General features: G+C 33.4%; 8 protein-coding genes across 10 annotated transcripts in view; 1 reads left to right on the top strand and 7 right to left on the bottom strand.

Annotated features, from left to right (window-relative positions):
* LOC130968174 (DELLA protein 1-like) overlaps positions 1 to 1,762 on the top strand; it is a 2,361-nt gene extending 599 nt beyond the window's left edge. Inside the window, exon 1 of the mRNA XM_057893293.1 lies at positions 1 to 1,762. This exon is cut by the window's left edge and continues 599 nt beyond it. Coding sequence (XP_057749276.1) covers positions 1 to 1,419 — 1,419 coding nt within the window. The 3' untranslated portion in view covers positions 1,420 to 1,762.
* Positions 1,763 to 20,506: 18,744 nt separating this feature from the next.
* LOC130969513 (uncharacterized protein At4g22758-like) lies at positions 20,507 to 22,654 on the bottom strand. Its single transcript, XM_057895267.1, has 2 exons — positions 22,069 to 22,654; positions 20,507 to 20,888 (listed from the first exon to the last, which is right to left on the bottom strand). Exons 1-2 carry the CDS (start codon positions 22,355 to 22,357, stop codon positions 20,722 to 20,724), a joined length of 456 nt encoding a protein of 151 aa, XP_057751250.1. The 5' UTR covers positions 22,358 to 22,654; the 3' UTR covers positions 20,507 to 20,721.
* A 4,317-nt stretch (positions 22,655 to 26,971) lies between these two features.
* On the bottom strand, positions 26,972 to 27,662 carry LOC130967072 (uncharacterized protein At4g22758-like). The gene is made up of 2 exons (XM_057891894.1): positions 27,395 to 27,662; positions 26,972 to 27,156 (listed from the first exon to the last, which is right to left on the bottom strand). Exons 1-2 carry the CDS (start codon positions 27,660 to 27,662, stop codon positions 26,972 to 26,974), a joined length of 453 nt encoding a protein of 150 aa, XP_057747877.1.
* A 726-nt stretch (positions 27,663 to 28,388) lies between these two features.
* LOC130967071 (putative F-box protein At1g65770) lies at positions 28,389 to 29,621 on the bottom strand. The gene has a single exon (XM_057891893.1). It carries the CDS (start codon positions 29,619 to 29,621, stop codon positions 28,389 to 28,391), a length of 1,233 nt encoding a protein of 410 aa, XP_057747876.1.
* Positions 29,622 to 49,393: 19,772 nt separating this feature from the next.
* On the bottom strand, positions 49,394 to 50,081 carry LOC130967070 (uncharacterized protein At4g22758-like). Its single transcript, XM_057891892.1, has 2 exons — positions 49,814 to 50,081; positions 49,394 to 49,575 (listed from the first exon to the last, which is right to left on the bottom strand). The coding sequence occupies exons 1-2, from the start codon at positions 50,079 to 50,081 to the stop codon at positions 49,394 to 49,396; spliced, it is 450 nt and encodes a 149-aa protein (XP_057747875.1).
* Positions 50,082 to 55,389: 5,308 nt separating this feature from the next.
* Positions 55,390 to 59,387, bottom strand: LOC130968125 (protein PTST, chloroplastic). 3 transcript variants are annotated; one of them, XM_057893218.1, is made up of 9 exons: positions 59,024 to 59,387; positions 58,856 to 58,901; positions 58,364 to 58,676; positions 57,770 to 57,859; positions 57,188 to 57,256; positions 56,742 to 56,847; positions 56,462 to 56,550; positions 55,953 to 56,065; positions 55,390 to 55,838 (listed from the first exon to the last, which is right to left on the bottom strand). In XM_057893218.1, the coding sequence occupies exons 2-9, from the start codon at positions 58,873 to 58,875 to the stop codon at positions 55,736 to 55,738; spliced, it is 903 nt and encodes a 300-aa protein (XP_057749201.1). In that variant the 5' UTR covers positions 58,876 to 58,901; positions 59,024 to 59,387; the 3' UTR covers positions 55,390 to 55,735. The 3 variants fall into 3 exon arrangements, with proteins under 3 accessions (XP_057749201.1, XP_057749202.1, XP_057749199.1); XM_057893219.1 differs by having other exon boundaries at positions 58,364 to 58,705; positions 59,119 to 59,386; XM_057893216.1 differs by having other exon boundaries at positions 55,397 to 55,838; positions 59,119 to 59,374.
* A 198-nt stretch (positions 59,388 to 59,585) lies between these two features.
* On the bottom strand, positions 59,586 to 61,657 carry LOC130968126 (protein C2-DOMAIN ABA-RELATED 1-like). The gene is made up of 3 exons (XM_057893220.1): positions 61,311 to 61,657; positions 60,471 to 60,566; positions 59,586 to 60,154 (listed from the first exon to the last, which is right to left on the bottom strand). The coding sequence occupies exons 1-3, from the start codon at positions 61,419 to 61,421 to the stop codon at positions 59,855 to 59,857; spliced, it is 507 nt and encodes a 168-aa protein (XP_057749203.1). The 5' UTR covers positions 61,422 to 61,657; the 3' UTR covers positions 59,586 to 59,854.
* A 192-nt stretch (positions 61,658 to 61,849) lies between these two features.
* LOC130968127 (protein C2-DOMAIN ABA-RELATED 1-like) lies at positions 61,850 to 63,836 on the bottom strand. The gene is made up of 3 exons (XM_057893221.1): positions 63,579 to 63,836; positions 62,756 to 62,851; positions 61,850 to 62,605 (listed from the first exon to the last, which is right to left on the bottom strand). Exons 1-3 carry the CDS (start codon positions 63,687 to 63,689, stop codon positions 62,315 to 62,317), a joined length of 498 nt encoding a protein of 165 aa, XP_057749204.1. The 5' UTR covers positions 63,690 to 63,836; the 3' UTR covers positions 61,850 to 62,314.
* Between the last annotated feature and the right edge of the window lie 7,466 nt (positions 63,837 to 71,302).

Raw genomic sequence — 71,302 nt, 5'->3', positions numbered from 1 at the left:
CAGAGCATGATCAATGAGCTTAACCCTCCCCCAACGACCGCCGCCGCAAACGGAACAAGCAGCTCACTGCTGTGCAGCTCCCAAATCGAGGAGAACCCCTCACGCGCCTTCACGGACGACTCTGAGTACGACCTGAGAGCCATACCTGGCATCGCCGTTTACCCTCAAAACGACGAACCCAGCAACAAACGGCTGAAAACGAATCGTGTTCCAGAAATTGGGTCAGAGGGTGTTCAAGAACCGAGCCGGCCAGTTGTGCTTGTGGATTCCCAAGAAACAGGTGTCCGTCTAGTCCACACCCTCTTAGCCTGCGCGGAGGCAGTCCAGCAAGAAAACCTAAAGCTGGCAGACGCGCTAGTGAAGCACGTGGGGCTACTCGCGCAGTCGCAGGCCGGTGCCATGAAGAAAGTTGCATCTTACTTTGCACAGGCACTTGCGAGGAGGATTTACCAGATTTACCCTCAAGAAGCCATGGACTCTTCTTTCTCAGATGTGCTCCACATGCACTTCTACGAGTCCTGCCCTTACCTCAAATTTGCCCACTTCACAGCCAACCAGGCCATACTCGAGGCCTTCGCTTCTGCCACCAGGGTCCACGTCATCGATTTCGGCCTCAAGCAAGGGATGCAGTGGCCCGCACTCCTGCAAGCCCTCACATTGCGTCCCGGCGGCCCACCCACTTTCCGTTTCACTGGAATAGGCCCGCCGCAGACCGACAACACTGACTCCCTGCAGCAAGTCGGATGGAAGCTTGCACAACTGGCACAAACCATAGGCGTTCAGTTCGAGTTTCGCGGCTTCGTCTGCTCTAGCCTCTCGGATCTTGACCCCGAAATGCTTGAGATCCGAGCCGGAGAAGCCGTTGCGGTTAACTCCGTTTTCGAGTTGCATCGCATGCTCGCCCGCCCCGGCTCCATCGAGAAAGTTCTTGGCACGGTTAGGAAGATCAAGCCGAAGATCTTCACGGTGGTGGAGCAGGAAGCCAACCACAACGGTCCAGTTTTTGTGGATCGGTTCACGGAGGCGTTGCATTATTACTCGAGCTTGTTTGACTCGCTGGAGGGATCGGTGGCGACGGGGTTGGCGGCGCCGCCGCCGACTGAGGACCTATTGATGTCGGAGCTGTACCTCGGGAGGCAAATTTGCAACGTGGTGGCGTGCGAGGGCACAGACCGGGTGGAGCGGCACGAGACGCTGACGCAGTGGCGGGCCAGGATGGGGTCGGCCGGGTTCGAGGCGGTCCACTTGGGGTCGAACGCGTTCAAGCAAGCGAGCATGTTACTGGCGCTGTTTGCGGGTGGGGATGGGTACCGGGTGGAGGAGAACAATGGGTGCCTCATGCTTGGGTGGCACACCAGGTCCCTGATTGCGACCTCGGCGTGGAAGCTTCCACCCCTTTCTTCTGGCGGCGAGTCTTAGTGAGTTGACTCGGCGCGTGGGGCCTGAGTTGGATGGATGGATGGTGACCTTAATTATTACTACTGTTACTACTACTACTACTATTATATACTCTGTAGATTAATTGGGTATTATTATTGGGGAAATGGCATGGTTTGAAGAAAACTTTGGAAGAAGAGTGACTCAGTAACCGAGTGAAGTGAGTGAGAGAGTGAGAGAGTGAGCGAGTCAGAGGCAAAAGATAAATAAAAGGGGAGGGTAAAAGAAAAACAACAATAGCTTGTAATTTGTAATTGTACTTTTTACTCTGCGTCTCTCTTTAGTGATTTTCGCATTTTCCAAATTACATTTGTTCAATTTTTAAGTTGAATGTCCTTTTTTTTCTTGCTTGAATATGTTTGATTAATTTTTAATTACAGTTTGAAGTCTCCTCTTTCCCTTGTTGGGGGATGGAGTGATCTAGGCGAGAAAATTGTATCTAGTCTTTGTTGTTACTGCCCTTTAAGAAAAGAAAAAGACTCTTGTCGTTGTTCCTCTTGGTTACACAATTTTATATATGGATCTGATTATTTTCAAATAATACCAAGATATTTCAGAAACAATGATTCTTTTCGTATAATGCTGATGGAAGATATTAACATCCACTCATCCGGCATAGACAGAATTTTGATCAGATCAGAGTGAGGTTGCACTCCACTAAGGTGAAGCTTTGAGCTTTTGATGATATAAGTCTCTAAACCAAAAAGGTTTAATTAAACGCGATACGCTAAAAGTAAAGGCTCAAATGATAACAATTGGTGTGTTTAATAGTTATAGAAAACTAGAAAAGCTAGTGTTATGTTAAAGTTGTTACATTATTTTACCAACTTGTTTCATTATCAGTGGTAACCCACGACTCTAGATGCCAAAAATTAGGCTGAGAATAATTAAGAACATGGACATCACAATATTCTGGCATTCTGTTAGTGGTTGTTGTCCATTAAACAGGGGAAACTACTCTGCTGCTGCGTTTTTCATGAACTGCAGAGGAAGCTATAGCCATATTTCACTGAACTCAGCTACACCCATGAACACCAATACATAAATAAACAATCGCTGCAATTTAGTTTTTTTCTGAAGTATCTAAAGTCCTGACAGCCTCAATTGCAGTACCAATCAACATACAAGAATGTTGCCTCCTTAACTTCTAGTTTGTGACTTAAGAGTTATGGCCAAGTCAAAAGAATCAATATTTTTGTTCATGTAAGAGCTAGGAAGATATATATAATAATAATCAGCCGAATTTCAGGAGTTCGGCACCAATTGGCAAAATAGTTGCAATAATTAGTTATTAGGCAATTACTTAATTATATCAATTTGGTCATAAATTAGTGCAAGTTGCCTCCGATCCTGTTTTAGGATAATGATATCATTTTGTAGTAAGCAACGAAGCATATCCGCATGTTTCTGCCTCTTCAAGCGTACAGCTGCAGTTTTCTGTTTACTTTATTTAAGATAAGTGTCTTTGTTAGCAATATTTCACATGGAACTCCACTTAATTATTATTATCATCATCATGGCCTTTTGAAGGGTGGAGATTAACGCTTATAACTCTAAGCGGAGTAACAAATTAAAAGTGTGTTTATCGTACATGATATCTCAATAGTTCGCAATAAAGATCATGAAGAGTTCACCATTTGTGAAACAAGACAAAATTCTTACCTCAAGGGATGGATTTAACAAATAGATAAACATGTATATGATGTTCGAATCCTAAGTGCACAATAAAAATTTACTTGAGAATTCTTGTGTAACTATATCAATACCACTATTTTCATATCAAAACATCAATTATAAAATCTCTGTTTCAAACATGGTTCTAAATTACTAATCTTCCCTTAGCATTTCTCACGTTACTCACAAATATTTGTTAGAATTGTTGAAAAGTCAAAGACGAAATTATTAAAGTGCAGGAACCATCATAACGAATAGTATACGACCATCCATTACAAATTGACATCTAAATTTACCTTTTATTAAAAGGGGGCACTAGAAAAACGAAAGTTTTAGAGGAAAATTTTCATCCAAGTTGGAGGCCGGGGGAAAAAGAGGATTAAGCAATTAGGCTGATCTTAAAACAAAAATTAGTTGCAGCTTTAACTGTTTTACCCAACATTATTATTGAAAATATTTGGTAACAAAAGAATATTTGCTAAAAATTATTAAAACTTAGCATTTTTTATTTTATTTAATATATTATATAATAAATAAATATTAAATAAAATAAATTTAGACCGTTTGAAGGAATGTCATTTTCAATTTCCCCCACTATTATTTAATAATTTTGGTACTATGTTGCTTAGGTCCAACACTAGAGTCACCTTATTTCAATATTCACAAATTCTTGTCTCTTCTTAATTGGGATTAACACTAAAGTGTTGTTTTAGTTTAATGTTTCCATGAATGCTTAGAGATGAGAGGGAGGGGAAACACTAGTGGGGGTGGGTACAGGGGATGCCGGATTCAAGACAAGGATCCCCGAGTCTGGAATCGAGAGGCGTATCATCGTTTGGAGAAGGAGTCATTTACAGTGTTCGTGGACAATTTGCCGGAGGATATTTCCAGGAAGGAGTTGCATCAGCTGTTTGGTTGGACGGGATGGATTAATGATATCTATCTGTGCCGGAAAAGAAAGAACACCATGGTATACCTATTCGCATTTGTTCGATACACGACGAAAGGGGGTGCTCTAAAGGCTATAGCAGAAATGAACAATTTCCGATTGCGGGGGAAAATTGTGTCCGTGGGGGAAGCCAAGTTCCGAAGGTCGTGGCAAGCGGGATACCAAGGGATACAGGGGGCTCATAGTCCACAGCTGCATAGGAGCACCGAGGGAGCTCTTAACGGTGCAGAGGTGATGGATACCATTGAGCTGCCTGAATTGCCGGTCCAAGTTTCACCACCAAAACAGAATGGCAATGAGGGTGGGAAAAGGGTTGAAGTAGCTTTAGGGGCTGAGAACATGGTTTGGTTGGGGAGGAGTTTAGTAGGGACTACGTTGAAACCGACGGACGTGAAGTCGTTGAAACGAACTATTCCCACAAATATGCATCATGTGGTGGATGTTAGGGAGATCGGAGTGGCTAAAGTGTTGCTTACTTTTGATACGGTGCAGCATGCGGATGAGGCTTTCACGTTCAAACTGGATACTCTGCTCCAATTTTTTCATAGGGTTCGGAAATGGGAGGCATCAGAGCATTGTGTATCTCGTAGAGTGTGGTTGGCGTGCTATGGTGTACCTCTCCATGTCTGGACACCGGAAACCTTTACAGTGATTGGCGGCCAGTGGGGCGATGTGATACAGTGTGATGTCCCAACGGGAGAAGGGGCCTCTTTTCGGGTTGGCAGAGTCCAAGTTGATACTGAGGAGCTTGGCGTCATTCGAGAAAGGGTTCACCTTGCGGTCGGGGATGCTGAATTTACAATCCTTGTGACCGAGATGGGTGTGGAGGATGGTGGGACGACAGCCTCAATGGAGAACCACGGGGTTTACGAGAAGAATGGGGCTGAGGGACACGAGGACAATAGGTTGAAGCAAGTGGTGGTACGGTCGGATCCGGCAGCGGAGCTAATCACCGGTGAGGTCAACCGGGTTCACGTGGGGGAGGATAGAATAGTAAATACGGAGGTGTTGTTGAATGATTCTACCGTTGAGCATTTTGAAATTCAAACGCCTAGCCTGGGAACTGATTTAGTGTGGTGTACAGAGAATCAAAGAGAACCGATCTCTCAGGGATTTGGTGGTTGTGACGAAGGGGTGTCTGACAAAACGGTTACACAGGTGCATGGTACTGGGGGAGGAAGGGTTCCTGATGTACATGAATTTGGTGAGGATATAAGTTTAAGGGGGCATGATCAAGTGGGCCAGGGTGGAGATAACAATTTGGGGGGTGTAACGTGGGGCTTGGTTCCAGGAGGCCCAAGTACCACCAAGAGTGATGTTGGGCCAAAAGAATTAGATGCACCGTGCATGGGGAGGGCTAGGAAGAGTGGGCCTCACGTGGGTAAGAAGGTAGACAAGCCTGTTTCTGATGGTCCGGATCATGTTGGCACGGGTCGGGCATCGGGCAGGCGGGTTAGCACATTTCCTCCTGCTTGCTGGACTGGAGCGCAGGAATGTGAAGAGGGTGAGGCGGCGGGAACCCTAGAGGGAGGTGACAGACTTGAACGACTAGGGCCGATGGAGGAGAGCCCATCGATGGAGGCAAGTGCTGTGGCGCCGGGTGATTTGCGGGGAACTACGATGGGCTCGGCGGGGGCGGGTGACCCTGCAGAGATCGTCGAGAGGAGGCAGGGAGGGGTGCGCGTGATAGCCGAGGGGTTAGTGCCGGTGGAGGTAGACGGGGTAGGGGTACTGTCGAAGGCTATTGTTGCTGCGGCGCCGGAGGGCGTGCTGAGAGAGGAGCTCGAACCGACAGGGCTCGGTGTCAGGGAGGGGGTACAGGTTGGAGAGTGCGCGATTGATGAGGGTCTGGTGCCGGTGCAGGTGGACTGGGTAGGGGTACCGGGGTTGCTGGACCATGGGAGAGGGAAGGTAGCATCCATGAAGGTTAACCGAACAGCAATGGTATGTGAACATGGTGGGGCGGAAGATGGTGGAGCACATGTGGATGGGGTTAGCCAAGCAATTGGCATAGAGTGGCAAAACAAGCAAACTCAGGAGGAGGTGGCCAAAGATTCACGAGAGGAACAGCTGCATGAAAATGAAGTGACCTGGGCTTTGGCAGTTGAATCTGGTGCTGTGCTGTATGATGAAGATGTGGACATCATGAGTATTTTGCAAGCTCAAAATGATGAAATAGCAGCAAAGAGAAGATTGGCAAAACAGAAAGAAAAGGCAAGAAGGAGTCGTCCGAAGAACAAACATAAGGTGAACAGCTCTTTATCTAAATGATTGTGAGTTGTTGGAATATTAGGGGATTGAGGGGGGATGGGAAAATAAGTATGGTGAAATCTTTGAAGAACAAATATAAGTTGAATATGTTGGGTTTGATTGAAACGAAAAGGGAGATGATCTCGAAATTTGATGTGGCAAGAATTTGGGGGAACAATACGGTAGGATGGGAGTTTGTGGAATCTAATGGGGCCGCTGGAGGACTTTTATTGCTGTGGGATGACTTGATGTTTAAGGCTAGTAATTGTTATAAAGGAGAGCGGTGGTTGTGCATTGAAGGCGTGTTAACAAAAAATAATTTTCATTGTGTTTTCTGTTTGGTGTATGGAGCGCATGAGAGGGAAGAAAAGCGATTGGTTTGGGAAGAATTGAGCTTTATGGCGGGACTGTGCCAAGTCCCTCTATTCTTGCTAGGAGATTTCAATGAGATTTTGCAGGTGGAGGATAGGAAAGGGGGGACGAGTCTTTCAGCTTCAGCGGAAGAATTTAAGAGTTGGGTTCAGGATATGCAGTTGCTGGATTTACCTCTGTCTGATGGGAAGTTCACATGGTTTCGGGGTCAATCCTGTAGTCGAATTGATAGGGTGCTGGTTTCTGTTGAGTGGGTGGAGGAGTTTCCTGACCTTTGGGTGAAAGGTGGTCCGAGGGGCCTGTCCGATCATTGCCCGTTAATTGTGGAGGATTCTAGGATTCGAGGGGGCCCGCGACCTTTTCGGAGTTTAGATTCCTGGTTTACCCATGAGGGCTTCCTGAGAATGGTGAGAGATGAATGGAGGAACCTGGGCGATGCTCCTTTCATTGGTAAACTGAAGTCATTGACAGTGCCATTGAGGCAATGGCACAAAGATAACTTCTGTGATATGGACAGTAGACTGCTGAGGTTTGAGGATGAAATAAAGAAGCTTGATATCCAGGTTAGTGATGGAATCTATGATGATACGACGGAGGCTAGAAGAAAGGCTTTGGTGAGCTTTTGTAAAAAGTGGTATATCAGGAAGGAAATTCACTGGAAGCAGATGTCTCGATCCAAACATGCACGGGACATGGACAGGAATACGAGATATTTTCATAACATTGCTTCGGCCAGAAGGCGGCATAACAGGATTGATGCTCTAGTGATCCAGGGGAGGTTAGTGCGGAACCCAGTGAGGATAAAGTATGCAATTCGGGGTTTCTATAAGGAGCTATATCGCCAGGAGTATGCTCCGAGGATTGGTATTCGTGACGGGTTGCTGAATCAGATTGATAGGGATGTGGCTGAGGCATTGGAGGTGTTGCCGTCGGTGGAGGAAATCAAGGAAGCCGTTTGGGATTGTGAATCTTCTAAAGCCCCAGGGAGTGATGGGTTTAACATGAATTTCATTAAGAAATGTTGGGAAGAGATTGGGCAGGAGTTCACCGGAGCAGTAATGGACTTTTTTCAAACGGCAGAATTACCATCTGATGTGAACGTCACATGGGTGACGCTGGCTCCAAAATTTGTGGGGGCTAAGGAAATCAAGGACTTCAGGCCGATTAGTATGGTGGGCTGTGTTTACAAGGTAATTTCGAAGGTTCTGGTAAGAAGGATGCGACCAGTTATGCCAGGATTGGTGGGAGAGACCCAAACGGCGTTTGTAAAGGGTAGAAAAATCCATGACGGTGCGCTCATCGCCTGTGAGACGGTCCATTGGCTCAAGACGAGAAAGAAGAAGGCGGCAATTATCAAACTTGATTTTCAAAAAGCGTATGATAGAGTCCGATGGAGCTTTGTGGATATTGTGCTTCAGAAGATGGGGTTTGGCCATAGATGGAGGGCTTGGATAAAAGTGTGTGTGAGCACGGCATCTATGTCAGTCCTAGTGAACGGGTCTCCAACCAAACCTTTTCACTTGGAAAGGGGCCTCAGACAAGGGGATCCCCTGTCCCCCCTTCTGTTTGTGCTTGTGGTTGATGTGTTGCATCGGATTGTGGGGGAAGCTGTCAGGAACGGACGAATTGAACCACTACTGGTCGGAGGTGAGCATGTGGAATTATCGCATCTTCAATTTGCGGATGATACGATATTATTTTGTCCCCCAAACACAGAAACAGTGGTGAATTATAAGAGACTGCTACGCTGTTTTGAGTTGATGTCGGGGTTGGGCATTAATTATGATAAGTCAAATCTGATATCAGTAAACTGTGAGCAGGAGTGGGTTGATCAGGCGTGCGGCCTTCTGGGGTGCAAGCAAGCTGTGTTACCGGTTAGATACCTTGGTATCTATCTCGGTGCAAATCCAAGACTAGTGAAGACTTGGAAACCGGTCATAGAGAAGGTGGAAGAAAAGCTGAGCCTGTGGAAAGCGAAGATACTGAATAAAGCAGGCAAGCTTATCCTCATTAAGTCGGTACTGAATAGCCTACTAATTTATTACTTAAGCCTGTACAAGATGCCGAAGGCAGTATCGGACAAGCTGATTGCTTTGCAAAGGAGGTTTATGTGGGGTAAGGGGGATGGAAAGGATGGTATCCCGTTAGTTAAGTGGGAATTGGTTCAGGCTCCAAAGAAGGCCGGGGGTTTGGGGGTTGGGGATGCAGTGCTTCGGAACACAGCACTCTTGTTTAAGTGGTGGTGGCGGTTTTCAAAGGAGGATTGCCCCTTATGGAAGAAAATTGTTTGCTCCTGTAACAACTTGAGCCCTGATGTCATGTTGGTAAATCAGAAGATACCGGCGACAGGCGGGCCTTGGAAGGACATTTGCCAGCTAAACATAAAAGAGCCGCGAATAAGGGATAAATTGGTTACTGGCCTGGCTATGGAAGTAGGGAATGGAAGAAGTACCCTATTTTGGGAAGATAATTGGGTACAAGGTGGGCCACTGAAAGTGGCGTTTCCAAGACTCTTCTCTGTCTCCAACCAACAAGGAGTTGTCGTAGGGGATTGTGGGTTTTGGGATGGTCTGGAGTGGATATGGAATTTCCAATGGAGGAGAGAACTGTTCCAATGGGAGCTGGAACTTGTCCACCAGCTGCATGAAAGGTTACGGCCAGTAAAGCTGTCACAGGGTATGGAGGATAATGTGGTCTGGAAGTTTGATAGCAAGGGTGTGTTTTCTACTAACTCTTTTGTGCGGGTACTTCAATCGGAGAATTTGCCGGCAGCGATCACAAGCTATAGTTTCACAAGTTCATTGTGGAAAGGAGTGGTGCCTCCGAGGATTGAGCTCTTTGGCTGGTTTGTACTTGTTGGTAGAGTCAACACCAAAGACAGGTTGAGTAGGCTAGGCGTGATTCCTCACAGTGATACTCTTTGTGTGCTCTGCAATAAGGAGATCGAATCTGTCGAGCATCTCTTTCTTACGTGTGATATAGCATGGCAAGTGTGGGGCTTTTGGTTGCAGTCAGTTGGTAGGAAGTGGGCTATGCCGGGTACCATTAAAGGGTTGTTTGAGGGCTGGACTGGCTTGCACACAAGTAAACAGGACAGAAGCGGTGGTTGACTGGGTTCTTTGCGGTGATTTAGAACATATGGTTGGAACGGAATGGTAGGATATTCAACAATACAGTGGCAAGTGTTGACCTCATACAACAGAGAACGCTTCTGAGCTACAAAGATTGGACTGACAGTAATCCTAGTGGTTGTTAAGCGCAGTGCAGGCGATGACAAGCTTTATGGTCTTGTTTTCTTTATTTATCTATGTAGCACTTGACCTTTGCTCCACTGTATGGTGTTGAGCTTTTGTTAGTTCAAAAAAAAAAATAGACCGTTTGAATTAATACTTTATTCTTGAATAAATGAAGGTATGCATATACACAAGAGTGAAAACAAGAAACTATTGAGATTGTCGCTATATATAGTAGCATATTATGTGATATTTACTGTGGTCTTACTAGTGTTTATTATGGCATTTAAAAATTATTTTCTAATTACTAAAAATATTAAATAATTAAATTTAAAAAATAACGATAAATAATAAATGAAACAAAATTTAAGCAGCATATAAAAGAATAGCACCTTTAGCCTCATAAATCATAATGTGAATATCACACTCACACACACATCCTTTTAGCTATTTCTGCTTTGTACTTTATGATCACTAAGGTGAAGGTGGATATACAGAGAAAGAAGCTAGGTTCGTTCCTTATGAACCTAGGTAGGCCACTGTCTACTGATAGCGGTTGCCATCAAAGCCCAAGTTTGGTTATGTTTATCTGTTTCCGTTACTAAGTATATCAAATACACAGTAGGGGCCAGCTAATCTTAGCTTTCAAACTAGTGTGCATCATAGTATAAATTAAAGAAAAAAATAATCATTTTTTACACATCTGAAGTTGATGAGTGATTAATTCAGGGATTCAAAAAAAATAAATGTAATAATCCAATAATAATAAGATAAGATAAGTGTTTATTACTTTTTTAATTTATATATGAAAATAACTTGTGTGACTTACATGTCCCTGTTCTTCCTCGATCGTGTGCATTGCTGTCTGATGTGTCTTTTTACTGTGAAATTATTGTGATGACACTGTAAGAGTGGACAGCTAGCACTGCATGAATGCATTGTTTTATCAAAATACTTTAATTTAATAATATGTAAATGTATTAATAACATTACTAGCTTTAACCATTTATTATATTTAAAATGATTTCAAATTAAATTTCCTTACGTTTTCATCATCAAAATTAAACTACTCCTTCTAATTTGAGAAGGAACAAAAGATAAGATTGAAAAATAGTTCTTTTTACATGTCCTTTTCCATTAGAACCTTATAACTTTTGAACTCATGAAAAAAGAGAAGATATTTTCAACTTTCTTCTTTTGTTTGAAAGATTCTTATGTTTTGAAATCGTGGCTTCTTATTGTTGTATCTTTTTCCCATGTCAATAATTTTCCAGAAGTTATGTTGTTTATCACTTCAAGCTACATGTACATATTTACAAAAAAAATAAAAAATAAACTATCAAGTATTCAATTATGTATATAAAGTTATAGACTACATTTACATATAGATTTTTTTCTCTTTTAGGTTACTTTTGGGGTAAGAGAATTCGATGTCTTCCTTCTTAGTTTGATTGCTCCTCTCTTTTAATGTGTTACATCAATGAATATTAGTAGTTAAGAAAACAAGAGTGGTCCATATTAATAATACAACATAAAAAAATTATAGAAATTAAAGTTATTCCATATTCATCAAAAGTCATATAATAATTAATTTGTTGCATATCTTCATGTTAAATTATCAACGAATGATCATTTTATAAGTAAATCGTCAAAAAATATTGAATCAAATTTAATTCCCAAAATTTAACTGAAAAAATAAAAAATATTTTACACTTATAAACTATCTAAAAATCACATGCTCAAAAGATATATAAAACTCGTAGTAATTAATAATGCATGCTCCTACAACCCTACAACTTTTAATGTGTTACTACTATCTCTTTATAATTATTTTGATATATCTTCTAAGCTATTTATATATAGTAGTTGCTATAGATATCTATCTTAGAGCATTTTGGTGAGTAGATCACCAAATATGTACTTGGAGCATTGAACTTGAACTCATATGCAAAAACTAGAAAGAATCCGTATATATACACAAATAAGGCATGAACATGGAGTATCTCTTTTTTGGCCATGAATTTGTTTTCATTCTCTATATATGGTTCTATGTAGTGGAGTGCGGTCTACAATGGCGGCCCTTTATTGCTTCCTTGTGATGAATGGTTTCTCGTGTGTGTCTTTGTGGGGATATATATATAATAAAGCAACCATATAGCTAGCTTAGCTCCTAATGAAAGCAAAAGAATTAAATTGATGGAATTAACATCCTCCATATGTATCAAACTAAAAGTTTGCATAAGACCGGGGCAAATATGCATGAGAGGTGTGTGAAATAAATAACAGATTTTCACTTTATATCAATAATTTTTTAAGTAATTACAAGTAAAAGGTCAAATTTAAAATCATGATTCTACAAGTGATATGTGAAGTCATTATGGTGAGTTACATATGATGAGCATGCTTATAATAAGCTAAATAATAATTAACTGTAAATTGTAATATTATTGGTCAGAAAAGTTTGCAACATAAGGTAAAAGTTTGCAAGTTATTTTACCCGTTCTCCTTTACCTTTCATATACTATGGAAAATTGTATGATAGAATTATTTTCCGAATTATAGAAAATGGTTATCAAGATAAAGAGCAATTATACTCGAATACATGCATGCATTTATGTGGGTAAACACATGCAAGTGCACTACCGTACGTGAAAGTGTTCTCAATGAATTTAACTATATAAGCATTCTCAATGAATTTAACGATGGTTTTAGACAACACTCAGTAAAATTATCGTTAATTTTTTTAGCTTAAAGTGACAATTAAGTTCTTGAAAATTTTAACATTGGACTAATTAGCCCTTAACGAAAAAAAGGCATTAATTTGATTTTCTAGGATAGCAAACACTGGACACATAATGTCCTTCTATCAATTCATTAACTAAAACTTAACGGTTATGTACTGTTTCATATAGATAATAATAATTTTTGGAACGAAACTTTACTTGTTTTGATAAGATTTGTGATAAATAGAGAGCAGATGATAAATGGTATATGAAAACTCAAAAGATAATAAATATTTTCTATTTAAAATTACATCATTTTCTACTCATGTGAGTAATAACGAGACATGCACCATTGTAAATAACGAAATACATGGATAATTCGGTTTTATTTTGCAATATTCATTGACAAAAAAAGATATACATATCCATTGTTTGCTATCTTAAAAGACCTAATTGGTACCTTTTTTTCTTTAAAGACTAACTAGTCCAAGATCAACATTTTTGAATATCTAATTGTCACTCTATTTTTTTTTAATAATTTTAAAAGTATAAAACTGCCACTATTTTATAATACATTAAAATATTTTTTTATTATATTTAACAAATCGCCACTAAATTATTAATTTTTATTATATTTAGGAACAGTTTTAAGTGACTAAAAAAAGGAACAGTTTTAAATTACTACAATTTTTTAGATTATTATTTTAAAAATTCCAAACTATTGTTAATATCATTATGATATTTTTCAATTTCAAACCAAAGATACTCATTTTTCAATAAAACTTTCTATATCAAAACATTTTTATAATCAAATGATTAAGTGCCAATCAATATATATAAAAAAAGTAATGTTATACGTACACTAAAATTAATCACTAAAGTCAGCTAACAGTATAAAATACGTGTTAAAATATAAATACACATTAAAAATAAATTAAACCACACATGTATTTATATATAAATACATTAATGATTGATTTTAATATAAAAATATTATTTTTTTTATAAGAAAAAAAGGTATTATCGTACACAATATAAGTTTTGCGCTTAATTAAGCGCCAGTCAAATATAACATAAAACCTCTAAAAGTGTCGATAGTTTTCATAATTTGAAGTAGAAAAACTATGAACAATATCACTAATTACGTCAAAATTATGCAACAAGCTGCTCCTCGCGGGTAGAAGCTTCTTTCTGCAGAGCCATTAATTAACAGAGGCAACCTTTGGTTGTGATCCATCAGCACCAAGTTTAGGTGCTTTCGATTTGGCTTCTTTTCCATTCTTACCCTCTTTGACATCTTTAGTATCTTTAAAGAAGAATAAGTAAACAATTAAGATGTCATTCTCATAAAGTCATCATATAAGTAAAAGCTCCAAATTTATTTATATACTTATAATCCAATTTGATCATATGGGATCATTTGTGATATGCTTAAAACTGTGAATTACAATTAAACTTCATAATATGATGAAGCCATGCGGATATTTAGCAAGTCAATATAAGACTGGTGTTGTTGATAAGCATTACACCAAATTAAAGCAATATATATGACACACACATACATAAACAAAAGATTAATGATGGATAATAATTAATACTACTATTATTATGTGACAAGCACTGGCTTCCAACACTGAATATATAAGGCTTAATTATCATATCTCTCTGATTGTACATCACTCATAAGTAATTGGAGAGAGGGTCAATATCAATAGAAAATGAAATGAAATTAAAACAAAATAAAGTGAGGAAAGAAATGTTTATGGTGTTGGGTTATTGAAATGGACAAGGAGTTAGCCTCACTTTGACAGCTTCCATCAGAGAGCACTACCCTTTTTCTTCCTTGGAAAAAACATAAGGGTCCCTCCCTCCAACTCCCTTTTTTGCATCACACCCACTTTCAAGTGCTTAAGCCTCTAAGGCCCTTTTCCAACCAACCACTTCTTCAGTTTCTTTCCATTTTTCCATCACTACCTAGTAAATCAACTATCTCATATTCCCCACTTGTGTTGTGTTGAAAGGACCTTTTATATTTTTATTTTTCTTTTCAACGTCACCAATAATAATTACATTGTGATCAAAATAGTCCAGAATTCACTTTGATTAGCAAAATAAAAAATGTATCTTTTATTCTCAAAAAGCTTTAAAAAAAAGCACACAATTTAATTAAATAGAACTCAATCAAATCAATTTGATAACAAAACAAGAATACATATACATATTTATACTAGTAAAGAAGAAAAAAATCTTCGTAACTTAGATAATATACAACTAACTCATAACACAATATAATAACATATGCTAAATTAGACTACTTTAATTAACAATGCAAATATAAAGATATAAACTCTACATCATTGTCACTATCAATTATATATATTCTATTATTTAAAATTTTTATTAACCATTTTTTTATTCATTGGACTTAAGGTAGATACTATTAAAAAAAAAGTAACAAATTTTGAGTAACTGAAAAGTAGTTAAAATTAATAATAATATTTTAAATTGAAAGTGCATCAAGAAGAAGAAAAGGGTTTTGATTTGATCACCAGTTGTCAAGCCAATATATATAACTCATCCACTACTATACTGATAAAAAGTTTTCCATCATCCAATCAACATCTTCTTTCACCACAGAAACCATTAGTAATGAAGAAAGGTGAGAGCCAATAATTATTGTGAACCTTTTTTAATTAATTAATTAATTAATATACTTTCTTTCTGATTGCATTACAGCTTATCCGTCAATAGAATATGAATTAAGTGTTTCCAATGAGTTACAATCTCTACATCGATCCCCACATATTATGTTATACCTTAAAAGAATGTTTCATGAACTAGAAGTTGACCCTTCCACTTGAAATTCTTGAAATTGACCTACTATCTTTTGGATGGTCATTTTGTGCCTTATACTTTTTTTTTTTTTATCTCATATCATTCATGTGAACCCTTACTATTTGCAATTTCGATATTCATCGAATTTAGGTCACACATGGCGAGTGGGCAACTCTATCACCATCATAAATTTAGTAATAACCAGCTTTGTTTTCATTCTTCCTAAGCAAAGGGTTTTCTGATATAGACTTCTGCCTTTTTTTTTTCTCTTGAAATGAATCTTATTTATTTATTAGTTTCTTATCGGTACTTTCTTTTTTATATAAACGAATATTTGTTTAATAAAAGACAAAGTTCCTTGAATTTTATATCATTTCTAAAGATACTCACATGATTATGCTTATGCGGTTAAAAAATAAGTGCTTGTTAGATTAATTGGGTAAAATATTTTTGGGCACTTTAACATATTGATGTGAAAGCTAATAATCATATGGGATCTTTGATCGTCAATAATGAAGTGCTACAAATGGTTCTATATGTTCAATTACCAGAATTATGGGGTTACGGTTGTGACATAACAATTCAAATTAAGCAATTCTTATCCCTGTCAAAGACAAAAAAAAGGTTAAGCAATATTTATCTCAAAGATAAATTACCCAATTTAAATTAGATTAACTAAAATTTAGTAGCCCTAAGCTAAGCATGGATTAGATTTATCGAATACGTTAAAAATCCTCTTTGCCTAATATTATTAATTTTTTTGGGCTAATATCTTAACCCTAAAATTTAAACTCTAAACAGTAGTAAATTTTAAATACTAAACTTTAACCCTTCAAAGAATAAAAATTAAAAGGATATATAATTTTACAATAGAAAAAGTCGACTAAAATTAACTAATTAAAAGTTGAGTTTTTATACTTATTCCTTTATAAATAAGGGCTAATTCACTTAACATGGATTAGATATATCAAATAATTTAAGAGTAGTCTATTATGAAAGATAAATGAATGAGAACATTTTGTTTTAGACGTGAGCGCGTGACAAAGGTAATAACATGGAACTCCCACTAATTGAATGAGATTGAGACTGAAATAATATCTAGATAAAGTTGTTATCTTGAACTCCTTGTCGAATCAAAGTTCAAACTTCAAACAAACACATTATTTTTGTTGGGCCAATGGGCATTATAGAATAGTTCTTTTCATGAAAGCACTGTGCTGAGGTCTAAAGAACAGTCACACTTAGGGAGTAAAGGACCACCACCCGCGCTTAATGTCTAGTGCATCCTATATTTCTATAAAGTTTTCTTTCTCATTCCATCATAAAAGGCCCACTTTTCCCGGCACTTATACATGTTTGCAATTAGAAAAGAATCAACTAAAAAAGTGAAAATAGAATGCATTTGTCTTAGTTATGACGAAAGAAAATGAATTGGAAATTGCTTCTCACTCTCTGTAACGCAATAATTCATTAATATACATATATACCTCATTGGCGATCCTTTTGTTGGGCCCAAATTGCATAGAAAGTGGCTATTTGTTGAAGTATTTTGGTTTGTTATCTTGAATTTATGTTTTGGACTTTATTGAGATTTTGTTCTATAGGAAGTGGGCTAATAAGTTGTTCAGCTTATCGATCGAAGTCAAATAAGCCTATATATTCCGTCCAAAAAAAAAGTGTATGTTTATTATGGGCCAGGGATTCATCCTTTTTTTTTTCAACGCATTCATGGATAATACAATTTTGATGTTATCAGAAAAATATTTTCGGGGCAGGAAGAAGGAATTTTTTATTTTTATAAATTAAATAAATATAATAATTATCGAAATAAATAATTAAAAAAATATTGATCGAAATAAATACTCCTCTCTTGTCTCGTTTACAATGTAAACAAGATAATTTTGTACGTATATCATTTATATAAACGAGATAGATACGTGTCGCATTCACCTCTCTTATCTCATTTACGAGAGAAGTATTTATTTTAGTAAATATTTTTTAAATTATTTATTTTAGTAATTATTATAATTTATTTATTTATTAAAATAAAAAACCCCACGAAGAACATGAAGGGATTTATGGACTACAAGCGGGAAGAGCAGCTAGAGCATCATCATCAGCACAAGTTCATTTTCTTTTATCATTGTCTTGATTTCGTTTCTTGCATTAATGGCTAATATTTAAATCACATTGATGAGTTTCTTTTAAAAATGTTGTTGAATATTATTACATATTAATTACTTCAACCAAACAAAATATTTTAAAATTAAAAAGAAAATAATTACAACATTTAAATTTTCTTACATTTAAAAATTTATTTTTTTAATGATTTAAAATTCTATTTAACAGTATTTTATCTAAACACATGTATATCCGCATTTATTCAAATGGGGATAGAAACAAAGAATAAAGAAACATGTTTTAAAAAAATATACCAATAATAATTATTATATATTTGGATATTAAAAGATACAGAAAATATTTTTTTTGGCAATTTCGATACTATATATACAAGGATTTTCAGTAATCAAAAGTTTAATCAAACTTGGTACAAGTCCAACAATTGTATGCGAGTGATTTTTTGTCTCCTCAATTATTTATTATAAATTTTTTTTTACAGAACATAGATTTTTATATAAACTTATAGATATAGTATAAAAATTTTTGTATATAACTTAACAAATTATTAATATTGTACAAATATTTTTATATGTTGTGTACTAATTTTTTGTATTATACATAAAAATTTATGTATTATATATTAAAATTTATGTGTTTGATATTTTTGTTAAATATATATATATAAAACAAGGTGATGATGAAAACTAAGAAAGTGATGTAGAAGAAGTAAGAAAAGAAATTAAATAAGAGGAAGAGGAGAGAATGAAAGAGGTGGCAGCTAGCGACAACAACGACAATGTTAAAAAAAGAAGCATGAAAAAAAAAAGACAAAAAAAAGAAGTAACAATAATAACAATACACATATATACGAGAAAAAAGTGCGTGACGAGTTAATTAATTAAAATTTTTTTTATTAGACTTTTATTTTTCTCTTTTTCCTCCATCATCTTCATCATCATGATCATCATCATTATAATTATTGTTGTCTTCTTCTTATACGTGTCGTTGTTATCGTTATTGTTATTGTATAATTTTTGCCATATTAATGATGTTGCCTAATCCAACATTTTTGCCATAAAATTTTTTTAAATTTTTTTATTTTACTCTCTTAACAAAAAAAAAAAAATCAAACAAAGAAGAAAAAACACATATAATACTGTAAAATTACTTGAAAGATGATGATGTTCTACATTCATTTAACTAAAAAAAATAAAAAAAAATGTAGCATTATTAAAGAAAATATTTATGTGTATTAATAGTAAATTTTGGTGTAAAACTAAAATATTTTTGTGTATTATTAAAAAATTTTAGTATATTTGTACTAATAAATTCTGCATAATTTAAAACTCATTCTCTTCCTCCTCCTCATCTTTTGCTGCTTCTTCTTCTTTTTTATCATCATCATCATTTTTTTTATTTATCTTTTCCTTCTTATTTTACCTTCTCAAGTTTATTCTTATTTTATTCTCTTAATAAGAATAAAAACAAAAAAATCAAACAAAGAAAAAGAAAAAATGCATAATACTGCAAAATTACTTGAAAGAAGAAGAACCTACATTCATTCAACTAAAAAAAAAGAATGAAATAAGGGGAAAAAAGAAGAAAAAAATACAGTATTAAAGAAAATATTGTGTATTTATAACAAATTTCGGTGTAAAACTAAGACATTATGTGTGTATTGTTAAGCAATTTTGGCGTATTTGTACTGATAAGTTCTCCATAATTTAAAACTCTCCTTCTTCCTTCTTCCTTCTTCTTATCTTTTGCGCTTCTTCATCATCTTTTTTTTTTCTTATTCATATTTTCTTCTTGTTTTACTCTTTTAATAAGAACAAAAAAAAAATCAAATAAAGAAGAAGAAGAAACACATAATGCTACAAAATTACTTGAAAGGGGATGAACCTACATTCATTCAATTTAAAGAAAGAAAGAAATAAGAAAAAAGAAGAAAAAAATGTAAAATTAAAGAAAATATTTGTGTTTTTATAGCGAATTTCGGTGTAAAATTAAGATATTTATGTGTATTATTAAGAATTTTCGGTGTATTTGTATTGATAAATTTTGCATTATTCAAAATTCTTCCTCCTCCTCTCCTTCATCTTCTACTACTACTTTTTCTTCTTCATCTTATTTTATTTTCTCATAATTTTTTTGGAGGAAAGATTAAACAAAGAAAAAAATATATATAATGTTATAAAATCAATAGAAAGAAGAGGAGAAAAAAATGCAGCAACAATAGCAGTAATAAAAAGAACGACAAAAAAGATGAAACCCACGAAAAAATTAAAAAGAAGAAGGAACGCGAAAAAAAAAAACACAAAAAATGGAGAAGAGAAAGAAAGAAGAGGAGTAGGAAGACGAGAAGGAGGAAGAAAAATATGGGATACAAACATTAAAAGAGGAACGATGTAATTTTATGCGTATGTTATGTAAGTGAGTTTTGTTGAGTTAAAATTAATTTATTTAGCCTTATTTACTAAAAAATTATATATATATATATATATATATATATATATATATATATATATATTCTTAAAAACAATAGACAAAATAGCTAAACAATCGTATCTATTGACTTGTTTGTATAAAACAACATTATTAGTAACCACAGTTAATTTGTTTTGGAATTTCCACTAATAATCAACTTGTTCCTTGGATTTTAATTTTAATCAAATTTTAAGGTGAGGGGTGCACAAGAACAAGCACTTTTAGCATCAATGAAGAATAACATAAAATATAAGGTAAAAATTTATTATACGCATGTATCTTTATTTAAATTGATAGTTAAAAATAATTAAATAATAATTTAATTAAATTTATTAAATTATTTAATAATTTTTTATTATCAATTTTATATAAAAATAATTATATTTTTACCGTAAATATATAATAATCTTGTGTTAACAATATCCAAATAACTTGAACAAAGTGACTAAGTATTTATTATATTTTTAATCTGACATGTTTTAAACGCTAAACCAAACACACTCCTAACTAATAGTAGTACACCGCTGCAACAAACACATTATTGGATAATAAAATACAATCATAGGAAAGGACATCATTGTTGTGGAACAACTCAACATGAAATGGATGGATGATGTATCTCTTCAATGGGATGAGATTTTCAACCAAATGATTTGTTGAACCATGCCTTCCAGCCACTACCACCATTGCGTTTCTGCTGAGATATCAGCTCTGAATGTGGTTGTGTCTTTGATAAGCAAACTTGCTTCTTGCACAGCACAAAATTTCTCACCCCATAAGATCCTATGGCTTCCAAAGGATTCAAAGCTGTTATAAAGTAGTTTTTCCATCAAAATATCAGTAATTATTGTAGATAAATATTTTTAATTAATTTAGATAAATATAACCAATCTTACAAAATTATTCTTTTTAAAATTTACAAAAAAAAAACCTAAAAATATAGTTATAAGAATTAAATTGCAGTTCATCTGGTCAGAATACTAAATTATTAATTTAGTTATTAGATTACTAATGAATTGGTTGACCAATTATAATCAAATAATTGTCTAAAATTTATTTTATTTTTTATACTAAATATTTTTTAGTCTTATATTTGTGTTTAATTAACTATTATTTTTAATTTTAATAATTTATTAAGTAATTTATACTTATTATATATCTTGAATATTTATTAAAAAATCATATAAACATAGAAAAAAATTATGATTAATTGAATATTTTTGCTTTTTTTAATTTGTAAATATTTAATAAATTAATATTTATTTTAATAATGATAAATAATTTAAAATATAATTAATTTTAAAAAAATAATATGAAACACATAATTGCAATTAAATTAAATTAAATTAATATAAAATAATTTAATTGAACGTGTAGTCGATTTCACGTGAAGTTGATAGTTGAGAACTGTTAGATGATTTAACTGATTTGACTAAATTTTCATCTAACGTCTTTCAATTATCAACTTCACGTGAAATCGACCGCACAGTTTTCACTCATAAAACACCTAAAACACATCATCCTGGTTGCTAAGCCTTATCCTTGCAAATCTGCCGTTTGATCGTGGTTGTTGACCGATTCAATTGAAATAACGATCTATATGCCAAATCGAACTGATTTTTTTTTTTTGGACCTGCCAAATCGAACTGATTAAACTATTGATACATCAGTTTTTCAGTCAACTCGGTCAGTCCAGATCGGCTTTAAGAACACGGCCCAAAAGAAACCAAATTATGACCAAAAAACCAGTTTAAGGAACCTATTTTATTTTGTTGAGTAGCGAACGAAAAACAAATAATTACGATTTGAGAACAGATACGAAAACATGATTACTGCCACTTTAAACTTGTTAAAATGGTAAATAATTTTTGAAAAGAGTTACCATGCTCACATATTCATCAATATTTGTATCCCTATTTAAGCAATAAAAGTGTACAAATTGATGCACGAAACTAAAAGGGGGGTGAAAAGTGAAAATGATTAATACCATCAAAGCATGAATTTGCAGAGTAAAGGAGGAAGTTGGTGGGATCAAAACCAAGAAGAGGAAGCCTGCCTTCACGAGCATAGGACTTGAGAGCGGTTTCAATGATCACACAAACACTGTCCTTTTCATTCACGACAAACCTTATTGGCCCTGCGCTCCCAAGTATGTTGATACTCACCAACAACCTCTTACTGCTGCTGCTGTTGTTCCTCTTCTTCTGCTGATCCTCATCATCGTCATAGCTCCTCTTTTGCATCAGCATCTTCTCAAAAGCACTCTTCTTCGTCATGATCTTCTTCTTCTTATTTTGAAGCTTTTTATTTTAATTTCCTTGTTTGAAACTGAGATGGTTCAGTGTTGCGGAAGTACCAAACGGTTTTGGAGGAAGCGAAGGAAGAGGAAGAGGGTGATGGCGCGTGAAGGGTGGTTCCACACGCTGCGAACCTTGGAGAAGAGCATCAAAGACAGAGATATACGCAGCATCCAAGAAACCTTAGCTTGGAGAAAGGAGAAGAGAGAACAGAATGTTTCGGACAAGTAGTGCAACAAAACCCTGCACTCACTTCTTCTTCTTATATACTCTTGTCCTCTCAATTTAGCTCCTTCGTTCCTTCATCTATATATATTCAAATTCCAACGCTTTAATTTATGAGAAAGTTTTATTAAAATTTAGTCAACATTTAACCATCAAAAGAAAAATAAGTAATTTTATACTATTAAATATAATTTTCACCATTAAAAATGCTCATAATAATTAATTGATAACTACAAATTACAAAATTTATTGGTCTTCTAGCATTCTTCTTAATTTATTCCTTCCTCCTCCTAATTTTATTGTTCTATACTTTCTATATCTTAATTAGTTATTTAGAAATTCGAATCTATTTTTGTGCATATATATATAATAATTATTAGTTACTAACAAATTTTTAAATAAAATTTATAATAAGTTAATTCTTAAATTGATAAGTTGGGAGATATTATAAAAAAACAAAAAAGAGTGATTTTTTGTATAAAATTATTTTTATACGAAATTGATTTGAGAATAGTCAAACAATAATTTAATAAAATATGTCAAATTATCTAATAATTTTTAACTAATAACTTTAAATAAAAATAACTACATATAAATTTATGTCTAAAAAACTATATCCTATATCAAATTAAACGAATAAGTTACTCAAATAATTCAACACAAGATATATTACATTTAAAGGCCATTATTGCTTACATCTACTGCTCCATAAATTAGAGATGATAATTATTTTCTATTATTCATTATTATATAATAAATTGAAGATTTACTTATTTTGTGAATTTTTATAGTTTTACTAAATTTATTATTAGGTTTTTATACTTTTTTTAATTGAATCTCTATACTACTTTTAATTTTATAATTAGGTCTTTTTTAGTATAAAAAATATTAGAATTAACTGGATATTTCTTTGCAAATTAAAGGTATTCATAATTAAAAATTTAATTAGATTTTTTATCGCATGTATTTTGAAAAAAAAATCTATTAATTTTAATGTTTTTGATATAAAAATAATCTAATTAGAAAATTTAAAACAGTGTAGGAATCTAATTAAAAAATAGTATAAAAATTTTATTAAAAATTCAGTAAAATTATAAGAATTAATAGAATAATTAAACATAAATTTAATTATATATGTATTTAAAATTAACAGTTAACACACGAAATAAATTCTTTTGTACGTTATTTTAGTCAAATTCAAAAAATTATTATGTTTGACTAAATAAATAATTTATTATTTTTATAATATATAAGTTTTACTAACTTAATTTAAAATAATTATAGTTTTTTTTTTTTATATGAGTTTAGGAAAAGTTGATCTAGTTGCACATGATAGATGACGAGTCACACTTCATGTGTCTCGTGTAAGAGTTACTTGGTGTAAGAGTTAATTTGTTGAAACTTGAAAGATTCTATTTGAGAGTTTGGTGGTGCACTGGTGCAGGCAATGGCAGGGAAATGGATGGTGGCAGATAAAGTATAACAATAATAGCCAATAGGATTGAAGTTTCGGTTCGGTACCATAAACAAATTTATCATATTTTGGCATCTAACCTCCTCATGCGGCCATTATTGTATTGTTTATGTTCTTGTCATTGACTTGAGAATTGAGATGGAGTAGAAGATAGCGACACATTGCAATTTGTACCTTAATCATGCATTTGGCCCCTCCCTGCGACATTTTTTTTTTCAATTATTATTATTTTGTTGATTGTTGGTTAAATAACTAATGTTTTAACACAATGGAGCCAAATATTTTATATAATTAATTAAATTTATAAGTGAAAGTTAATTTTATTAATAGTAGGGGCGAAATATACACATATGGCCCCTTCCTGACGTACTTACTCATCAGGTTAATAATTGAAGTTATAGTTATATTATGCATCATTTTTTCTCGTCGTTAGTAATTGATTTACGCTACAAGGAGTGATGTATCTCAAACAAGTTTTTCACATTTTTCCAACGAGCGTCATAATCTTCCTACTATTCCTTCACAAGCATTTACGTCACCATCATTCCCATCCACACATACCTAACCTCTCAAGTTTTAAGTAAGTATTTTCAGTTCGGTTGTATATTATTCATTTATTTTTGTATTGTCGGTTATTTTATTTCTATTAGTTGAAAAATAATGTTAAATAATATTGTTGAAGTAAAACAGACCTAAACATGATGTATAACGAACAGTTGAAAAGTGGCTTACAAGACAGAAATAGAAGAAAGTCACGTTGAATAATCACGGTTGGGAATTTCATAGATGACATTTGAGCCTTGAGAAGGTGTGAATTAATAAGATGTTGAGTCGAATACAAGGTGTTTGGAATCATCTAAATCAAAGCAACATTATTTCGTGATATGTATGTTGGTTTTGGTTTATTTCCCTGTTATGAAATTAGTGTAGGGAGTGGTATGTGACATTAATTTCTTTTTTCTTTAATAACCCCATCAAATAAGTGGATGAGTATAAGAAAGACATAATTAATAAGAATAATTTTTTACAATATATTCCTTATATTTTATCTAAATAAAAAATATTTACCTACAATTTTGGAAGTCATAGGATCTAATGGGGTGAGAAATTTTGTGCTGTTGATAAAACAGAACTTATCCCATTGAAGACATATGAGCTCCATTTAAGAATTAATAAATTGGTAAATGCATAAGGTGAAATTTGAATTCTCGACATTTAATTAAGTGGACTAGTGAGTAAATTATTAGATCAACCCAACTTAACTCTCAATGATTGAACTTTATTATTATCCAGTGACAAAAATGTTAGAAAGCTGTTAGAATTTATTTATTTATTTTTTATGGTAATCAGTGGTTAAGAGAAAAGGGGTTAAATCTTAACCTCTTTTTGCTGTGTAATGCTTGCTGTCTTTTGGAATGCCTTGAAGAGATATTTTTGTTTTTTGTCTCGTACCCAACCAAGAGACTTTTTCTTTTTGTCTCGTAACCAAGCAAGAGATATTTTTTAGTTTTGTCTCCTATGCAGCGGAAATAGAAATGGAGTAGAAGAGAGAGAGAATCACACCAAGAAGTATCCTGGTTCAACTGCTAAGTGCAATGCAGCCTACATCCAGTCTCCATCACAACAATGATGGAATTTCACTATAATCATGCAGATTACAGACACCAATTCTCCCTAGGAACTACCCTTCCTATCTGGGACAAGTCCAGAATCTAACCTTGAAGGTTGTAGTAGGCTTAGAAAATGGGGGTTGAATCTATGCCTTCCTTTTAAGTTGCTGTTATAACCCTTTTAGATCTACACTTTCAATTCGGATTCTGTTTGTACTCAGCAGCGAAAATTTATGAGACAATTTATTTTTGTCTCATGAACATCAGAAAACAGAACATAGCAGAGAAGAGAAAAGCTAACGCCAGCATATATCCTGGTTCGGTTGCCTTGTGCTATGCAACCTACGTCCAGTCTCCTCCACAACAATGGAGGAATTTCCATTATAGTTAAAAGTATTACATACACCAATTTCCCATTCAAGTTCTAACCTAACTTGACATTGGCTATGCTAACACCTAACTATTCACTCTTAGTGCTAACCCAACTAAGAAAGGGATACCTAACAGGTACAAGATACAAGACACTTAACCAACCTAAAGAAATAAGAAAATAATTCTAGGTTTTTCTCTCAAGTGTATCACTCTGCCCTTTTCCACTCATGGCTTTTACTTGAGCTTTCTCACAATGCCTTTTCTCACAAGAAATTACAGAAAGATAAACTTAGAAAAGTACATTAGAATCAGTAAAACATGAAGGAGATTGACTTCATCAACAGCCTTTGTGCTATGCGAAAACCAGATTAGCAAGCCTCTGATTCAGTTCTTCATACTGGAGGAATGCACCTTTGATTAGGTTACACTGTCCAGTTAGTTGAACTCTCTCAAAGAACACTTCTCAGAACAAAATCTCAATACTATGGTTTTCTCTCCTTGCCTTCTGAATGAACAGCAAGCTTCTTTTATCTCCTTGCATGTTCCTTGGTCCTTCTTCCAAGGTCAACACCTTGAGCCTTGAGCTTCACCAACCCACAGATTCACTTTTTCTCCTTAATCCCCAGATTAAAAACTTTGCTTCTGACTTCTTCATCTTGACCGAAAGCTATAAAGCAGCAACCACATGAGTCTTCCAATAGTCAACTTGATCTGAGCCCTTGAAAACCAACTTGGTCTCCAAGTCATGTTTAAGACCGTGGATACACAGCAGAGAAGAACAGAAACTAGTTTTCCTTTGTATCCCATTTCGGATAGAGCAGGAATTAACCCATAGTCATCTTCGGCATTACCATCAACAACCAAATGGATTGACACCAAACCATTCTTTATAGCTCAAATTGATATATCTCTTCAATGGGATAAAATTTTCAATCCAAATGATTTGTTGAACCATGCCTTCCAGCCACTACCACCATTGCTTTTCTGATGAGATATCAGCTCTGTGTTCGGTTCTGCCTTTGATGAACACACTTGCTTCTTGCACAGCACAAAGTTCCTCACCCCATAAGATCCTATGGCTTCCAATGGATTCAGAGCTGTCAAAGCAGTTTCCATAAAAACCAAAAAAAATAACCGTCAGCTTCAAAAATCTCATGAACCAAAGTTTACATTATTATAATATTGGACTCTTCTAAAATCACATCTTGTTACTCTCTAACACCAAATGTATCTCTATTCATATGATATAGAGAATTTCAATGGCTTAAAAATTTAGAGTTTGATACAAAAAAATTCATGGAAACCTAAAAAGGTGTTATTGAGTAAGAGTGATACCATCAAAGTATGCATTATAAAGGAGGAAGTCGGTGGGATCAAAACCAAGAAGAGGAAGCCTGCCTTCACGAGCATAGGACTTGAGAGCAGTTTCAATGATCGCAGAAACAGTGTCTTTTTCATTCACCACAAACCTTATTGGCCCTGCGCTCCCAAGTACGTTGATACTCACCAACAACCTCTTACACTGCTGCTGCTTCTGATCCTCGTGGCTTCCCTTGCTCTTGTTCTTCTGCATCACCATCTTCTCAAAAGCACTCTTCTTCATCATCATAAACTCTTATTCTTCTTTAACAATAAGGATTGTATGATATAAATGGTTAGTTCAAGGATCAAGGCCCACGCAGCGGTAGTACCAAACAGTTTTGTAGGAACAAAAGGAAGTGGTTGCCATTCCAAACTCCAGCAACCTTCGAGAAGAAGAAGAAGAGCATCTAAGAACCAGCATTCAACGCAAGGTTTTGAGTATGGAGTGACCTTGGAAGAATGCTATGCGAATTCAAATGCACTCAATTCTTCTACTTATATCACCATATTTTAATGGTTGTTATTATTGTTTATCTTTTTCAGTGATGTTAAGAGAGATATACACGCACTTAAAAGATTGTGTATTAATTTAGATCATTCATCTATGTATCATTGTATCCACTGAAAGATTTATTTCCCGTCCTATTTTCACTGTTGTGCTCTTTTTTTTGGTTAATAATAAATATGAGCAATCAATTTATATTAACATCCTAACATGGTTAAGTTTATCTTATGATTTGAGATTTGCGATAAAAATATAATGTCTAATTAATGATAAAAAAATAATAAAGAAATAAATAAGAAATATTTGACTAAAATAATGTCATTACATCACCTTTATATATTAAACTTGATGAAAGGAAGAAATAAAGATTTAGTAGACAGTTTGCAAAATGATCTAAACACAATACTTTCTAAAAGTACAAATTGAAAATCTAAGGATAAAAGGAAAAAAACCTAAAGCTAATTAAAGCAATATCCAAACAGGAGGACAAAAAAAGTTAACATCTGATAATACTGTTTGACAACTCTCATCTTCCAAATTGAAGATGCCAATATTATGATAGTAAACAACGTCGTCTAACGTTTGGTCATCAACAAAATTATCAGTAAAGAAGATCTGATTTCCTTTGCAATTTGAAAAATCGTCAGCCAACATTTGAACAGAACCATTGAATCCAATTACCAACACATAATTCCCCAAACTAGTTATTCTTGACCATGTGTTTGCATTTTTCTTCAATTCATAAATATCGAATTTGATAGTCTCATAGGAACGCTGATTATCTTGCTGCATCAAATTATGAACATGTCTTACCACCATCAATAAACTTCCATCAGCACAACCAATCAGGTATTTAAGATTGGTGACTTCTTCTTGAGTGACAACATCAGATGGAGGCGTGACTTCATGAGTTATTCTCACGGGCTCTGCCTTTGTGTTTGTATCAAACTCGTATAGCTGCCCATTATCATCTATTATATATATCTTCTCTTGAAAAAATATAACGTCTTGAAAGTATGTATATGGATCGTCATTGGTTGTTAATTTGATCCATTTCCTGCTATTCGACTTGTAAAAAGCCAAATGAGTAGCTGCTCCATATAAAGCCACAGCCATAAAATTATTGTTATTGTCATTGATAGGAGCTGAATTTATAACAACCTTCCAAACTATAATTTTATATGCATATACAATGTCCGTGATGTATTTTAAGGGTCCAAGATAATAAGAACATTCATCTCCATCATCATTTACGTTTGGTAGAGTTGAGATTGGAGGAAGATCCAAGCAAACCTTTGTCAATGGATTTAGCATTCGTATAGTGCCTTCATATATGGATACAATTATTAGCCATCCATGACAAGAACCACGGATAAGATTGTATTGCAGCTCTAGTTTGAGATGGTAAATTCCCTTCTCTTCCACACTGAAAGTGTCAACAGTTTCTTCATCAATGGTAGGTAGTTGTGAGACATGGCAGATGTCCTTACCAGCTTTGAAAGGTTCTTTAGCAGCGCCACCAATAGGTACTAGCAGCCACGGAGCTTTGATGCCATTGGGAATCTTGGGAAGTTTGGAGTTCCATTGCTTGCAAACCAATGGAAGTTGAAGGTAGTCATCATATGAATAGAGTCGCTTTGCAATTTGGTTCAGCATATCTTCATGAATGTTTTCCCATTGATCAACCTCACCCATGATGTGTATGTTAGACTCGAGCTATGTCAAATTGTCAATTGACACAGGACTCTCCAATACTAATTTATGAAGAAGAAAGTGCACTACAAAAGTTTTTAGCTAAGTTATATATATAGATAGATGACAATAAAAAAAATTTGATCAATTTATGTAAATTAAGATATGATTGAAAGATAAGATTTTGATAGATTGAGGTGATACAAAAAAGATTTGAAATTTAAAGTGTTATTAAAAGATAAATAAAATCTTTTACTGTTATTATTATTATTTGTGTTTAATTTTAAGTAGACTAAAAGCTAAATTAATTATATTATATATTATAAATTTAAAAATATTATATTGTTTACTAATTAGATAATATATAAACTAATATTAAATTTAAAGACTCAATTATAAAAATATTTATAATTTATATATAATTATTTAAAAACAAAAAAATATACAATAACAACAGTAAAAATTTTGTGAAGTTGGTCTATCTCTTTTTAAATATCAACTCATGAATGTTTTATGATATTAGAATATATGTATATATAGTAAACAAATATTAATGTGGCATTATACACTTTAAATATTTATAACTAAAAATAACTATTACAGTTTTAATGTAGATACTAATTATATTTAATAGTTATGTTTTAATTCAATTGAATAATAACATATATTAAATTTAATTATTTTTGTATCATTTTTATATAAATATCTACTATTTTTATTTTATAAAATTGTAAAATTCTCATTTACTGCCGTGGCACAATGGTATAAACCAATATGACACAAACTTATTTTATAAAAGGTTTGTATCAACTTTTATATATAAAATAAATAGATTGATTCATGATAATATAAATATTATTTTTTTTAAGAGAAATAATAGAGAGTTATTGGACAATTTATCTAAATAAAAAAATTAGAAAAAAACTTATAAAAATATAATTTTATAAATTATCAGACACAATTGTAATATTTTAAATTGTATGTAATTTATTATATCCTGCTGCGAATTCCATTAACAAGTCATCCATTACACCTTGTTACGGTTTACGCTACACTCTGTAGCAGTTTACGAAGGAATAAATATATAGGATAATCTGCGATTCCTGTAGCAGATTATAAAGAAGTTGGTTCACTATATAAACCGCAATACTCTATAGCGATTTTTTCTCAATGTGGCTACTTGAAAAATGTCTATGTGTGTGTTTGGCAAACGTCTTAGAAAAAAGATAGGTGATTACACCTATAAACGTACTTTCACGTGAAGCTAAAATTTGTTGTTTCTGTGTTCATCATGGTGGCTAGTTACTATTAGAAAATTATATGAGAAATTTTTTCCGTTCCAATTTTTTTTTTATCAAAATCTTTTAAATTTGTTTCTATCACTAGCAATGTGAATATTTTGATTTTTTTTATTACTTTTAATACTCTCTTTCATATTTTAATTTTTATATTTTTTTATTCATATGATATATGTGGTTGGTTTTATGGAATTTTTATTCTTTCTTATGTATATAAATTTTTTTCTATTTTTTAATGTACTCTATTTTCGTTTTGTATAAAAAAATTATTTTTTATTCAGAGTTGTAAAATTTGTAATTGTAATTATTATAAATACATTTATTATCAAAATTTTGCATAATATGAATTATGATCCTATCAAAAAGTATAAAATAAATAAAAAACTAATTATAAGTAATAATAGAATCATAAATAATAAAAATTTATAGTTTAAAATAATATTAAATTAGAGTACTGATAATACTAAAAAAAATTATAGAATATTTTTTTGTTTAACATTTTAAAATTTATAATACTCTCTTTCATATTTTTATTTTTTATTGTATTTATTTTATTGGAAAGCTGCATCCATGTATTTTTTACATGGTTGTTAACCAAGTAATTTCCTCCACACGCGCGTCCCCACCCTCACTTGTTTGTCATACACGCGCTACATATAACGTGCTGCAACCTAAAACTTTGCTCAACGTAAACCTTCTTCTTCTCTGCTTGCATTCTTCTTTCTTTATTAATCTGCATTGCCTTCGTCGTTCTTCTCTGGTCGCGTTCATCTTCTCGCTTTCTTATTTCGATCTGGTTATGTTGCATTTATCTTCTTCTTATTCTTCTTCGTTTTCTTATTCGATCTGCACTTCTGAATCCAAACAATAAATGACTCAATTTCAAACTCAAGAGAGCGATTTGAATTACTCTTCTGAAATGAATCAAACTCACAAAGTTTGGATTATTCAATTTTGAATCGAATTGAATGGAACACAATTACAAATTTGAATTGAATTAAATAGACGAAAGTGTACTGAATTGAATTGAATTGAATTGACAATATGTAAATTGTAGGCAGAGTTATTTGAATTTAATTTTATATAATGGATTATGTTTCGTTCACTCAGTACTCACTACAAGAAAATGGAACATTTGTAACAAAATTTTTGTATCAAATTAAAAATTGTTACAAAAACCCATTTTTTTGTATTAATAGTTGCTGACTGTTACAAAAAAAAGTTTGTTTTGTAACAACATTATAAGTTGTTACAAAACATCCAGATATTTTGTAACAATACATTTTATTTTGTTACAAATGATGGTAATTTTTGTAATACGCCGGTGTGTTGTTACAAAATATTGTAATATTTTGTAACAAAAAATAAAGTAGTTGCAAAAATTCGTAGTACTTTGTAAACAAATAGTTTTTTTGTTTCAAAAAAATTCAAATGTTTTGTAATAAAATATCTTTTTTTTTTGAAAAACTCAAATTAATTTGTCACCAAATTTAATATTGTTTGTAACAAGTTTTATTTTGTGTCACAAAATATATGTCTAATTTATACATTTTTTTTTCAAAATGTTAAAAATTTTAACAATTAAAAATTTTGTCTTTATATTTTTTTAAAATAATTTTATTTTGTTTCAGAAATAAAAGAAATTGTTTATATAATTCTTTTAAAATATATTTTATAGATTATTTTTTACATATTCATTAATTTTTAAATGATGTAAATATTAATTTATATACCTTTAGAAAATTAGTATATAATTTTTAATAATCATAATTTTAAGATAACTTAAAACTAATTTGTGAAATTTAAAATTTTTTTATTAATTTATAAATATAAATAACAAAGAGTTAAAAATATTCCAAAAAAATGTAAAAAACTAAATGCAATGTTAAAAAAACCAAGGGCTAATAGCTAGTGAATGTAAAATGGTAAAAAAACCCTAAGGTTCCCCCATTCTCCCACCTCACTCGAAGCCTCACACTCACTAACTCTCAACCCATGGCGCCGTCAACAAACCCTATCTGCGAGGGAAAAAGGAGCTACTTGTCGGAGGAAGAGTCACCGGCATAGCCCCTCGGACACATCTCCGGCTGCGTCATGGTCCTCAAGTCACTGGTCGAATTTGGTTCGTCGATGCCACTGCTCACCTCCGTCTGTGTCGGCGTGGCCATCTTGGCTCCGCTGCCTTCTGCCTTCTCTGCCTCTGCGTCTAGCCTCTTCTGTTTCTACTACCACCGTATCTGTGGTCATCTTGGTGGGTGAGTCCTCTGCTGGCTGTGCCCTGTTCGTGCCGAAGCTCTGCTCGTGCTGAAGCTCTGATCGTGCGGTCACATCTCCTCGCCGGTGACCTGCGTCTTCGACGGTGGAACGGCCCCAACCCGTCGCTGAGAACTGAGTTTGGATCTGCTTCTGACATTCTTCAGTCCAAAGGTGATGATTTTTTCTAATATGTAGTTATTGTAAATTAATTTTGTGGACTTAATTCTTGCTGTTTTATTGTAGGTTTAGAAGAAAAAAATTGATGCTAATTATGTAAAACTAAATGATTTAATATGTTGTTCTGTTTGTTCTTTTTCCTTTCTTGAGGGTTGTATACTAAAGTTGGAAAACCTGAGTTACATAATAAAGCAGAAGAAACTTTTATTAGCACTAAAAAGTTTGTCTCCTAGCTTGATAGTGAAATGATGAAGATTTAAAGGGTATTCTTCTGGTGTTGTGTTGCAGTCTTTAATTTCTTCTGGTTCTGCCGTGTTTCGTTGGTCTGCTGGCGGTCTGCTCTGCTCGTCTCCTCTGCTGAAGGTAAGTCCAGTTTAAAGTAGTATTGAACCTTGATTCTGCTGATGTTGTGACTGAAAATATTAGTTTTATATCTGTTTGACTATATTAGTGTTATTAGCTTATGCTTTCTTTTTACTCTGTTCCAATATTTTTTTTATACTTTTGTGTTTGTGAATTGAGTAAAGTAGGTAACTATTTGATCCTTAGTAACATAGAGATATTGTTTAAATTCTGTTAATAATTTTGTGTATTTTACATTGCATTAATTTAGGATAGTTTATGCTGCTTTGCTCATCCGGCGTTGTCCTTTGCCTCTGCTGGTCTGATTCAGCTGTCCTTCTTCTCCTGCTAGTTTGGTCTGGTCCGATTACGTTTCTGCTAAAGGTAACTTCAGTTTATTTGAGTATTGTTAAATATGCTATTAGTTGATAATCTTAGCTGAAATATTGAACCTTGATTCTACTATTATTGTGGTTGAAAATATTGTTAGTTGATTATGCTGATGTTGTTGTGGTTGAAAGTATTGGTGTGTAACATGGTTGATGAACTGATTTTTAGGTTATTTGGAGAGTTGATATGTTTGTTCTATTTTTTGTTTCTGGGTTTTATTATTTTGATTCTATTGTTTGCACATTTTTTGGTGATTTTGAAAGTGATAGCCGCTTTGATGCTATGTTATGTCATGCCCCGCTTTTGTTTTCACTCTTTACATCCTTCTATCCATTCTCGTCTCCTGCAGAAATTAGTCCAATGGTCAATTACCAGAAATATTGGGTTAATTTTGATAGGCGTACTCCTGAGTTTAGGAAGTGCCTCGATGAATTATTTTGGATATTGCCTTCTCTCAACCCAGTGTGAAAAATCAAATACGTTGTCCTTGTCCCAAATGCAACAATTTTATGTTCAAATTTAGAAATGAAGTTCATCATCATGTGCGCCAATGGGGGATAGTGACCTCTTATAAAACATGGGTGCATCATGGTGAGATACTTCAAGATCCATCCACTATAGATGTGTCTGATCTAAATAAAATTTATTGTGAAAGGGAGAATGATACTGCTACTTATGAGATGTTGTATAACATCTTTAGAGGAGAAACACTAGGGGAGACGCTGAGAGATTTCGCTACCAACGTAGATGAAAATATAGAAGAAGAACCTCATCAGGGGGCAAAGAGGTTCCAGAGGCTAATGAGGGATTATGAGCAAAGCCTATATCCGGACAGTGGGATATCAAGGTTATCTTTCATTGTCAAGTTGTTTCAAATGAAATGTCGCTATGGATGGAGCAACAATTCAGTTGATGCTTTGTTGCTCTTTCTAAAAAGCATATTTCCAAAGGAAAATTCTTGTCCAACTTCATTTTATGATGCTCGAAAAGTGATTCGAGATTTGGGATTAGATTACGAGAAGATAAATGCTTGTGTGAATGATTGCATTTTGTTTCAGGGGCAAGCATACGCTGGTCTTAATGAATGTCCAAAGTGTAAGCAATCTAGATGGGTGAAGGGGAAGGGGAATGAAAAGGATAACCTACGGAAGAAGGTACCCCATAAGATACTAAGATACTTTCCGATAAAACCTAGGCTTCAAAGGATCTTCATGTGTAAAGAAACAGCACTAGCAATAAGGTGGCACAAAGAGAAACGACTTGACGATGGAGTCCTAAAACACCAGCAGATTCAATGGCGTGGAAGACATTTGATGAGGAGCACGAATGGTTTGCACGTGATGCTAGAAATATCATGCTTGGAGTTGCTAGTGATGGATTCAATCCGTTCGGCAATATGAACATTTCCTATAGTACTTGGCCAGTTGTTCTCATTCTATATAACTATCCTCCTTGGATGGTTTTGAAACATTCAAATTGGATGTTATCTCTACTTATTCCAGGCCCTAAATCCCCTGGCAATTCTATTGATGTATACTTAGAACCGTTAATTGAAGAGTTGAAAGAATTGTGGGAAGAGGGTGTTGAAACATTTGATGTGGTTCAGAAACGGAACTTTAAGTTGTCTGCTGTAGTTTTATGGACAATAAATGATTATCCAGCCTATGCCATGTTATCCGGTTGGAGCACTAAAGGTGCACTAGCATGTGCATTTTGCCACAAGAAAACTAGTTCTAAGAGGCTGAAACATGGACACAAGCATTGCTATATGGGTCATCGCCGCTATTTGCCGCATGATCATCCATGGCGAAGAAATAAGAGTTCTTTCGACAATACCAGGGAACTTGGCGAAGCACCTAAGCCACTTTCTGGTTATGATGTCGTAGAAGAATTCAAGACTTTTGAACCAACGGAGTTTGGGAACAATAGTAAAAAGAGAAAGAAGTCTGAGCATGACAAGGTGGCTGAAAATTGGAAAAAGAAAAGCATTTTTTTGAGTTGCCTTATTGGAAGACATTATTGTTACGTCATAATTTAGATGTAATGCATATAGAGAAGAACGTCTTCGATAATATACTAGGTACACTGTTAAATATAGATGGAAAGACAAAGGACAATCTTAATGCACGACTTGATCTTCAACTTATGGGTATCAAGAGAGACCTTCATCCTCGTAGAGTGGGCAACAAGTTTGTGATGCCGATTGCCAAATATACTTTGTCAAAGACTAGGAAGGAGAATGAAAGGCAACTTCTTTGTTAGTTCTTGAAAGAACTCAAGTTGCCTGATTCGTATTCATCAAATATTGGAAGGTGTGTGCACGTTGAAGATTGCAAAATTTATGGCTTGAAGAGCCATGATTGCCATGTCCTAATAGAACGGCTGCTACCACTTGCCATTCGTGAGCTTTTACCCAAAGAAGTTTGTGAACCGTTGATTCATCTAAGTATTTTCTTTGGAGAGCTTTGTTCCAAAGAGTTGAAGGTGGACGTCCTAGACAAACTTGAAACCCAGATTGCAATAACACTTTGTAAATTAGAGATGGTTTTTCCTCCGGCTTTTTTTGATGTGATGGTTCACCTAACCGTTCATCTTGCCCATGAAGCTAAGTTAGCCGGACCAGTTCAATATCGCTGGATGTACTTGATGCGGAATTTATAACCCACACTTACTAACCGGCAAGTGTACCAGGTCGTACCAAGTAATACCTTACGTGAGTAAGGATCGATCCCACGAGGATTGATGGATTAAGCAACAGTTATTGAGTGATAAGCTTAGTTAGGCAAGCAGAAATTGGTTTTGAGATGTTTAAAAGATTTAAGTTTGAATTCAAAATATCAAAAGTATAGACAATTAAATAAATTGGGAATAAAATATGGATAAACAGTTAAGGCTTCAGAGTTATCTATTTTTTCGGATTAACTTTTCTTACTAACTTATTTTAATTATGTAGGATTTAATTTATGGCAAACTATATGTGACTAGACTCTAATTCTTTAGACCTTCCTAGTCTCCTCTAAAATTCATTAATTGCCAATTCCTTGGTCAATTAATTCCAATTAAAAGGTACATGATCAAATTCCAGTTTGCATGCCACAAAAACTCTAATTACCCAAAGAATAAAAGGATTATATGTCACGTATCCCGTTAAATCCAGATAATTAGAATTTAGGAGAATATGTTTTCAAGCTGTTGTTCAAGTATAGAGCTTTTCCAAGTTATACAAGAACTCAAATAGAAAGAGGGTCATACTTCCGTTCCACCCAAATTCATAAGATAAAGAACGAAACCAATTCTTAAATATAAATCCAAAACATAAATTAAAATAGAAAAAGTAATAAAATCAATCCATACAAATAGACAGAGCTCCTAACCTTAACAATGGAGGATTAGTTGCTCATGGAAAAGATAATGTAAATTTGTATAGAATTCCCTAATGGAATCCCCCTAATGTAATGTCCCTAATGGAATGTGCCTAATAGAAGAGAAGTCTCCCCTTTTTATAACTAATCCTAATTAATTTAAAATCTAACATTTTAAATTAAGATAATATCTTTTCCTAAAAGATAAGATTTAAAATCAAATTTGAATTTAAATCAGAATTAACTAACTACTCCGCGTTTTGTAACGTGGGGACCACTTGGCTTCACTGGATCCGTGCCTAACTTGGGTGCTAAAAATGGGGCCCAGAAATCACCCCTCAGCATTTTCTGTGTTTCTGTACATGGCGCATGTCACGCGTACGCGTCAGTCATGCGTATGCGTCGCTGGTCTTCTTCGCAAGTCACGCGGACGCGTCGGTCACGCGAACGCGTCGCTGTGAGAAAATCTTCAAATCACGCGTACGCTTCAGTCACGCGTCCGCGTCGCCATGGATACTTCTAGATCATGCGCACGCGTCAGGCACGCGTGCGCGTCGCTCCTTGCTGCGATCTCCTTTGATTCTTGAGCTGCAGAAACTCCATCAAATCCAGCCGAACGCTACCTAAAATAAATAAAATTGCCCAAAACTTAAAATAGCATCCATAGTGGCTAAAATACAATTAATTCTTAATTAAACTCACCAATTTAAGTGCAAATTCATTAGGAAAAGATAGGAAAGATGCTCACGCATCACAACACCAAACTTAAACTGTTGCTTGTCCTCAAGCAACCAAAACTAATATAAGCTTAAGATGTGAATTTGCATGAGAATGAGAGTTCGATTAAGCTCATGTCTCTTCTTATAGTGGGGTTTACAACTACAATCCTGAATAGTTTTGGCATCTCACTCTCCTTTGAATCAGAAGAATGTTAATGTCATTCGGAACTAGAATCCGGATAATATTATGAATTCTCTGATCTTTTATATTTCAGTTTAATCCTTGAACACAGCAAAATTTACTTTAATTTATCTATTTATTTAAATTTTTTTCGGGGAACTCTCTTTGAGTTCTGATTTTTCTTTTAATTACTCCCAGACAGTGGTGCTCAAAGCCTTTGGCATACTCTGTTACACGCACTTGGTCTCGACTCTAAGTGTTCTGTCTCAAGGATTACTTGACACAATCACACCACAAGCATATGACTAGGGAAACAACTCTTTGAGCTTTTAATCATGTCTGACCTTTCTAGTCATTAATGCTTAGAGCCTTGGACCTTGCTTTTATTTATTGATTATTATAAAAAAAATTTTGCTGTTTCTTTTGCTTCAATAATTAAATTTTTGTTTATTTCAGAGAAGTCATAATAATTCTCTAAATTCCTGTTCCTTATACATCAACATCCATTGATTCAAATTCAAATATGCACTGTTCATATCATGCATTCAGAATTACAATTAATACCACCACATTTAAGTAAATAAGAGTATTCTTAGAATTAACTCAATTTCTCATGCACTATATCACTTTTAAAAATTTTTTTTTTCAAGCTCAGTGGGCAATACATGAGACATCTTTCAGAATTAAAGCACTTAAGGGGAAACTAAACTAGACCTAGGATTCTCACTAATAAAGGATCATACAACAAACAACGCAAAATAGCAGAAAAATCGGAACATAACATAGAAAAAGAGGGGAGGAATAAAAAATATGAAAGGAACTCAACCACCTTAGTTATCATAACGGTCGCTTTATTCTTCAGGTTGTGCTCCTCCGTGAAGATGATTCGCCTCCCTTTTGGTGCCATAGTAATAAACAGAAAAGCTTTAAGCGAAGCGTTAACACCAAACTTAAATGTTTGCTTGTCCTCAAGCAAAGAAAATCTGAAAACAGAAAGAGATAAATTAGTATGAAGAAAGAAAAAGAAGAGGATAAAAGAATAAGAGAGAATAAGGATTGGGAGAGAGAGAAAAAAACTGGGCGGCGCAAGCGACGCGTTCGTGTACAGCACACATTCTTCATCATGACGCGTTAGCGTCATGCACGCGTCCGCGTGCCCTGAATATTGTGCAATTCGCGCGAAGCCAGCAGCGCCTGCGCGACTTTCTGTTCGCATGGCTTGGGAGCCAATTTTTCATACGACGCGTTCGCGTCGTGCATGCGCTTGCGTGGTTGGCCATATGTGCAACTGACGCGAACGCGTCCGCGTGAACAAATTTGTTCTTTTAGCCCACCTTTTGCCCCAAGCCAGCACAACTCTCTGCCCAAATACTCTTTTACGTCGATTTTGCAGGTCATGCGTGCGCGTCAGTGACGTGCACGCGTGGATGGCGAAAATCACAAACGACGCGCACGCGTGGGGTACGCGTACGCGTGGGTTGTTTGCTAAAGGCTTGGTTCCAACGCCATTCCCGCGCAACTCTCTGTCAAATTTTGTTTTTCACGCACACATGATTGACGCGTTCGCGTCAGTGACGCTTGCGCGTCGTGTGCTCTCTCTTTTTTTTTTGTCCGGTTCCTATTCTAAAATAGCTGCATGATTAGAAAAATAGTAAGAACTCAATAAAAACTAAATAAGTAAGAAAATTACTACTACGAAAAATAACTAAGAATGAAAAAAAATGATCATACCACGGTGGGTTGTCTCCCACCAAGCACTTTTAGTTAAAGTCCTTAAGTTGGACATGTGGTTTTGAGATGTTTAAAAGATTTAAGTTTGAATTCAAAATATCAAAAGTATAGATAATTAAATAAATTGGGAATAAAATATGGATAAACAGTTAAGGCTTCAGAGTTATCTATTTTTTCGGATTAACTTTTCTTACTAACTTATTTTAATTATGTAGGATTTAATTTATGGCAAACTATATGTGACTAGACCCTAATTCCTTAGACCTTCCTAGTCTCCTCTAAAATTCATTAATTGCCAATTCCTTGGTCAATTAATTCCAATTAAAAGGTACATGATCAAATTTCAGTTTGCATGCCACAAAAACTCTAATTACCCAAAGAATAAAAGGATTATATGTCACGTATCCTGTTAAATCCAGATAATTAGAATTTAGGAGAATCTGTTTTCAAGCTGTTGTTCAATTATAGAGCTTTTCCAAGTTATACAAGAACTCAAAGAGAAAGAGGGTCATACTTCCGTTCCACCTAAATTCATAAGATAAAGAACGAAACCAATTCTTAAATATAAATCCAAAACATAAATTAAAATAGAAAAAGTAATAAAATCAATCCATACAAATAGACAGAGCTCCTAACCTTAACAATGGAGGATTAGTTGCTCATGGAAAAGAGAATGTAAATTTGTATAGAATTCCCTAATGGAATCCCCCTAATGTAATGTCCCTAATGGAATGTGCCTAATAGAAGAGAAGTCTCTCCTTTTTATAACTAATCCTGATTAATTTAAAATCTAACATTTTAAATTAAGATAATATCTTTTCCTAAAAGATAAGATTTAAAATCAAATTTGAATTTAAATCAGAATTAACTAACTACTCCGCGTCTTGTAACGTGGGGACCACTTGGCTTCATTAGATCCGCGCCTAACTTGGGTGCTAAAAATGGGGCCCAGAAATCACCCCTCAGCGTTTTCTGTGTTTCTGTACGTGGCGCATGTCACGCGTACGCGTCAGTCACGCGTACGCGTCGCTGGTCTTCTTCGCAAGTCACGCAGATGCGTCGATCACGCGAACGCGTCGCTGAGCAAATCTTCAAATCACGCGTACGCGTCAGTCACGCGTACGCGTCGCCATGGATACTTCCAGATCATGCGCACGCGTCAGGCACGCGTGCGCGTCGCTCCTTGCTGCGATCTCCTTTGATTCTTGAGCTGCAGAAACTCCATCAAATCCAGCCGAATGCTACCTAAAATAAATAAAATTGCCCAAAACTTAAAATAGCATCCATAGTGGCTAAAATACAATTAATTCTTAATTAAACTCACCAATTTAAGTACAAATTTACTAGAAAAAGATAGGAAAGATGCTCACGCATCAGTACTCTGTTGAGAGGTTAGCCCTTTAGAATTGACAATAACTTAGAATCTGCCTTATAGTATTCTATATGTAGGTTTCTAACATCCCTTAAAAATTTAATTTTAGATATTTGCGCACACTAAAGAGTTATGTGGGAAACAAAGCACGTCCTGAGGGGTCAATATCTGAGGGTTATATCTCTAAAGAAGCAATGACCCTTGTGGGGAGATATTTGGATGAAAATTCTAAGATTTCTGACCCTGGCGAGAATGAACCTATGCGAGGCATAGCTGTGTTCAAAGAACTTGGCCAGTTTAGTTGTAAAGGGGCATACAAGAAACTTAGCATCTTAGAGCATAGAGAAGCTCAATTCTATGTGCTGAAGAATTGTGAAGAAGTTCAACCATGGGTTGATGAACATATGGCAGTTTTAACAAGAGAAAATCCAAGAAATCTGCAGAAAAGGCACAAGGATCAATTTGTGAAATGGTTTGAAAGGAAGGTAAATGAGTAAACTTTGATAGTTGTATAATTGAAGAGTATCTTGGTAGTATTTAGTTTTAATTGCAATTCGTTAATGTAGATTTCAGATCTACACAAAGTAGGGAGTGCACGGGTGAATAATCAACTGCTTTCTCTAGCAAGAGGTCCTGATTGACGTGCACATTTCTACAACACATGTGCTGTCAACGGTTTTACATTTCGTAGCAAAACCCATGAAGCATCTTTGAAGACTCAAAATAGTGGAGTAGTTGTGAAGGGAGATGAATTGACTGGGGGTGTGGATTATTATGGCGTGTTGACTGATATTATTGAGTTAGATTATGTCGGAAAACATAAAGTGATCTTATTTAAGTGTGAGTGGTTTGATGTTCCTCCAATAGGACGAAATCAAAGTAGGGGATATTGTAAAGATGAGTATGGATTCATAAATGTGGATGTCACATATGTTAGATATAAGGATGAGCCTTTCATTTTAGCATGTCAAGCTGAGCAAGTATACTATATAAAGGCAATTAAAAGGTCTAATTGGTGTACTGTGGTCCGAGTAAAGCCTCGCAATACATATGATGTGCCTGAGCAAGATATCATGCAAGAAGAGACATACCAACAAGCTGAAATGGGAAGCTTTAATCAAGTACCATCTTCGGGTGATATCAATTTGTTGATGGAATTGGGTAGAGGTGACATAGAGGGATCAAGTGTGGACGTGCCTAAGTGTATGGAAGAAGAAGAAGAAGATTCAAATGATAGTGATTGACTTCTTAGTATTTTTATTTTGGGGAATACAAGATATTTGCAATTGCTAAATTATCCATTTTTTGTATAGGATTGTGAATATACTTTATCCACTTTTTGTATAGGAATGGTGATTGCCTTTAAAGTAGTTAAACTTTACGAATTCACATCATATTTGCATTTGCTAAGTTCTTCGCTCTTTATTCCACTTGTTTAACTTTTTTGAAAACTATAATATATTTTGAATCAAGTACCAACTTTTATTCATGTGCTTTCCTTTGTGTAATTGTATATTAAACGATGTTGCTATTTTATTATTTTATTTTTCTAATTTTATCTCTGTTAACTTTATTGCAGATTGCGTAACATAATGGCTACACGGAGATTGACAAGGGCTGCTGCATCTGATTATACACCACGAGCACCTGCCACAGCCCCTGCAGCACGTGCCCCTGCCCCTGCCCCAGTCCCGGCAGCCCCTGCAGCACCTATCCCAGCCCCTGTAGCCCCTGCAGTCCCTGCAGCCCCTGTCCCAGCCCCGGCATCCCCTGCAGCTCCTGCAGCCCCTGCCCCAGCCCTAGCAGCCCATGCAGCCCCTGCCCCAGCCCCAGCAGCACCTGTCCTAGCCTCGGCAGACCCTACTTCAGTACCACCCACTGCCCCTGTTGATAGGCGTATTGGTAAAAGGGGACCTTCGCGTGGGATTGCAACAAATAGGGTTATCAAAACAAAGACAAATGGGAAATTGGAATTGTCGATCTCTTTGGAGAACTTAGCTCCTAATGGCATCCATGCTGATCTATTTGCATCTGAAGTGGGTATTATTACAAGACAAAATGCTCCTTTGGATGTAGAGAAATGGAGCCAAGTTGGAGATGATGTCAAGCAAAAAATATGCGACATTATTTTGGTAATAGATATTTATATTTTCTGTTATTCAGTTTATTATAGAAGTTATTTCTGCTAACTAACTTTGACAAATCATTTGTAGGAAAAGTTTGATATAGCTGATACGCAAGTAATGCGCAACATGATTTTAGCTAAGGCTAACATATGTTATCGAAGTTGGCACTCAAGATTGCGTGAGCACTATGAGTTGTATCAAACTGATGAGGAGCGCCTTCAAAATCCACCAAACAATGTTCTACTGGAGACATGGGAGAATTTGGTGTCCTACTTTGGAAGTCCTTCTTTTCAGGTTTGAAATTTTCATTGTGACAACCATTGAGGTTTTTTTATGTTGTTTTGCTATTTTAGGACAATGCAAATTATTATAGCTGACCTCCTTTTGTCTTTTGTGAGTTTGGTCTTCTATAGGAAAAAAGTTTAAGAAACAAAGATAATAGAAAGCATCATGTTGTACCACATATTGTTGGTCGAAGGACATTTCAAGTTGTTAGACGTGACCGGGTAAATAGTCTTAAAGTTTTATTTTGGTCTTCTATTTTTTGCTATGCCATATTTGCACTTAACTACATGCTATATTTTACACTTCCAAAAAATTTGCAGCGCCATCCTAGAACCGGTGTCGAGCCTGACATTCAAGAATTATGGCAAATTACTCATCAAAAGAGTAATGGAGAATAGGTGAATGAAAAAGCTAAACAAATTGATGTAACATTCCTAACCTTTTCCTCTTTTTGTTGCATGGAAGTTAAATATTATCTCCATTTTCAAATTACAAATTGGATTGTGTAGGATGATATTAGCACTATGCTCGATGACTCCTATGATTTGGAAAATTCTCTCACTCCAAATGAAGCTTTTCTAATTGTGAGAGGTGAGAAAAGTGGTGCAAGTTATGGCATAAAGGCTTCAAAGTCTAAGTTAAGGATTCAAGCACAACTTCAAGAGGCAATGCAAGACCGTGAGGAGCTAACAAAGGAAATAGATGTGCTCAAAGAAAAACTTGAAGAGCAACAAACACGGCAAGAGGAAGAATTAGCTAAATGAAAGCTCAATTGGAAGCTCAACAAGCTGTTGTCAACTCTCTCATAACGCGCTTTGACAATGAAACAAACTAGACCCTAAAGGTACTCCTAAAGTTGCTTATGGTTTTAATACATTTTCGTAGATGATTTCCATTTTATATTAGTATACTTTAATTTGTATATGGATCCCTTTATCACATTTTACTTGTGTCATGGTTGAAAAATGACAAATGTCCTATTATTTGGTTTGATAAATTTGGTTGGGTATGGCTGAGACATAAGTTGTATATTGGTTGTGTTTGTTGGAACCGTGAACGGTGGAAATATCCAATTTTTAGGGGAGGTTCTGCCGAATTTTTTCTAAACAGTTTGGATAAAACTTAGTGAAAAAATTATAGATAGTGTTATATCTTGTTTCTAACTTTTTGGTTTCGGTTTTTCTTATTTACAGGAGTGCTGAAAGGGTGACCATATGCAACCTTGAGGGCTCAAGAATGTTTTGATGCATAGAGACACTAATCTATGTTAGAATTTTTATGTTTTGGTTGAACTTTTATGTTAGAACTTTTATATTTTGTTGAACTAATCCATGTACTCACTAGCTAATGTTATTTTGTTTCAAGATAATTTTAGCTAAAAGGATCTTGTTTGACTTATGTATGTTTTTGCATATTAAATAGATGTAAACTAGCTTATTAAAAGCGTTATTATATTAGTTAATTTAAAAACTAATTTACTAAATTATGCATGTAATTTGTAATAAAAATAAAGTTGTTACAAAATAACTTATTTGCTTTCGTAACTAAAGAAAAAAATGTTACCAAATCATGTTACATTTTGTAACAAATTTTTTTGATAGGAAAAAAATTAACTGTCACGAAAAATACCTTCAAGATCAAAATTTGTTACCAGTTTTGTAACGGCTTCTGGTTTTTTGTATCAGAAAAAATTGTTACAAAATATGGTATTGAATTGTAACAGTTCCATTTTTCGTTACAAAAACTTTTTGTAACGGGATTTACTGCAATGGACCCTTTTTTTTGTTACAAAAAACTTTTGTGTCAAAATATCGACGTTTTGTAACAATATTTTTTGTTACAAATATGTCTTTTTCTTGTAATGACTATACAATTGTTTCACCAAGAGTATTGTGTTCGGTTCACCATGAGTACTGTGTTCGGTTCATTCTGCAGAAAGCTATTTGAATTTGATTTTATATAATAGATTATGTTTCATTCATTCAGTACTATACAATTATATTGTGTTCGGTTCACCATGAGTACTGTGTTCGATTCATTCTGCACTATTCAAATTTCTTTTTCCTCACCTTCTACTACTTCTTCACCAGAGAGAAAGACAAAAAAATACAGCAGCAACAACAACAAAAGAATGACGATAAGGAGAAAACACGTGAAGAAGAATGGACGCGAAAAAGGAGGAGAAGGAGGAACGCGAAGAAGAAGGCGAACAAGAAGAAGACGCTCTATGCGTAAACGAGCGTGAGAAGAAGAAGAAGAAGAGGAGAAGAAGAAGAAACGTGGGGGAGAAGAAGCATTGGGTATTTCACCATGAGTACTATGTTCGGTTCATTTTGCAGAAAGTTGTTTGAATTTGATTTTATATAATGGATTATGTTTCGTTTACTCAGTACTATACAATTTTATTGTGTTCGATTCACCATGAGTACTGTGTTCGGTTCACCATGCACTATTCAAAACTCTTCTTCCTCACCTTCTACTGCTTCTTCACCAGAGAGAAGAAGGAAAAGACAAAAAAATACAGCAGCAACAACAACAAAAGAATGACAATAAGGAGAAAACACGTGAAGAAGAAGGAACGCGAAAAAGGAGGAGAAGGAGGAAGGCGAAGAAGAAGAAAACGCTCCGTGCGTAAACAAGCGCGAGAAGAAGAAGAAGAAGAAGAAGCGTGGGGGAGAAGAAGCGTTGAGCAAGAGCGATTTCGTGTGTGTTGGGCGCGTGTATTTTACGTTTCATTTAGTGGTATTGGGTTTTTTTGGTGCTTGACCAGCTTGGTTACATGTTACATGGATGTGTAGTATCCCTTTATTTTATGATAAATAATTTTTATATTATTTCACTTATGATTTTTCATGTATATTATTATTTTTTACAATTTTTGTTATTTCTTTGTTCATATTAACTTTTTTTTTTATCATTTACTATTTTTTATGTCTAATATTTTTTATTATTTTTTTATCATTTTTGTATAATATTATTTTTTATTATATAATAATTACAATTACAAATTCTAAAAAGTCGAATAAAAAATAAAATTAACAAAAATAGAGTACATCAAAGAATAGAAAAAAAAACTCACTCAAATAAGAAAGAATAAAAATTTCATAAAACGAACAGCATATACTATATAAATTAAACTTCTTGAATCACTTCTCTTTTCTCCAACGCGTTTGCCAAACATACACATAGATATTTTTCAAGCAACTACATTGTGAAAAAATCGTGTAGGGGTTTATGCTCTTGGTGTTTCCAAACGTAAACCGCGTAGCGATTTACGTGTTAATAGAATCTGCAGTAGAATGTAGCAGATTACATACAAATTGAAATGTTGCAATTCCGTCTGGTAATTTGTAAAGTTGCATTTGCGTAAATTTTCTTTTCAATTATTTTTTTTGCGTAAATTACCCTTAAAATTTATTATTTTTTATCATCACTTTTAGTTGTTAATCTAATTCCTTTTAATTTAATAGTTCAATAACATACTTTAGCATAAAAATATTGATAACTAATTGATGACAAAAAATAAATTCAAATCACTTTCTAAAATTCTTTATGCAGTAATCTTGATTCAAGCATTTTGTTCAAACTACTTGAAACATTATTAATGCTGTAAATTATATCTATTACACGAAATGTTTAAGTATTTCAACTGGAGTTTCAATTATTTTAGCTATTAATTTTAATTATGTATATATTTTATAATTAAAATTAATAACTAAGATTTGAAATATTTGAAACATTTTTTATAGATGATGTTCTTCATCTTTGATGCAAAAAGTACTTGTTCTTGTGCATCCTCACCCTAAAATTTGTTAAAATTCAAGTAACAATTCCATTATTGGTAGAAACTCCAAAATCATATTGACGCGGTTGTTAGTAATGTTATTTTATGTCATTAATTCAATTGTACGGTTATTCAGTTACTTATTTATTGTCTTTTCGAAGAATTATTTTTTACATTTTTATTCATATGATTATAAGTTTAAGATCAATAATTTAAAAATTAATTAAAAATAATAAATTATTGTATAAAAATATTTTATAAGTTATCGATCGATCGATCTTTATATTTAAAATGGATAGACTAAATAAATTTGAATTAATAAGTTAAGAAAAAATAGTACAATATCATGTATAACAGAATTAAGATGAACATATTTACAAATCTTATTTATAAATTAGTTATTTCAAATATCGTTGAAATTTATTTCTTTTCCCACAACGTTAATTGAAATCTAATATAAAAATTTCTATTAAAAAAACACAGTTGATCATCTGCCATCTCCGTGTACAATACTAATGAGTAAAGAATATCCACTCTTTTGCAAAAGTATTATTTACTTTTCTCAAGTCTATATTCAATAGTTTAAACGCACTATCTTTAACTTTAATTTTTATTATACTTTTTTACTGTATCATATATTATCCTTTTTCGCTAACCCTTCTCTATACCTATTCTTATTGTCGCCTCACCAGTATTACTGTCCTCTTCTCTTTCATTGTATTATATTATATTACTTTTATTTTTTGTGTTATTTTTCTTTTAAAAATTTTTCTATTAGTATTCAGTATTCACATAGATCCACCTCCCTAAAAGAAGCGTGATGGGATAAAAACTAAAATGGCTTCTATTTTTGCTGTGTAACCCCGTTTGCTGCTTCTATTTTTCTTTAAAAGAAATTGTGAAACCAAAATCTTTTATTCTTCCGCAATTATTAGCATGTTATCCATAAATTAAAAATAAAGAAAAAAAAAAAACAAGCAAATCTCTTTAATTCTCGACCTTTCTTTTAAATATATCCAATCTTCTATGGCTATATGTATTCCCACATTTTTTTTCTTTTTTCCAATATTCCAACTTTGACTACTAAGACTTTTGTGTTTGTTTTCTTTTAATGGATTATATTTGATAACATAGAGTGCTCTTAATTATCTTATCCTTCATATTATCACATAAAAAAATCATTCACTTAGCATATTATATATCGAATCTATCAATATATGGAATAAGATTAGTAGTACCTTTAATCATAAAGAGGAATGAATTGCAATACCAAACAAATAGCATATTTATTCCCATGTTAATTTTGAAGTCTAAAATCAGTACGCGTTGCATGTAAACAAAGAAGTCCATATATACATATAAAGAAGATGCATCTTTTGCTTAATAAAAAACACATAATATAATCTTGAGTGTGAAAAACATAGTGTGTGCTATCTTGAACAAAGCACTTAAACTAGTAGTAGCACTAGCACACAACTGCAACAAACACATTATTATTGAATAACAAAGAACAATCATGGCTAGAACACTGCATTGTAGAAGAATTCTACACTAAATTGATATATCTCTTTTTCTTTTTTTTTGAAAAAAGAAACTTATTACAACTTGGCGGAATAAACAGAAAAGACACAAAAACATACAAAATCCTAAAATCCAAACATGGATTAACCTACGGTCATCTTTGACATTGCCATCAACAACTAAATGGATTAACACCACACCATTCTTCATAGCTCAAATTGATATATCTCTTCAATGGGATAAAACTTTCAATCCAAATGATTTGTTGAACCATGCCTTCCAACCACTACCACGGTTGCTTTTCTGAGATATCAGCTCTGTGTTCGGTTCTGCCTTTGATGAACACACTTGCTTCTTGCACAGCACAAAGTTCCTCACCCCATAAGATCCTATGGCTTCCAATGGATTCAGAGCTGTCAAAGCAGTTTCCATAAAAACCAAAAAAAATAACCGTCAGCTTCAAAAATCTCATGAACCAAAGTTTACATTATTATAATATTGGACTCTTCTAAAATCACATCTTGTTACTCTCTAACACCAAATGTATCTCTATTCATATGATATAGAGAATTTCAATGGCTTAAAAATTTAGAGTTTGATACAAAAAAATTCATGGAAACCTAAAAAGGTGTTATTGAGTAAGAGTGATACCATCAAAGTATGCATTATAAAGGAGGAAGTCGGTGGGATCAAAACCAAGAAGAGGAAGCCTGCCTTCACGAGCATAGGACTTGAGAGCAGTTTCAATGATCGCAGAAACAGTGTCTTTTTCATTCACCACAAACCTTATTGGCCCTGCGCTCCCAAGTACGTTGATACTCACCAACAACCTCTTACACTGCTGCTGCTTCTGATCCTCGTGGCTTCCCTTGCTCTTGTTCTTCTGCATCACCATCTTCTCAAAAGCACTCTTCTTCATCATAAACCCTTATTCTTCTTTAACAATAAGGATTGTATGATATAAATGGTTAGTTCAAGGATCAAGGCCTACGCAGCGGTAGCACCAAACAGTTTTGTAGGAACAAAAGGAAGTGGTTGCCGTTCCAAACTCCAGCAACCTTCGAGATGAAGAAGAAGAGCATCTAAGAACCAGCATTCAACGCAAGGTTTTGAGTATAGAGTGACCTTGGAAGAATGCTATGCAAATTCAAATGTTAACTTTAGGAGACGATTTTAGATCGTTCACTATATATGCAAAGATTTATTCTCCGTCCTATTTTACTGTTGTACTATTTTTTTTTCCATTAATAATGAGTATAATCAATCAATTTATATTAGGTGAATTCTATTCAATTCTCTCTAAAATAACATGCAAGTTATCTTCATATTTTAATTTGTCATCCTAATTTATTATTTGAGATAAGTAATGGTATAATTTCTTAAAATATTAATTGAAGTACATTTTCACTCTTTCATTCTTTTTCATTATGTAAGTTCGGTCCTTCTAAGCATCGTCGACGTCGCGGTGGTGACAAGAAGCAGCGCCGACGTTGTTGCGATCTACTGTCTTCTCAATCTCTCTTTCTGTTCTGTATCACTCCTTACCAACATAATTAATAGTTAGTTTGGTTATTAAATTTTTTTATTAAAAAATATATCTTTATTTAATTACATAATGGAACATATATTCATATATAAAATATAATATAATAAAATAAATCTATTCAAAATACTTAAAAATATAATTAAAATTATGAATATATAAATATAATAATAAAATTTATACTCTAAACAAGTGAACATATTTTTTTTATCATACATAAATTATTTAAAAAATAAATATATTATTAAAATTAATAATACAAATTTAAAACGATGAAGTCTAACATTTTTACCGTATTTTTATAATATTTTTATTCTTTTAATTTTTAATTTATTAGTACTTTATTATTTAATTAATGATTAAACAAATTATTTTTATAAAAAATTATTTTTTATATTATCTTAAAGAAGAGACCAATATAACAATTTAAAAAATAATGTTAAAATGATATTTTAAATAAAAAATATTTAATATTAAAATTTTTAAATACAAAAATAAATTGTATAAATATTTAAGAGATAAATATGAATATATGCCTAAAATAAATAAAACAGATAAAATAGGAGTACTCATGAAAAATAAAAAATTATTTTTTTCTGTTTTGTTTATTTTAGACATGTATTTCATATTTATATCTTAAATATTTATACCATTTAATTTTGTATTTAAAATTTTAATATTAACTATTTTTTATTTAAAACATTATTTTTATATTATTTTTTAAATGGTTATATTGGTCTCTTTTTTAAGATAATACAAAAAATAATTTCTCATAAAAATAATTTATTTAATCATTAATTAAATAATAAAGTACTAATAAATTAAAAATTAAAAGAATAAAAATACTATGAAAAATTTTTGTAAGAAAGTTGGATTTTATCATTTTAAACTTGTGTAGTTGTGTTATTAATTTTAACAATTTATTTATTTTTTTGAATAATTTATGCATGATAAAAGATATGTTTACTTGAGTACAAATTTTATTATTATATTTGTATATTCTTGATTTTAATTATACTTTTAAATATTTTAAATAGATTTATTTTATTCTATTATATTTTACATATGAATATACGTTCTTTCATGTAATTTAATAATGATATATTTTTTAATAAAAAATTTTTAATAACCAAACTAACCATTAATTATGTTGGTAAGGAGTGATCCACGGCAGAAAGAGTGATCAAGTAAGAGGACAGATTGGAAAGGATGGCAAAGTTACGGACAACGAAAATTCAGCGATAGCTTTAAGGGATGATGCACTAAAGAAAGAGAAATTGAGTGATGATAAAATTGTCAAAGAATAAGGAAAGAAAAAAATGCGAACTTTTATTGATTGTTGATTGATTTAATTGAATTATAAATTATGAAGGTAAAACTATATATATATATATATATATATATATATATATATATATATATATAGCATTAGCTTAAGAAAGATAAAAACAAATAAAGATAAGATAAGAACAACTAAAGATAAGATAAAGAAAAGATAAGATAAGATAATAAAGATTAAAATTGTAATTGAATTTATGTATTCTATTGGATTAAGGTGGAAGAGTAGTTCGACGATGGTGATGCTTAGAAAGACAGAAGTTAGGTGATGAAGAAAAAATAGAGAAGTGGAAAGGTGCTTTAATTAACGGAGATGAAATTTTGATATTTTAAAAAATTATATCATTATCCATCATAAATAATAAATTACAAAATAATTTAATTATAGTTAAAATAATGACCAATTAAAATGTGGCACATCATAAAAAGTAACTTACATATTATTTTAAAAGAGGTCGGATAAAATTCACATTTATATTAACATGTTAACATAAATTAACATAGGATTTAAGTTCGTTATCTTATGGTTTTTTTTTTGTGACTGCGTTATCTTATGATTTAAGATTTGCGATATCTATCTTAAATTTTAAATTTATATATATATATATATATATATATATATATATATATATATATATATATCTAAAAAATCATTTTTAACAAGATAATACTTTTAAAATTTTTATTAAAATTTAAAATATTATAAAATTAAATGTTATATATTTGATTGAAAATCTAAATATCACATTTAATTTAAAACTAGAATATTGGTAGAAAAATATAGATTAGGAAAAACTACCATTTGTATCCATGAATTTTGCGAACGCTGACAAAAGTACCCATCAAACATGAAAACTAACGTTATACCCATGAAAGATGGGTTCCGTGTGACAATAGTACCCAAATCGTGATTTTTCGTTGACTTTTTAATAAAATTCTCAAATTACCCTTTCTATCTTCTTCCTCGAATTCCAGATTTCTCACTCTTATTTTCTCAACTCACCACCTCTCTCTCTCTCTCTCTCTCTCCCTCCCTCCCTCCCTCTCTCTCTCTCTCTCTCTAACTCTTCAACGCACTCTAACCAAACTTTGGCGTTTTGTTTTACATCACTAAACGCGGTTTCAATTTCTTGCTAGGGTTCCCAAAAATGGAGGTGAAACTCACCGAATCGGCAATTACGAAGATGTGCGAGAATTCCAGTTCGGCTGAGGACCTGAAGCCAATTTGCAAGTAATGGACTTCAAACTTGTGCAGTCGCAACAGAACAATACCGAGAAATTCTGTTTGGTTTTCTCTTATGGCTCCCATTACCAGCAAAGCATGCTCGCTACGCAGAAGAACGATTTGATTCATTCTGGCAAGTTGCAGAGAGGTTCTATCATCGTTCTCAATCAATACACATGCAGCCTTGTCCAGAGCCGATCGTATGTGTTGTTTCTCCCTTTTTCTCTTTGTGTCTTAGCTATCAATTTTATCTTTTTAGATTTGGAGTCAGCGGAAAGGTGATGTTGTTGCTTTGGATTGAGAAGATTTTCTGGGGGTGGTGGTTTGTTAAAGGTGGTTCTTTATTGTGTTGTTCTCTTATCTTCTGGTGTGTTTGACAGCTTTAATATCTATTCTTTTTATTCAAGTTTTGATGAAGTTCAATCTGTTTTGTGTTTTGTCCTCTGGGTTTTCAAGTTTGTGTTGTCTTTGAAATCTCATGAATTTTAATGCTTCAGAAAATGGAATCTTTGGAAGGAGGATGACTGTTAATTGTGTGATAGCTGAAGAATTAAATGAAAGGAAATTTATTTTATATTCTTCATGCCTGGTGGCTGGCAGTAGCAGAGGAGAAAGACGAGGGGTGAGGGTTGTGAAATTTGGAATTTGGGGAAGAAGATAGAAGGGGTAATTTGGGAATTTTATTAAAAAGTCAACGAAAAATCACGGTTTGGGTACTATTGTCACACGGAACCCATCTTTCATGGATATAACGTTAGTTTTCATGTTTGATGGGTACTTTTGTCAGCGTTCGCAAAATTCATGGGTACAAATGGTAGTTTTTCCAAAAAAAAAAACTAAATATTAAACTCCGTTGGAAATGTATATATAACTCAAATTGTAAACCTAAAAGAAAAATTGAGAGGACTTATAAAATTTTAAAATGATGCTAGGTGTATATTAAAATATAACTATAAATATAAAATATATATGAAAAGATAAAATATATATTAAAAATAAATTAAATTATATATATTTATACACAAATATATAGTGGCTAATTTTAGTATTTAAATTTTGATATGAACATTTTTAAAAATTCAATTAGGGAGTTAATTTTTTTAACCAAAAGCAACAAATCTTTTTAAAATATTTTTTATCTTAAATTTTAAATCTTAAATGTCAAATCCTAATCCTATATCCTCAAAAAATAAAGGTTAAAAAGATTTCATAAACAGAAATTAATAATACTAACTAATACTGCCCTTTTTTTAATCTGTAACATCTACAAAAAAATCTCCATTTTATTTTTTAGATGTATTTAATTCTTTTATTTAGTTTTTTCTTGTTGATAAGACGACCATTGTTTACTCTATAACATGACAAATAACTTCGATACACATATAGAAACTTATATTTATTTACACGTAAAAATATCTTATTATCATCCTCTTCATAGAATGATACACGAAAAGTTAGTGGAATTCTTGATAATAGGGTTTTCTCAAATAAATAAAATTATATATATATATATCAGTTTTGTTAGGTAGACAATAACTTTTGTGAATAATGAGCTCTAGAATTGACCAAATAAAATAAAAAAATATTCCACCTTCAAATTATCCTCTAAATCCTAATATTAGGATAACCATCTGCACACCTAGTAAATTGAATATTTAGTCATTATTAACTATATATGAGTAAACCAAATCAAAAAAAATAACTATCCAATTAAAAATCAACATTGTTAATTAGTATTCTCATTATTCACATTGTTTAGTATTCTCCTTGTTTCCTATACTTTTTCTATATATATTCACTCCACAATCCACTTTATTTAATTAACTAGATTTAGGTGGACATGAGGGTGACAAAAGTAAACAAAATATAATGAGAGAGAGTTGGAAGGTCATTTGGTGAAGGGGGATTCTTTTTGAGGGGTTGCTGCATGGAGCAGGCAAAGGATAATAATACCGTATTAGTGGCAGTGAAATGGATGGTGTAGCAGGTAAGGAATAGCATGAAAGTTGCGTTTATGCCTTTGTTTACCATAAACAAATTTATCAAACTTGGCATCTAGTTCCTAAATAATTCTTTCCTTTGACTTGAGATTTTCAGGAGATGGCATGCATGGCGCCACATTGTGTCCTTAATCAGTTACTATCTCTCGCTTTCAGTCTCACGCTGGCATTGTATAACAAGTCCAAATTAAAGTTTTATAACCCTTCAATAATTCGTCTAACTTTTTTGGTTCAATGTCATCTTACAGAATGAACCATTTAAAACCCACCAAAATCATAATAGTAAAAAGAAACTTCTTTTACATGAAAAGTTCATAGATGCAGAACAAGCTGAATTTTACAAATAACTCAAAATTATTTTATGCGTTGCATTGGCATAAACTCACTAGGTTATAAACTAAGCTAAATATAGTTGCAAAGTTCAAAAAGTTGCTAGGATTGAAATTAATCAACATAACAGGCATGATTCACTCGACAACTAACAAATTGTTTTTGGTTAATCCTTCACCAATAATGGGGAACTCAGGTGATAGCTTCCATTCACCGTCTACTAAGAATTTGATTTCATACCTGCACATAGTAATATTTTGGGTTTTTGGGGGGTTAGAGAAGAAGACCATACAGTGTTAACTGTTATAAGCTCAATATATAGCGTTAAAGCAAGATGAGAAATATGGTAGGTACCTCCCGGGTCTCAGCATCAACGTTGTTGAGAACCTAGTGTAAGAACCAGTATACTCAGGTGAAAGGTGCTCTCCTTGGCTCCAACCATCAAAGGTCCCCAAAACTTGCACGCTCTGAATCAAACAAGCGATCTATGAAATAACAGTAGTTCAATGATTCAAGCTAGCTACCTATGCCACGCAAGTCAACTATGCCCTTATCTATAGAAAGCTATATATTCTGACAGCATTAGCATTAAGTGTTGCAAGGGTAAGAGAGATATTGTTATGTGATCATTAGGGTTCCCTGGTAGAAAGCTCAAGCATACAGGGTTGGATTGTTTGTGTTTTGATTTTATTAAATTAAAATTCATATTTTAAGGTCTGATGTGATGTTGGTACTAGGAGCTCAAGCGTGAATAGCATTTCCCTAATCAATAATACTGTAGTGAAAGTATATTATCTATGATTCAGAGTTTCAAACCAAATTCTCATTCAACATTTTGGAAGTCTACCATTGAATGTGTTTACCTCAGCCATTCCAACCCAAAAAATAGAAACCTTCTTGGACTGTGCCGCACCAACGTCCTTTATTTGTTCCATCAATTGTTCATGTACAGCTATGTAGGCAAAAACAATTGCATGTTGCACCAATTAGTACATATAAAGGGGAAATGCTTGGTGTGACAATGCACTCCCATTAATTGTATTTGCTAACTTCACATGCAAACCAGCATATAATTGTCCTCAAATAACTTGTGAACCATATAAGATGGAGCTTATCAGGAGGAATAACCAGGGCAAACCATACCTTCTAATCGAGTAACCAGGTGAGAATGAATGTACTTTCCGTTGATCTTCCTTGAACCTTCTGGAATACCAGATTTTGCTATTTCTTCTGCTAGTTTGACCAAAGCCTGCACCCAAGTAAGCAATATCATACCACTGCCCACATTTCTCAACAGCTTGACCAATCTTGTATGCACCACATTAAAATTGCTCAGGAAAACTAGTACTGCTCACACTAAAATTCAAGATATTTTAACTAAAGATTAGTATCTTTGTATCCTCAAATTCATTTTGTATTTTAAATTTTTGGTTCAACAAAATATAAAATTTGTACGCTTGTTTCATTTCCATTTCATGTTTATCTATCTACAGACAGTAAGTTTTGACTATCATCCCAACTTTTGTTAGGAGCCTGTAAGACTATCTGTTGGTGGCACAAAAAGTGAAAAGATAGCAGTAGATGTAAACCTGAACTTCAAGTTCCATGACAGCAAGCTCACTTTTAAAATTTACCAATGCATCTTCCTTTATATGCAACTGCAGAGAAAGAGACCATTTTGAAGTTTAGTTTAAAGCCCATATCAGTAGCCTCAAATAACTCTTAACCAAGACATACTAAAATTGTAGTTAAGTCATGTTCTTTCAGCACTAACCCCGTATATAAATCAACTACTATAACAATGAAAATTGTCGAGGCCAAATGAACTTATCAAACCACGATTACTTTCCACTTTGGATGTCCATTCATGTTTCCTGTTGATCTATTTCCATTTAACAGCAACAAAACCAAAACTAATTGTCTTGTTTTACTGGCATGATACTTAGAAAGATGCTAGATCCATCTGCCCACATCTGACATGCCTTCTCCACATAAATCTTTTTACAATTAGACTCAAATAAGCCCATCTTGTAAAAGATTTAATCAAACTCAGAACATAAGGTATTGTGCTATTACCATAAACTTCCTAAACAAGGAAAAATGCTATCATAAGGAAAATTTCACCTAGATTTCGATTTAAAAACAACGCAAACAAATGTATATGCACGCACCTGCCTTTTGAGGAACCGATTATGCTGGTTGGCTTCACTAAGCTTCTTCGTAAGTTTTTCTCTTTCAGTATCAACAAGCAGAGCCATTATCTGTTTAAAAAGTTTGGGATGGGAGATTATTGTAAGATAATTAACCCAAGTATCAAGAATAGTATAACCACTCTGGCAAAAAGAAAAAAACATAATTCTTATTACTTAAATATAAGCATTGTCAGCCCAACAAAGTATTCTCGGATTACTGCAGTAAACAAGCAAGTTCACTGTATCAAATTCAAGCCACTTCTATTATTGTATACGAGCTTGCCTTTGTTATTGGTCATATATTCATGAAATATCTTCCCTAACTCATCTGAAAATACTTTTGAAAATCTGATAGTACTCGTGTTCCTTGATACTTACATCTATCATTCTCTCCTAACTCCCAAGGGTGTTTGTTCTAAATGTCAGTTATACAAGCATTTTAATACTGAATCAAATTTTGTTTCAGTCATACTAAATGAGATGCAAAGATAGTGTTTAAGATATATAAAGACAGGACAATCTCTCATCAAACAACAAATGACAACTACAAAGTGACTAAAAAGGAATGAATACCTGTTCTTTGGTAAGTGGTTGTGCCAAATTTTCCGATTCTTCTTCAGCATAAGGATCCTCATCCTCAGTGGAATTTTCTCCAGGTTGTAAAGATGAAGATTCCTCCAAACTAGTTGCCATGGAACGCGTTCGACAGAAAAAAGACCTTCTTGGACACACTGCAGTAAAAGCTCGATAGGGCGATGTGAATTTGCGCAAGGTCCATCTTGGATTCTGGACAGCCACATTATTATACGGAAGTTTCTGCATGTTCTCCCATCCTACTGTTCTTGAAGTGTTGGAAAAGAATAATCCCTCTGTTTTGGGACTACACCTACTCAAATTATGAAAGAACAGTGATAACTAGTAATACATAAGTCAGAACCTCAAATGCAAAATCCAATAACCCTAAAACGAAATTCTACTGCCTTATGATTGTTATGATTATAAATTCTGCTAATATCAAGAATATTATAAACAAAATCCAACATGCATTTCCCAGCTAAAGCTTACCTTGCAATATTCATTTCCATCAAGAGGTTTTTACTTTTTACTTCCCCTGTCAGAAAGAGGAGAGAACCAAAAATCAAGATCTATTCATGGAGATAGGTTGGATCTTACATTAGAGCATGGTGTGATTGAAAGGGAAATGCTAACATAAAGTAAAAATATAGGGTTCACCATTAACATAATCTCGCTACGGAATCCATTGCAGTGTTAACAGAAAAGAATGTAATGCGTTGGAGGAGAGTGTAGGTAGGGAATTAAAGACATACCAAGAGAGTGTGGCCCGAACTGCACAAGTTTTGCGTAGTGATTTCTATTTCTGGGTTTAGAAGAGACTAGAGTGATGCTGTGATGCACTTTTTCAATCTTCACTCACTCATGTGTTGAATTCTTCAATTCAGTTCTGTTCTGTGGCCACAAACAAAACATCAATATGGATCAGGGGCCAGTATGTAAATTTGTTTATGACACGTGGGAATTTCAGATCACTAGATTAGAGAGTGGATGATGGAAGCTGCTTTGGCTTATTCTGTGTATTAAGATTCAACACAAACCACACATAAAATACCCAATTACTCTCTTGATATTTTTATGTAATTAAAAGCATTAATTATAAATATTTTTAATAATAAATGCAACAACATAAGATGACTTTTTGTCCCTGGCCTCAACATTTATTATGGTTTATGATGAAGATCATCTTTTATAAAATATAAAACGAACAAAACAACGTTGCTCAAACCAATGGAAATATATTTATAAGCAACCATTAACATCAGCATCTCTGATTCCCTGTTTCTGCTTCCTAGAACACTGCACAGGATTCACATTATTGAAGATCAACATCACAAGTACTTCTATGAACTATTTCAATCACCAGTAGCAATTGTTACACTAAGGAGTAAGGATGACTATGTTACAAGGAGCGAGCTATGTTTTGTCCTAATTTTTTATTAGACAACAAACCAACTCAATGGAATGTCCTAATGTTTTTGTCCACACATTTTAGGTGTTCAAAGAGGCCTTGGCACCAGGAATGTCAATCCAATTGAGTTGTAGCTCCACTTCACCAGACTCCACATTTCTTAGCCTAAGAACCATGTTCTGAACCACTTTGCCATCTCTCCACACAATGTGGCTCTCCTCTGCCAAACAGTTCTGTCTGCTAGGCTGAACCCTTTTGATTATGGTGTCGTTCGGGACGCCTTGCGGCCGCATCTTCACCGCTTCCACAAACGGACTGATATCAAACTCAGCATCCCCCATTTTGTCATCAAGGCTGAATGTGTCCTTGTCATGCACAAACTGCATCAATCACATTCACACTGTTAGTACTTCCACTCTTCTAGTGTTACTCCTTAGAATGTGATCATAAAATTTAACCAATTCATATGTTATGATCTTAAACTGTGAGACAATAGTGTCATCTTGATTACTGTCACGTAATAACAGTGAATAATAAACATAATATGCGTCTGTAACAGGACTAGTACCTAATCAGGACAAAAAAATATAGAGATTTCAAAATAATAGATTTTTTTTTAATTATCTTTAATAGAATTTTCTTACGAATTTTCTCTTAAACAATGACAGAAACTGCTATAAGAATAGTTATACTTACTAGCTGTACTGGGAGACTAGGATCCGAAATAGACAAAGTCAAATCATCATTCCATTCAGGGTTGATACTCTTCTTCACCACCTTAGTCTTCACCTTCTGCATGAACAATAATTATGGAGAATTTTTAGTTAGATGCTACAGATTGTATATTACAACAAACCCCACATGGTTGCTAACTTCCCCATTCTATGATATAGCATATAGTTAGAAAATATAGCTTTGTTTGTCCCTTACACTTCCATTTCAGCATGCCTTTAGTAAGAAGACATGATTTGAACAAACAAGTCTATGGATTTGGTTCCTAGTTTCTTATAATCCAGATGAACATGTTGCAGCTCAAAGGTTACCTCAGGAAAAAAAATATTATATTATTCTAACTTGTTTTCCTAGGTTTCTTGGATAATAGAAGACCAAAAATTAAAATAATAGAATAAAATTTGTTGCACCAGTTGACAAAGTTCCAAAATCATATATAACTATTATGAGGAGATGGAAATAAATTACAGTTTCCATTGTGTTACTAAAGTCAAAACTCACTATGGTGTTCAAGCATCAGAATTGGGATATTGAGACTTTTGCTATGAATAAGAAATTAAAGTAACTAATTGGCATTTTAAAGTCACAAATAAAAAGAAGAAGAAAAAAGAAAGATTAACACCAAACAAGCCATAAAGAGAACAAATGCCTTGAACAAAAGAACTAAATCAAACAGACAAAAGAAAACAGCAAAGAATCAAAGATGAACAATCATAAGAAACAGTCAGAAAAACACAAAAGAGGCCAGCAAGAAGAACAAACAAGAGACAAAAAAATTTTGCAAGAGAATGAAGAAAGTTGAACCTGCTTGCCCATTCTGATGATGATATAAGGGTCACTGCTTAGTAAATCCCTTACAGCAAGGTTAACCCCTTTTTGGACATGAATTCTCAGCAGACCCATCATGTGCTCCATTGTGGACAAAAAATCCAGAGAAAAATCGGCAGAATGATAGAACTGGGACAGAATATAGTTGCAGGTCACTTCTGCCACAAAAGCACCCAATATTGCTGCCTTATTTATTTATTGCCACTTCCCACTTTGACATTGACATGTTCTATATTTATTATTAATAGGAACCAATCGAAAAAAAGGGGAAATTTATAAACAAAAACAAAAAGAAGAAAGAATACTAGTTACACAATTTAGTATTAACAAATAACAATGTTGTTATTCGTGGCCACAAACATGAACTGGATGGGGACGAGCATGGAAATTTGCTTGTTTTAGATAATATTATACGCTGTTTAGTAATTGAAACGGATTAAAATCTTACATTTCTCTTATTGTGTACCTATTAAACAAATGAAAACGGCAATTACCAAAAAACAATGAGACAAATATTAAATCACCAAGTTTTTTTCTTTTTATTTGTTAATCTTATTTCTTTCTTTTAACTCTAGATTTTCTGTCTTCCCCCAATTCACAAGTCACGCGAAATGAACAAAAGGTACAAGAAACGTGGGGATTTGAGATCAGTAGAGAGTGCAAGATTGTTAAGCATGTCCTACATAGCTGTGTTTGTCATCTTCTATGCACGAAACTTCAACAATCATTCAATCAACGTTCAACACACACCACAAATCAGAACTCCCAAATTACCCTTGGATAATTCTGGCAGTAACAAACTAACAACTCTTTGATTTCGATAACTTACAGGTGGGCAGAAAAGCTTTTAGTGGTTTCTTAAAACGTCTTAATAAATATTAATTAAACCGGTGCAACTCTGTTTCTACTTTCTAAAACATTGCAAAAGTGATTACATTAGAAGATTAACATTCCTTGAGGCTGAAAGCTGAAAGTGTTTTCTAGAGGCCCTTGGAACCAGGAATGTCAATCCAATGAAGTTGAAGTTCCACTTCACCACACTCCACATTTCTAAGCCTGAGAACCATATTTTGCACCACTTTGCCATCCCTCACCACAATTTGGCTCTCTTCTGCCAAGCAGTTCTGTCTGCTAGGCTGCACCCTTGTAACTATGGTGTCATTAGGGACACCATGCAGCCGCATCTTCACCGCTTCAATAAACGGACCAATCTCAAACACAGCATCCCCCATTTTGTCATCAAAGCTCAATCTGTCCCTGTCATATACATGCTGACATTCATTCTCATATTAGTACTTATTCATAATTCCATTAAGCTAATTACATGTGTAGTTGGTTTCACATACTAATTTCTAATACTATTGAGAGTGATTTAATGAATGTAACAAATTGGATTACATGTAGCAAGAAGGAATACTTACTAAGTGCACTGGAAGATTGGGATCTGAAATGGAGAGAGTCAAATCATCATTCCATTCAGGGTTCAGATTCTTCTTCACTACCCGAGTCTTCAGCTTCTGCATGACACATTAATTAAATGGAGCAAAGAGTTAAGGTGCTATCGTTATAGTAGATAATAAAGTTGCGTTGAAAAACAAAGAAGAAAGAAAACGGAAACACGCAAGGGCTACTTTGGGAATTAAAAAAAATAAATTTTCCCAGCTTGGTTTGTATTTTAATTTATTTATTTATTTTTTTGAAAAATTATAAAAACAAAGTTCTAATAAAATAATAATAATAATAAATGTTTTGTTAAATCAAACGCATGGAATGTGCTTTTGTTTTCTTGGAAAAGAGCAGAGCAAAGCAGAATTAGAAGCTTCACCGCTTCAATCACGGAAGAAAACAGATTAATCAATGTTTCAAAATCATGACTATGTGGTGAAGTCAAAATTAACTCTGGTGTTCAAGTATCAAAAATTTGGAATGAATCTTTTCCATTTTTTTAGGGTATAAAATATATAATAAAAAATCATACTTTACTTTAAATAAAAAATTTTGAGAAGATTTAATTTCTCAAAACAGAATATTAATTTATTAACAAATTAAGAGTTTACAGACAGGAAAACTAGGGAGGAAAAAGATCAATACCACAATACAAAGAGACCAAATATTTTGTTGAATGCCCAGAAAAAAAAAAAAAAAAGAAAGAAGAAAAAGAGAAAGCGAAGAATCAAAGATGACCAACATCAGCGGCCGGAAAAGAGACACAAGAAGTTTGGAAGAGATTGAAGAAAGTTGAACCTGCTTGCCCATTTTGATGATGATATAAGGATCACTGCTCACTACATCTCTGATAGCGAGATTAACCCCTCTTTGGACATGAATTCTCAGCAGACCCATCATGTTCTCCATTATGAGAAAATATTTCGGACTTCAGAGAATTGAGCAAAATGGAAAAGAATTAAAGCAGAACAGAACAGTGGGTAGAAATGGAATGGCGGCAATAAATAGAGTATTATTTAGTTCTTGCCTCTTCTCACTTTGACAATAACATGTTCTATATTAATTTATAGAATCCATTAAATAGTAATAATTTAAATATTTAATTTAAACTGTTGTGACTAATTATTACGAAGTCCTAATAGTGAAGTTTCATTTTTTTACTATTTAAACAAATGTTATTTAGCGCAGGGTATATTCGTACTATTTCATTTTCATCCCATGGACTGAATAAGTCCTGTCATAAAAGGTCAAATAATGGTTATCAAAGCTGACTAAATAAATTATGGAATCTTCTAAGTGCCCGTATCAATCCAAAATACACTAATTAATTTGAATATGGAAGCAAAGAACGTGTTAGACTCGCGTATGGGTTGGAGGGGTGCTTTACCTCGTTGTGGGATTAGAGAAAGCAGAACTCGGACCCTGCGAGTTGTGAATTACCCAGAACAAGAAAAACGGAGGGTCCGAATTCTACGTTTTAGATTTCAATTTCCATCACCTGCAAATCGGACCATGCGATTTGTGAAGCAAAATTTCATGATCAAAGAACTCGCATGGTCCGAGTTGTGTACTCTGAGTTTTTTTCAACTTTTTAACACAAATCGAAGGGTCCGATTTGTGTACTCTGAATTTTTTTCAATTTTTAAACACAAATCGGAGGGTCCGATTTGTGTACTCCCACAATTTTAAAAAACACAAACAATTACCATGTTAAAGTATATCTTACTTCCATATCAAAATTTTTTAGCCTCCAAAATAAATACAAAAAATAATTAAAAAATTTTTAAATTTATTATTTTTTAGTTATTAATTTAATTTTTTAATCTAATAATTTAATAATATATTTTAGCTTATATTTTTTAATATAAATAATTAATTAATGACCAAAACAATCAATTTTAATGACTTGCAACCATAAAATCAATCATTTTTAATTAAATATATTATTTATGCATTTTTTTCATAGGTTGTTCTCGACTTTTTTAATTGAATAAAATAAAAAGAATTTAGGTTTGTATAAATTTCCTAAATCAAATTTCAATACACGAATTTTTTCTTTTTATATTTATATAAATCATCTCAGATCAAATAATTTTAAATTGATTCGTTAATATTACATCTTAAAATAATTTATGTTTGAAATTAATTGACATAAATCGTCCCAAGATCACAAGTGTCATTTTTAAGCTTAAAACATACTTGGATGGGATAATTTACTTGCAGAATGGGTATACCTCAAAATCCTTTCACGATTTTATGTGTGAACGAGTAAAACACAAAGGATTAGACAATTTATGAAGAGAATAAGTCTATAAATTAAGGAATATAGCGTAAATTGTCTTTAAATGTCTAGGGAAAAAGAAAAAAATGTCTAAGAGTGTATTTTTGTTCGTTCATCATCGAAAAAAATTAATAAAAATAAAAGTGAAAGTGTTATTTTTTCTTAAAAAAAGCATATTGATGTGTTTGTAAATCCAACAACAAATTTGATGGATTTACAAAATAGTATGTTACATAAATTGAAAAAGTGTGGTAAAAAAATGTGTAAAACAAGTATCTTTTAGAATTTCTATCTCACTTAAGCAAGGTTACGTTAAATTTAAAAAAAAATATGAAATTTAAGGTAATAACAACATGTGAGTTATTTCACAGTCAAGCTAGATTTTTATATTCGTGCACTATAGAGTTGTTTGCGAATATGGTTGATATAGATGGTGGCTCAGGTGGATCTATTCCGAATTCACCAACCATAGGATAAAGAGGAGTTCTAGTAGCATTCTAGCAGGTCAATAGGTTACTGTCCACATGTTATTCTGACATTTGTAGTAATTTTTTTTGTTCAGACAGATGATTCAGATGACTTGGATGATGTGTATATCTTTGGGGAGTTTACAGCTGCAATAAGAATAACATCTGTACTGAAAAGTGCATTTGCATTATTCATGGAGGTTAGAGATAGAGATCTAGTTACAGAAGTTATAAGAGATGATGAATCGGATTCAAAACCACCTATTATTAGTGATGATAACGATGACGAGAGAGATGCAACACTTATCGAAAGATCTCATGTCCATTCAAACTCTCAAACACAATAGTACCATTTTTACTTCTCTAATTTAGATCTTGAGGTCATGGACTAATATACATTTTCATATCAACAACTCCCTAGTATTTATGGACATGTCTGGGATGCTTGGCATAGACGAATTTAAAATTAGCAAATGGTTCCAGAGCAAAGAAAAAGTTGTCTCACAATGAAGAATTATAATATTCGTTGAGGTGTTAAGTATTAAGTGTTTGAGTCTGATCAATTGAAGTATCGCGAAAAGTATGTTCAGTTTGATAATGAATGTAATTGGTTGATATGTATGAATATAAAGCAGTGTAAAGACTACTGAAAAGTAAGAAAGTAATGAAAAGCACTCATGTTTAGCACAGAAATATCCACTTATCCCAGACAACTTGATTACTATGTGACATGTGCGTCGATACTATCATTAGTTACGGCGGATGCATCAATTTCTGCGTCAATAACGTCGACCACATGCGCAATACCATTTAAACGGTACATCTCCCCCTCATTGCTAGCCATCTTACTCCCTAAGTATCATTGAATCATGCTCCCATGCCCTCTATTGTGATTCGTCGCTCACCGCTACTTGTTGCGTCGACCTCCAATGCCTCTAGACATACACTTCCTTCTCTCTTTAAATTTCTTCTTGACAAGCTTCACAGACGTGAAAAGTGAAAATAGGTCCTCAATAGACTGAGAATAAATCGCGAATAAATATTATGCCTCTCCAGTTAGGATAAATTGTTCCACCCCTTTTAGCTTTACAAAAACGAGTAAATTATTTCAGACATTTTAAGATTACAAGAATACGTAAATTGTTATCGTCCTTTGTGTTTTAAACTTTAAAGCTTTACTCACTAGTCACTACACCCTGAAAAATGGGCAATTTACTATAATAAATAAAATGGGATCCAATATTACCAGATTACACAAAATGAAAAACGGATATCAAAATGTATTTTTCTCATAATCTATGTAAATCGCGACAAGGGTCCCGCGGTTTACGAATACACGTAATCCGCTACAAGGGTGTCACAGATTACGTTCTAGGAAAAATAAGCATAATCCACGACAATGGTTTATGTGTGAATGACGAGTATACATAAACCGCGACAGGGATCTAGCGGTTTATGCGTTAGTGAGCAATTTGCATAAAATAAAGTAAGTGTATGATAAACAAAAACATACATAACACACACATAAGTCCATGGAAATAAACTAAGTACCATCATATAATACAAAAGTACACGACAAATCTGACATACATAGGTATCATCAATGAAAACATGAAATAAACAGCTACAGCTCCTGCATGTCCTTATCCTCCTCGTGAAAGTCATGCCAAATGCGCTTAGGAGATGTGACCCTGTACCACATCGAGCGGCCCGTCTCACTCTGGCTGGCCTTCGGGGCTGCTGTGCTGGAGGATCGACGGGCATGCCCACGCCATATGCAGATGGAGGTGTCCCTCCCATGCCCAACCAACTGTCATATGGGCTGCTAGCAGACTCATTCAGGTCTACATGAAACTGGGTCGGGTACCCCTAAGGGTCAAACATCTGGGGCTGGTACCGCTGCATATCCTCCATATCTGGGTAGTACCCCTGTGCAACGTTCATCTGGGGCTGGGTCTCCGGCACCTAATCCTGAGGGGTATGGTGCTGAAAACGCGGAGGGTCGTCATCCTGGATGAGATCTGCAAAGTTGAAATAGAACTGTGAACTGCCAACCTTGTGGTCCATATCCATCGTGAAAGTCGGGCCCGCCAAACAATCTACAAACGTTGACAGAACACATTTATTAGTCCATTAGCTAATAAATATATAGTTAATTACTAGACAAAAATGGAAACAAAATGAATAAACTTACATCTCGATCACCTAAGCGGTCCAACGCTAGGCGACACTAGATAACTCTCTCCTACTTGCGGCCGGATGTCAGCAAGTAGGTGGCCCACCTAAACGAACACAATGTTATACACATGTATAAATTGCTAATGTCCTAGTTAACAGGTAGAACCATAATAAAAAAAATTACGGTTCAAGTTTAACTGTACAGATATGTATACCTAGAAGTCAATGAGAATGAATAGGTGTCGAATCCCCGCGGCCTGAGGCTAGGAAACCGCCAGAAAATCCATAACTGCAGTAGCTGTAGGGGGCCTGCCAAGTTTGTCACGTTTCTGTTGGCCACCCGACACATGCAACGATATAGCCAAGCCAACGCTGCCGACCCCCAACTATAACTGCCCATATCATCAAGTCTCGCCACAAAGGGCAACCACCATATATGAACCCGATTTTCACTCTTGTCACCGAACAACTAAGTGGAAAGCAGCATCATAATATAAGCCCATGCATATATGCGTATGGTCTCCTCTGTAGCATCATCCGGCAGCACCCTAAACCTCTCATGAAACCAGGTGAAGTGGATTGTATACTGCTTTACCTTATTCTGTGGTGGAAGCTCGCCAAACAGTTCCTGAAACCACTCCACACCGATTTGCCTTCTTCCATAAGCTTCTCAAAATCTGTAAGGCACCCGGATACAGGTAAACCATCAACGGACAGCCCCAGTTGGTATGCTACATCTTGCAGCGTGATAGTACACTCTCCAAAAGGCATATGAAAGGTATGCGTCTCAGGACGCCACCTCTCAATGAAAGCGCTGACTAAGGACTCGTCCAACCAGAACCACCTGACGTTGAGCCTCGCCATGTGGTACAAACCAGCCCTCTCCATATATGGTATGATCCTGTCATGCAGAGGCATGTTCTGCTGCCTCCGGATACTATAAATACACCTAGTCAGCTGGAGCATGTGACAGAAGAAACCAAACATATAAAAAATTCAACACTAATTTAAAGTAATCTAACACAAAAAAATACAATATTAAAGTTTAAACAGGTAACATAAAGTTCCTATTTTCTAATCACAAAATTTAATGAAAGGCATAAATGATTCAAGACCTTAATCTAAATTAATTAAATACTAAATTTTATGATTTAAAATAATAATTTAAATCTAAATTTAAATACCTAAATCACAATCATTGGAAAAATATTATACGAAATACATTAACTAAAAATAAACAAACTAATCTCTTCGTTTATGCTGCCAGCAACGTGCGCAACGCCGTTGAGCCTGTAAAGACTGTGTGCCTTCGTCATAGTCCCGGCCCGATCTCAACTCAACCAACCCACACTTTTCTCTCTTTTCCTCTCTCTAGAAAACCTATCCTTCTCTCTCTAAAAAACTTTACAACCACCACAAATGTAATCTGCGAGACCCCTAAAGCGTATTTATACTAATGCATAAACCACTAGACTTTTGTCGGGGTTTATGCACACTCGTCATTCCCACATAAACCACAACACTCATGTCGCAGATTATACTTATTTTCCCTAGAACGTAATTCACAACACCTCTATAATAAATTATGTGTATTCATAAACCGGGGATCCTATCGCAATTTACATAAATTATGAAAAAAATATATTTTAATATCGATTTTTCATTTTGTGTAATCTGATAATATTAAATCCCATTTTATTTATTATAGTAAATTGCCCTAAAAAAATTTATATTCATTTTCACTCACTCAATCTTTTAAGATGAATTACATGTTTTTCGAAAATGAATTTTAAACATAAATCATCATAAGATGTCAACTTTTACCAATTAACCTAAAGTACAATTACCTAACACGAATTATATAAATATGAAACAGAATATATGTATCGAAAATTGATTTAAAAAAAAATCATATAATCTTAAATCTCCTTTATTTTATTTAAATAAAAAAAATAATTGTTCCACTCCGATCCCCCTCTTCCCCCTCTTCTTCATAATTATAAGTGAGGCCAAATTCATTTTTATATTCAAATATTTATAATGAAAACTGATGTGATTGACAAAACATTTCTTAGTACTTAATTTAATAAAAAAATATTTTTTATAAATAATTTATTGAAATTAATTTTTAAAAAATTACAATATCTATGTTTAATAAATCTAAATAAAAAATATTTTAAATAAACATAAAAAACAATATTTTGTTTGATAAGAGATTTTTAAGTTCAAAATAAACATAATAGATATAAGAAAGAATTTTGATTGTGAATGGAATTTGATATCAAAAATTAATTTAAGATAAATTTAAATATTTATTAATATATAAATCATATTAACATACACTTTCTATTTTAATAGATATAAAGTAACTTTTTAATTTAATAATATTTTTAATTTTTTAAAACTAAAAATTCAAACACATGATATTTTTAAATATTTATATTTTTAAAAAATACAATCATTTCTCCGAAAAAAAAAATTTACTGAATCATACTATCTTGTCCTTACCGAGCTATATCTGCACGCATTTTTATATTTTTGGTTTGATAAAGATAGCACTTTTTAATGCATTTAGGCAGTATTTATTGCTCCTTTGCAAAGTTTTAAGTCAACAATTGAAAAAATGGGTAGGGCAGCCCCACATACATACGTTTATATATATATAATTTAAAATTAATTATTAAAATTAATTATTAATATATTTATGTATAAATATATATAATTTAATTTATTTTTAATAAATATTTATATTTTAATATATTTTTTTTATTAATAATTGACGTTGGTGACTCAGGTTAATTTATCCGTAACATCGTCGTATATATAATTGTTTCTAGAAAACGGTATGCCACAGGTTTTGGCCAGTAACAAATAGCTAACTAAAGTTGGTGTTGCCAAAGAGAGGCAAACAAACACGTTAAGCGTGTTTGCAGTCTTCGGTCTTCACTCTTCCCGTCTTCCGTCTTCCCCAAGGTATAATCAAGCGTGTGAGCGTCAGACCGTGTGGTAGTAAACTCTTTTATATTATTCTATCAAAAATATTAAAAAGTTATAAAAATTTATTATTTTTATAATTAATTAATTATTAATATTTAAAAATTTAGAAAATAATATATTATTAAATTATTAAATTTAAAAAATTAAATTAATAGATAAAAATAATAATAAATATTAATAAATTATAATAATATTTTTATATTTTTTTTATATGTTTGTTTGAGTATATTGATAAATTCATATGCACTAATATAATAAAAATATATACAAAATAATAAAACTGATGTACGGAGGATTTTTCGTGAAAAAAAAAATTGAACGCCAGAATACAATCAATTGAATTTTGGTGTTCAAAATACAGTAGGCCATAAGAAAGTGTTTTTTATTATTTTTGGAAGTGTCGTAATTGAAGCTTGGAGATACTCAAATCTGTCATGGCCGATTCAAGCTCGAGAACCATGAGAGTAGTAAATTCGATTAGATGCAAAACTGATATTGAGAGAAAATCTGAATGACAAGAGAGCAGAGAGCAGTAGCAACAAACCTCATATGACAAATCTGGAAAAAAATTTAAATAGCATAATCTTCTCATCATCACT

This window comes from Arachis stenosperma, chromosome 3, assembly GCF_014773155.1.
Source record: "Arachis stenosperma cultivar V10309 chromosome 3, arast.V10309.gnm1.PFL2, whole genome shotgun sequence".
NCBI classification, from domain to species: Eukaryota; Viridiplantae; Streptophyta; class Magnoliopsida; order Fabales; family Fabaceae; genus Arachis; species Arachis stenosperma.
The sequence above is the reverse complement of the archived record's forward strand: the minus strand, read 5'-3'. Positions and strand labels throughout refer to the sequence as shown.

What these genes read in the sequence shown, in the direction of transcription:
- LOC130968125 (XM_057893218.1), bottom strand. Translation starts at nt 58,875, where the DNA reads ATGGAAATGAATATTGCAAG. An exon ending in AACCACTTACCAAAGAACAG is followed by an intron (nt 57,860 to 58,363) that starts GTATTCATTCCT and finishes CTTTTTAAACAG; the next exon opens with ATAATGGCTCTGCTTGTTGA. An exon ending in TTTGGGTTGGAATGGCTGAG is followed by an intron (nt 56,066 to 56,461) that starts GTAAACACATTC and finishes TGTTTGATTCAG; the next exon opens with AGCGTGCAAGTTTTGGGGAC.
- LOC130968126 (XM_057893220.1), bottom strand. Translation starts at nt 61,421, where the DNA reads ATGGAGCACATGATGGGTCTGCTGAGAATTCATGTCCAAAAAGGGGTT. An exon ending in TCATCAGAATGGGCAAGCAG is followed by an intron (nt 60,567 to 61,310) that starts GTTCAACTTTCT and finishes TTGTTCATGCAG; the next exon opens with AAGGTGAAGACTAAGGTGGT. An exon ending in CTAGTCTCCCAGTACAGCTA is followed by an intron (nt 60,155 to 60,470) that starts GTAAGTATAACT and finishes TGATTGATGCAG; the next exon opens with TTTGTGCATGACAAGGACAC.
- LOC130967072 (XM_057891894.1), bottom strand. Translation starts at nt 27,662, where the DNA reads ATGAAGAAGAGTGCTTTTGAGAAGATGGTGATGCAGAAGAACAAGAGC. An exon ending in TTATAATGCATACTTTGATG is followed by an intron (nt 27,157 to 27,394) that starts GTATCACTCTTA and finishes CTGCTTTGACAG; the next exon opens with CTCTGAATCCATTGGAAGCC.
- LOC130968127 (XM_057893221.1), bottom strand. Translation starts at nt 63,689, where the DNA reads ATGGAGAACATGATGGGTCTGCTGAGAATTCATGTCCAAAGAGGGGTT. An exon ending in TCATCAAAATGGGCAAGCAG is followed by an intron (nt 62,852 to 63,578) that starts GTTCAACTTTCT and finishes TGTGTCATGCAG; the next exon opens with AAGCTGAAGACTCGGGTAGT. An exon ending in CCAATCTTCCAGTGCACTTA is followed by an intron (nt 62,606 to 62,755) that starts GTAAGTATTCCT and finishes AATGAATGTCAG; the next exon opens with CATGTATATGACAGGGACAG.
- LOC130969513 (XM_057895267.1), bottom strand. Translation starts at nt 22,357, where the DNA reads ATGACGAAGAAGAGTGCTTTTGAGAAGATGCTGATGCAAAAGAGGAGC. An exon ending in TGCAAATTCATGCTTTGATG is followed by an intron (nt 20,889 to 22,068) that starts GTATTAATCATT and finishes ACTTTATAACAG; the next exon opens with CTTTGAATCCTTTGGAAGCC.
- LOC130967070 (XM_057891892.1), bottom strand. Translation starts at nt 50,081, where the DNA reads ATGAAGAAGAGTGCTTTTGAGAAGATGGTGATGCAGAAGAACAAGAGC. An exon ending in TTATAATGCATACTTTGATG is followed by an intron (nt 49,576 to 49,813) that starts GTATCACTCTTA and finishes CTGCTTTGACAG; the next exon opens with CTCTGAATCCATTGGAAGCC.
- LOC130967071 (XM_057891893.1), bottom strand. Translation starts at nt 29,621, where the DNA reads ATGGGTGAGGTTGATCAATGGGAAAACATTCATGAAGATATGCTGAAC.